We start from the raw sequence: 72,089 nt of genomic DNA, 5'->3' as shown, positions 1-72,089 counted from the left end.
AAAATATTTAACCACATTGTTCACAAATTAATTTTTAGAACAGTATAAAACAACGGGATAAATCATGCAACTCACTGTTAAGGACAATTTTTAGAACGTAAACATGATCGTCAAAGATATAGCCATTAACCTCATCATATATCTATCGAACTTAAAACCTTGTACCAAAGAAGCCACAACAATTTGTCTTTGATGCAACAAAGATTTTTATATTTACTCATGCTACACTAAAAGATGGAGTAAACACATGATCACTAAAAATTGCGAAACCAACACAAGTTAAGTACTCTTCATACCAATACTATGTCCAAACACAAGGTGAATCATCACATTATCACATTGCCAAATATATTAGCACATTCGACTTAAATCACACTATGGGTACTTTTAAATTATAATGATCTATATCATAATATATAAATCTCACATGAATGATATGGATATAATTTTTTCACGCTATCTTCTCAATTTTTAAGAAAAGTCTTAAAAGAAAAAACTCAACTCTTGTTTTTTCTCAAAATAGACAAGATACGACATTCTCTTTACATAATTTACCTCAAAAACGAAGATATGAAGTTCAAATAAGGTTATTTAAAACCACCATTCAAGTATTTAACTCGTGATGCAACATGAACTTAATATATCACTCACATAGAGCAAAATAACCAAATAGTCTATCACCTTCAATAATCATGAGAATGAAAGTCTCCACAAATTTAAACATTCGAGCTTGAACTATTTCATAGATTATAAGAAAATAACACAAATTAACTCCACTATCTTATTCTCAAAAGGGAAATCTAAACATCTTGGTTTAACCGCTTAGAATTCATATTCGCTTGGTGTAAGTTCGATAAACCAAACAACATGAAGGCCAATAGCTCTAACACTCTAAGTGACACATTTACAATTCCTTAATAATTGAGAATACGACAAATATTTTAATGAAGTTCTATATATTACAAGAATAGCCTTGAAATTACTATTCAACCACTGAAAAATAAATAGACCTTAAAGATCTTTGAATAAACTTCTAAACATATACCTTAGATAGGTCTCTAATAAGGTTAGACATAAAAAGTTTAGATCGGATCATTCATATAATAGATAAAGGAAAACTCCAGATATTCGATGTATATATTTCTCTTTGAAGAGAGCTCAATTCAGCGATAATTAATTAGCTAGATATCTTACAACTAGAATTCCTATTTTATCGATCCATTTCCTCTACCACCACGAACCCCGATTCACAAATAGTTTTTTCACAATGATTATCCACTAAAAAAACTTAACTTCCATTGACAATTTATAATAAAATTTAAGGTCTTACTTCATAGAAGCAAAAAAAACTTATCCACATAAAATTCAAGGAAAACATATATATAATTGTTTTCAACAAGATAGGAAAAGTAACACATTCATGCCTTGCGTGACTTTAAGGAAAGTCTCTTACTTAATTAAGTCCCTCATTCCTTCTTCTTTCAAAAAAAAAAAAAAGTCCCTCATTCCTTCTAGGTCCAAAAATTTCATTCCTAACAACAGAAGAAGAATGAACTACACCAAGAAAGAAATATATAAATCCCAATATGATACCTAGCACTAAAGCAATGCATAAAAGCATAACAAGATTTAAAAGACGGTTTTCTAGGTCAATGTTTTATTTTCTTTTAAGAAGGTTAATGACCAAGGAAAAATCAATTCAATGTTTAGAATGAAAAAGGAGCATTGCAAATGACATATAACATAATGCACAATCAGTTGATCATAGCACACACAAATCAAGACTTTGAGTCCAACACTCAATACGACACATAATTCCACATTCTCAAAGATGAAAATTTGGACTTATGAATTGTTATTTTACTAGGAGCAGTATAAGAGGGGGGTGAATTGTAGTATGGAACTTATTGTTCAAAAAATGCTGAATTTAAAACATAAGCAATAAGAAACTAAAAGTACAAGACAAATTTTTACGTGGAATTTTCTTGTCTCAATAGAAAAAGAAAAACCACGACCACCTCAGAATTTGAACTCTTCAATATAATGTGAAACCACCTCGTTTTCAAACTATTACATATGCAAGTTCCACTTGAAACTACAACTCTCTCACAATCTCCACTTTACAATCTAGACTTAACTCTCAGCCTTTCAAGAGTTCTCACAACTCTTTACAAAAAAGGTTTACTGATCAAACCCTTTACCCGTAGATAGACTTCACCCTAAGTCTACGCATACACAAAGAAGAACTTACTCAAGTTCCTAACCTAAACTTGAAACAATAATGCATTTAAACTCTTAACCAAGTCCCCATTACAAGAGTCCTCTCAAACCCTTTAAACCCAAGCTCAAATACAGTCATTTGATAATATAGTTTAACTCTAAGATATAGAAATTGAAGAACTGTAATGGAACATAGTACTCATAGGAACTGACTCAAAACGAGAAATAGAAAATAAAAGTCTTTTGTAACATTATTCCTTAAGTCAAACCTTACGAAATGACACAAGTCAGACAATTTGATACTTGAATTAGACGTTTTATTTATAGTTAAATTTGTTCTGAATACTCCTTCAGTAACTTTCCACTACTTAGACTACTAACTCCATGTTTCCATTATGTTTATTGTTTGGGAAAAAACAAAACCATTAACTCCATGTTTTCACAAACTTAAGTTGAACGTGTCCAGTAAACATGGGTTATATAACTTGGAACATAAGTAAACTATTGAACGTGTACTTGGATAATCACTTTATTAATTTTATTTTAATTAAAACCAAAACTAAAATAACTTTTCTTTTATTAAAAGATTCTTTACAAATTAAATCCCTTATTTTTATTTTACCAAAAATATAAAAGATAAAATCTTTATTAATAAATAATATCCTTTCTAAAACAAAAAATCTAAATAAAATCTTTTCCTAAACTTACTTCCTAAATAATAGGATCTAAGACTAACTAACTATACAAGACTACACGTTCAATTTATAGAATTAATTTGTTATACTTAAGACTGTTTCTAGGTGTGTTCCCAATCAGTGTTCCTCAGACTGAATACATGAGTTCCAGTTCATATCGGAGCTCTTGTAAGTTTTTGCACTGAAAAAAACTCATTGTATGTATTATAAATCTAGGCTTTTTATTTTCCAAAAGTTGAAAACATAATATATAAATAAAAGATATTAAAATCAGAATCCTAAATTAAAATCGATTTTGTTTTAAACTATTTTATTTCAAAACTTTTCCTTTATTTAAAATCTAAATCTTATCCTAAAACAACTAATGCATATTATCTCAAAAATAATTAACCAAGTAGAGATTTATTGAGAAACAAACTCTAAATAAATTCCTATAGATTAAGATAATAATATGCATCAGATTTATTGACTATTAAACACTTCCTTTTACGAGTTCCTTTTGACCGTATTCCATTACCTTTCACGTTTCAACCTTCCATGACTTGTTCTATGTTAATGTAATATTGTAAACACAATCATGTCTCCCCATTTATGGATCCGATGATGAAACATAACGTGGTATTTATTGGTCTGACCCAAGGGGAAAGCTGCGTAAAAAGCCATGAAAAACCATTTCGAAAAGTGTTAAATTCCTATTTTGAAGCCCAATTCATTATTCATGATAATTCATCATATTTGAACCCAATTAATTGATAATAATAAACTGATTTATTTTGATATCAGATTTTATCCCTTATAGTCAGATATTCGTAGTCAAAAGATAAAACAAAATCTTTTATAACGCGTTTTTATCAAAAAACTATCAAGACGTGTCAAAAACAAGCTTTGTGCTGAGTACAACTACCTGCACCGAGCACAAGGCATGTGCCGAGCGCACATGTCCCGACACGTGGGCTTCCACGTAAGCCACACCTATCGCACAACCTGTGCCAAGCGCACTAGAACTGCCACATAGACTTCTGTTTCATGTCGAGTCCTGCGTCAAGCGCAACTGCTTGAGACGCGGAATTTCTCTTTTATCTTTTTCAGAACGCGTGCCAAGTGTACGCTTTTTACTTGGCATGTCGCATCATGCGCTTGACACGTCAGCTGCGCCAGGCGCAATTGGCGCATGAGGTGTAGTTCTGTTTTTCCTATAAATAGGCCTGATTTCAATACAGATCGTTAACGAATCTCTCACATTAACACACTTCGAACTCTAGACGAACATATTACAAACCTTTCTACGAATTATACAATCTCTCTACAAAACTCATACCTTCCAAACACAAATACATTCAATCTACATACATTCATACATTCAGATTTTCAGGCTTCACGATTGCTCGTCCCGAAGGTTTTCAATCTCGCAGAACCAAGACACGCTATAATCTTGAGGGTCTTTAAATAAATTCTCTTTTTTTATATTGAAGTTACTAAATATTTCTTTCATAATGTAGATCTTTAACATAAAATCGTTGTACTTTTTATTCTAACCTCTTTTCTATACTATATTTTAGTTTCTCTTACATGCTTCTCTTCAGTACCTCACTTTCACTGGCCCTGATATTGCTTATGAGGTGTAGCTGGTTTTCCTTTTATGTCTCATCCCAGAGAGTATGACTATGATGCTTTAAAACGCATCCATCATTATATTTAATGTACTATTCATGATGGGTTACATCTATATCCTTCTACTTCTATGCGTTTGATTACTTACATTGATACTAATTGGGGTAGGTGTCCTGACGCTCCATGTTCCACATCGAACTATTGTTGTTTTCTTGGGGATAACCTTACTTCTTGGTCATCAAATCGACAGGCTACATTATCATGTTCGAGGCCGAAGTAGAATATCGATGTGTCACTAATGTAGTTGTAGAGTCTTAATGGCTATATAACCTCCTCTTTGAGTTACATTGTCCTCTCCGTCAGGCCACTTTTGCCTTTCGTGATAATATTAGGGTATCTTTCTATCTGTCAAGTAACCCTATACAACACCAATGCGCCAAACATGTTGATATGTATATTCATTTTTGTTTGGGAAAAAGTTGCATTAGGTCAGGTTCGAGTTCTTTACGTTCCTTACATGTATCAATTTACAAACATATTCATAAGACCCTACCTCGACAACTATTTACAAATTTTAGATCCAGTCTTAGCGTACGACCTCCTCCCGCTATGGCTGCGGGGGTGCGATAGAGATAATATTTTCTCATATACTTAAGATATAATTTAATTAATTTGTATAGCTTAATTATTATATCTTTTAGATTCCTAACATGGTTATATTTCATATATTGTAAACCTAATAAATATTGATCAATGAATTCGCCACCATATTACAAAGTTTTACAAAAACTAAGTTATCATTGTTATAAGAAAAAAAGATATACCAGCAGATTAGAACTAACATTTTGCTTCTCATTAAAACCAGGCAATGAAATAAAACCCACTAGTCCACTACCATCAAAAGAGAATTAAATTAACAACCCTCATAGGTTGTAAAGGGGAAGAAAGAGAAGATTAAATGATTAAGAAGAATTACATGTATTGACGATATTATTTGTGAGGAAAGATTTGTTATTTGATTTAGTTACCTAGTCTGTTAAGATGTCAATCGTAGGTATCTTTTATTATCTTTATTTTAGCCTTAAAACTAGGAGCTAATTGACCTAACTGTTGTGCAATAGTTTGTATATATATTTTGCTTCCTCCTTTTCCATAAACAATGATAATACAAGCTTACAATTATCTAGTTTAAATTATGGTATCAGTTTTTCCCAGCCAATGGTTTGGATCCTCGCACTGAACTCCTCCTCATCGTATAATCACGCAGCAACGTTTGCTTTGTCCGACATCTCCAGGGTTTGGTGCTAACTTCCGCTGCTCCCCTCAATTGCTCACGTAATCGTCCAACCATGACTACTGGTAATGTTAACGGTAAGAAGTTACAACTTATTCATGATGCTTCTTCCATGTACTACCTCCATCCATCCGAAGGTCCTAGTAATTCTTCGACAAAATACCTCTTAACCGGTGATAATTATGATGTCTGGACTAAAGCCACAATCAATGCTCTCGACGGTAGGAATAAATATGGCTTTGTTAATGGTGATTTTGTGCAACCTACTGAAAAATCACCCGAATATTTTGCTTGGCGATCCAATAACTCAAATATTTGCTCTTGGATCTTTAATTGTGTTGATATATCCATCCAACCTAGCATTGTTTCTCACAAAATTGCTGTGGATTTGTGGATAGATTTGCAAGAACGATATTCCATTGTTAATAGTCCTCGAATTAATCAATTAATTTTGACAAAAGGAACAATTTGTTGTGACTCATTATACAAAGTTCAAGAGTTTATGGGATGAATTATATGGGTCTTTGGATGTGCCGCGTGGTTGCACCTGTACTTTGGCCTTTAAGTTACGTGCTCGTGCCGCTGAAGCATAAGTCCATGTCCTAGGGCTTAATGACGATAAATATGGGGCTTTTAGAACACAAATTTTGAGTATGGATCCTTTTCCCACTCGTAACAAAGCCTTTTCCTTATCTACTCAAGAGGCACGTCATAAGGCCATTGTTCGAGATCGAGATGACAAAACTGACGCAATAAGCTTTGCGGTTCACTCTACAACACCTTCTCCATATTCCATGCAGGCTGCCTTTATCATCCAGTGCACTTATTGTGGTAAGCATGTCAATGATTATAAGCGTTGCTATCAACGCATAGGCTATCCCGCAGGCACTCGCGGACGTGATCGTAGCCGATCATCTCGAGGCCGCGGTCCTTCTTCATATGGACAAGGCTAACATCCGATTACAGCAAATGCGGTCCAAGCCTCTCACAACGAATCTACCCCTACTTCTTCTAAAGGTCCGTGTACTGCCGTCCCTGGATTGTCATCCGAGCAAGTGTGCGGCCTGCTGAACCTTCTCGAGTCCACCTCTAAATCCGAAAAGTTATCGGGTAAGCCCCTCTCTCATGGGTCTCTTTGGTTGTTCGACAGCAAGGCCTCCCACCACATGACCGTTCACCTATCTTATTTGACAGATTGCCATGATATTACACCTTCTCCCGTCACCTTCCCTGATGGAGCGCAAACAACAGCTACCATGCATGGCACGATATTGTTGGGTTCACTCATTACGTCCTCTATGTTCCAAACCTTCAATGAAACTTAATTTCTATTGGTCAGTTACTTGGTAATTCTTATTGTCTTGTAACATTTACTGATCATTTATACGGGATCGCAATTCGAGGATGCCGATTGGACTGGTGAGCTCATCGGTGGGGTGTACTATTTTAGGCCTGTGACACAGCGTATTTTCAGCAACTTTAGCATTGTCGGCACCAACCTTCTTCTACATCGCCGTCTTGGCCATCCCTCAAGTCAGCATTTATCTTATGTTTCTAACACATGAACACATAGCAAATTAAAACAATTACTCGAATCTTGTGATGTGTGCCTACGTGACAAACACACTCGTAGTGCTTTTTCTGTTAGTTCTAGCCAGTCAACTGCTTTTGTTTGACCGTATTCTAAATCTTCTTTGTGTGGTGCACATTATTTTCTTACAATTGTTGATAACTGTTCTGGTGTAGTTTGGGCTTACTTGATTGATGATAAGAGTGAACTGTCTGGTTGTATGAACAAAATTTGTGCCATGGCCCGCACACAGTTTAATAAAGAAGTAAAATTAGTTTGTACAGATAATGGCACGGAGTTTATCAATTCACCTCTTTCCTAATTTTATAGTAACCATGTCATCTTAATTCATACTTCATGTGTCGGGACCCCTCAACAAAATGGTTTGGGTTGAAAGGAAACTTAGAAATATTTTGGAAATTGCTCGTGGTTTGCGTTTTCAAGCTTCTCTTCCTATAGAATTTTGGGGTGAATGTGTTCAAACAGTTGTTTTTTGGATAAATCGTACCCCGACCACATTGTTCAAAGGCAAGTACCCCTATGAGATACTGTTTAGTTCACAACAAAAGTTGGAATTGTTGCGTGTTTTTGGTTATCTATGTTATGTTCATTATAGTCCTCGTACGAAAGATAAGTTTGGTCCCCGCAGTCGACGTTGTGTATTTTTGGGATATCATTCTCGTAAAAAAAGGTGGAAGGTTATGGACTTGGAGCCAAGAGATGTCTTTGTCTCTCGAGATGTCCGTTTCATGGAAGACATTTTTCCCTTTGCTTCGATGCACGACATACTCGAAGCTGTTTGTCCCTCTCCATATGCGGATCTCATTCAACCAGATTTCGCGGACATGAGGAGTGTACCCACCTTCATTCCCGAGTCTCCTGCTGTCTTACCCGAGTCTCGTTCGACTCCACCAACAGATGCTGCCTAGAGGACAACGTCACCGCAATCCTCCTACCTATCTCTCTAATTAAATTTGTCACACCCCCATCACCAACGTCCAATGACACAACCTCCTCAGGTACCCGGTTTGCTATTGCACATTATGTTATGATTATTTTTCTGACGACCATAGAAGATTTCTTGCATCTGTTACTACTAACATGGAACCCAGGACTTATAAGGAAGCTGTTGTGCATGCTCGATGGTGCATGACCATGCAACAGGAGATCGACGCTCTAGAAAGAAATAATACTTGGGAGCTTGTTCCTCTTCACGCGGGGAAGAAACCAATTTGGTGTCAGTGGGTCTTCAAATCTAAGTATAAATCAGATGGCACCGTTGAATGAGATAAGGCCTGCCGTGTGTTTTGCTTGGCAATCACCAGACTGAAGCGTTCGATTTTACAGAAACTTTTGCTCCCGTAGCCAAAATGGTGAGTTTTTGCACCTTTTTAGCTGCAGCTGTTGCTGGCAAATGGGAGATTCACCAACTCGATATCAATAACACTTTTCTACATGGGGATCTTCATGAAGATGTGTATATGCGTCTCCCTCGGGGTTCTCTTCTTCTTCATCTAGCAAGGTTTACAAGCTATGTAAGTCTCTCTATGGCTTGCGACAATCTCCCCGTAATTGGTTTGCCAAGCTCACTACAGCACTTCGTCGTTATGGGTTTACACAGTCTTATGCTGATCATACTTAGTTTACTTATCGCAAAGGCGGTGACACTTTATCGTTGCTAGTCTATGTGGATGATATCTTGATAGCTGGCAGCAATTCTACTCTTTGTACCTCCTTCAAGCGTTATTTAGATGATTGTTTTCAGTTGAAAGATCTCGGTCCCTTGAAATATTTCTTAGGCATCGAGTTTTTCCGCTCTTCTGAGGGATTGTTCTTATGTCAACCTAAATACGCCCTCGATATTTTGCATCAGGTTGATCTTCTTGTGGCTAAGCTTGTTGATACTCCGTTGCCTCCAAACCATTCCTTGGCCTCAGATACAGGTCCCATGTTCTCTAATCCTGCATTATATAAACGCCTTGTTGGTCGTCTGATCTATCTCACCATTACACGTCCCGACTTATCTTATGTTGTTCATATCTTGTCACAATTCATGTAGTCCCCCCACCAGGCTCACTATGATGCTTCTATATGTGTGTTACGCTATCTTAAGGGCCATCTAGGCCAAGGCTTATTGTTACATGTTGATTGTGATCTTCAGCTCTATGCTTATTGTGATTCGGATTGGGTTAGTTGCCCTATCTCTCGGCGTTCAGTTATTGGATACTTCATTATGCTCAGTGGTTCCCCTATATCTTGGAAAACCAAGAAGCAAACTACAGTTTCACGCTCTTCCGCCGAGGCTGAGTATCGCGCTATAGCTTATACTTGCACCGAAATAAAATGGCTTCGGTATTTCCTCGCTTCACTTGGTGTGTCTCATCGACAACTCGTTCATTTGTATTGTGATAACCAAGCTGCTTTGCACATTGCAGCCAATCCTGTATTTCATTAACGCTCCAAATATATTGAGATAGATTGCCATTTTGTTCGGGAGCTTCTGTTATTAGGGGTTATTGCTACTGCTCATGTTCGTACGACGTTTCAGTTTGCCGACATATTTACCAAAGCTCTTGGCGGTACTCAATTCCGTTTTCTCATGTACAAGTTTGGTGTTCATGACCTTCCCACTCCCACTTGAGGGGGAGTGTTGACGATATTAATTGTGAGGAAAGATTTGTTATTTGATTTAGTTACCTAGTCTGTTAAGATCTCAATCTTAGGTATCTTTTATTATCTTTATTTTAGCTAAAACTAGGAGCTAATTGACTCAACTGTTGGGCAGTAGTTTGTATATATATTTTGCTTCCTCCTTTTTAAAAAACAATGAGAATAGAAGTTTACACTTCTCTAGTTTACATCAACATGATAATTTAATTGTGCAAGTACACTAAAATCTCATTTTATCCTTTCAATGGATATGTAGCTAAAGAAGCTGGATAGGTAATTTTAGAATTAGAAAATGATATAGAGAATATGGAGATATATGATTAAGGGGGATGAGTTGGTCTATTAGGGTGGCTGCAGAAGATGGTGCCTACCTGACCAAAGTGAAAGGGGAAGTCGCAAGGTGGGTTCGTTGTTGAGGAGGAGCATTGAGGGGGTATTCTTTTAATAAAAAAACAAAAGTTGAATTTTGTTACATTTCTAGTAGGTTACAAGTCATACAAGACTAATATAAGTAGATACCTTCTAAAGTTGGGAGCTCAATCAATAGTTGGAACGGATCGGAATATAAAAGATGCATAAAGATGAGACTATTTTTATCAATTTTTCCAACCTAATATAAGCTGACCTGAAAGCAACCCAAATTAACTTGACTTAAATCTTAGCCAATCTGACTCAAAATTGATTCGATCGAAAGTTGTAATTAAACCGAGCTGAAATGGACTAGGCCCGAAAGGGATTCGTAGTTTAATGGCCTCCGGTCGAAAAGTAAAACTATTATTTGGTTCATGCATTAACAGTTGTACATAAAGTAGTAATTGTTATTTTTCGATCGTTAAAAAGACGGATTCTAGTAGTGTATTAATTTAACAATTTGTTATAGTCTGCTTCTTATTCTCCATCTAAAAGTTTTTTTTTGCTAAGTAATTAGAGATTATATTATATCATCAAACATCCACGATACACCAAGAGAACATTACATTGTAATTGAGAGTTCTCTTAACCACATTCTATCTCTCATAGAAGTTTTCTTTGGCAAAACACTATATACTCTATCTATACATGTGTGTTTTATCCTATACACTTGTTTCGCCACTATATCCAGTTTACTATTCCATAAAATATCATTTCTTGCCCACCAAACTTGATATGCAGCAGCACAGATGACAGTTTGCTACACTTGGCGCCTGAATCTTGACTCACCACTATTGTACCCTTGTTATCAATCCCTGAAAAGAGAGATCATGTGATTGCAACTGCAGCCAATGCATAATTACCTTGAGAACAGCTTCACTGAAGTGATAGTTAAAAAAACAGGTGGTGGTGTGTTTCCCTCTCTTAACCACACAACAAATATGTAGGATCATCTATTACACCCACTAGAGTTAACCTTTCAACAGTTTTTAATCTACTCAACATTATCAACAAGCATAGAAATCAATGCTTTGGAATGTTCAATCTACCCCAAATAGAACCATGCCAAGTCACTGCTTGATGCTCTTCAATCAATTTCTTGTATAACTCCTTGATGGAGTATACATTCATATTCATGATCTGAGGAAGAGAGTATTTCATATTCAATTTCTCCTTTGCTTGGCAAATCATCTTCCAATACCAACTACTCTGCTGTGGAGGGTTGTATACCCATCAATCTTCCTCTTTTACATAAAGTTCATGGACCCACCTTATCCATAAATTGTCCTTTTTTGAAGCAATAGCCCACACATACCTCCCTAGGGCATAGATATGATCTGCATATCCTGTTGATATCATGTAGAATTTTCCTAGGAATGATCATAATCTGAGCGCAATAGACATGTAGACTCATGAGCACAGAATTCACTAAGCATAATCTTCCTTGATAGGAAAGATGCCTACTGCTCCAGCATCTTATTCTTGTTGTCATTTTTTCCACAAGGCCTTCACAATTTTTAGTACTGATCCTTTTATGGCAGATGGGAACACCTAGGTACCTGAAAAGGAACTTGCCCAGACTAAAGCCTGACATGTGCAACAATCTTTGAACTTCCTGTTGCTTTACACCCACAGTGTACAATTCAGATTTTTGTTTGTTAGCTTCTAGTCCTAAAGTCTCTGAAAATGAGTGAAACCTTGCAACATTCTCAATACAGATTTGTATTCACCCTTACAACACATGATGATGTCATCTGCAAAGCATAGGTGGTTAATCTTGATTCCAGTGCACCTAGGATGATATTTGAAATCTTCTCTATCACCCACTTTCTTCATAGTTCTGCTGAAATACTCCATACAAATCACAAATAACAAAGGTGAGAAGGGATCTCCTTGCTTAAGACCCTTCTTCCCTTTGAAAAAGCCCACCATAGCCCCATTGATCATCAAAGAGAAGCTTGGAGTTTTCACACATTCCATAATCATCTCCACAAACCTGGAAGGAATGTTCAAAGCCTGCAATAACTCTTCAATAAAGCACCAGTCAATTAAATCATATGCTTTTTTCAGGTCCATTTTGATGATGCATCCTGGGGCAGCTTCTTTCTTCCCATAGTTCTTTACAATATCTTGGCAAATTAAGATATTGTGTGCTATAAATCTCCCTTTTATGAATGCTCCTTGATTTGCAGCAATAAGTTCAGGAAGTATCTGATTCAGTCTAGAACACTATAACTTGGTAATGCACTTGTATATAGCATTGCAGCAGGTAATTGGCCTGAATTCAGTGACACTACCTGGGTATTTGACCTTTGGAATCAAGGCCAGTATTGTGTGGTCTATTTCTTTCAGTATCTTTCTTGATTGAAAAAAGTCCAAGACAGCTTTTGTGCATTCTTCACCTACGACACTCCAGGCATCCTTGTAAAATGCTGAACCAAAACCATCAGCGCATGGTGATTTATCACCAAGAATAGACAAGATTGCATTCTTCACTTAAGTAGGAGTAAAAAGAACTAATAAAGTTTTTCTTTGTTCCTCTGTTAGAACTGGACCAGCTAACACCACCTCCTGTTGCACTTTACTCCTACTATTCCTAGGAGTACCTAATAGATAAGTATAATAGAGAAGAAATGCTCTATTCACCTCCTCATTGCCTTCCACCCATCTACCCTCCATGTCAGCTACACCATATATAGTAATTTGAAGCCTTCTAGCTTTTATGGCAGAGTGAAACACCTTTGAGTTCTCATCACCTGATTTAATCCATGCTAGTTTACTCTTTTGCTGCAGAAAAGAGACATACTTAGTATGAACCCTTTGATACTCCTTTGCAGCAAGTTGTTCTCTTTCTCTAGCTTGAATGCTGGTAGAACCCAAATGAAAATTCTTTTGTGCTTCGTGCAAGGCAAAACTAGCTTTTGTATCTTCAATACGTATCTGAGAAAATCCTTGCTTATTCATCTCCTTTAGCATTTTTTTCATCTGTTTCAGTTTGTGAGTGAATTTGAACATGGCACACCCTCTGACATGAACACTCCAACTATTATGGATCTTACTCAGAAAGTCTTCTCCCATACTCCACATGTGAAAGTATTTGAAAGGAGTTTTTATATTGCTAACTCCCTCATGAACCCTAATCAGTATAGGGGTGTGGTTAAATAAGCCTTCATTCATAAACATGGCCTCTGCAGTACTGAACTTATCCCTCCATTTCTCATTCCCCATCATACTGTCCAACTTTGAAAAAACTTTGTCACTACCTTGTTGCTTGTTGTTCCAAGTGTAGTAACATCCATTTGATTTTATATCTTCTAGCCCACAATGAGTAACACATCTTCTAAACACCTCCATCTCACCATCTCTAACAAGAGCACCCAATCTTTCATCCTTGTTTAGCACACAGTTGAAGTCACCACTAATTATCCATGGCTCAGTCATGGAATCAGCTTGCAACATCAAATCCCTCCACAATTGCTCTCTATCTCCTGCATTATTGAATGCAAAAACAAAAGTGCTACAGAAGCCTATAGTTGTTCCAGTAGGCTTTATGAAACAATGAATGGCCTGAGCACTCATCCACCTTATATCTACCTGGAAACTCAATGGATTCCGAGCCAAAATACTCTACGTCCATTGTGATATGATGAATTTGAGCAAAAACACCATCCACTAAACAAGCTTTGGTACATTCTTCCCATATTTTTTGCTTTTACTTTAGTCTGAATGAGACTAACCATTCCAAGGGATCTCTTATTCAACATATTCTTCACTTCTTTCTGCTTCATCATGCTGTTGATCCCCCTGACATTCCATATCATAATATTATTCATTCACAACAGGAGAGTCCCCCCTCCTGGCACTCACATCCTTCTCTACATCACATGGAACAGTTCCAATTATCACCTGATCATCCCCCATTTCATTCAATACATTAAAGCTTATTCAACATATTCTTCTCTTCTTTCTGCTTCATCATGCTGTTAATCCCCCTAACATTCCATATCATAATATTATTCATTCATAATAGGAGAGTCCCCCCTCTTGGCACTCACATCCTTCTTTGCAACACATGGAACAGTTCCAATTATCACCTGATCATCCCCCATTTCATTCAATACATTAAAAGGATTATTGGTCATAACAGGTTCAGCATTCTGTGTCATTTTCCTGGTAGAATGATTAACCTTTTGAAAAGGTTCTACATCTCCTGGTTTATCACATACCTGCACTGAAACCTCCTTTTCCTTCCAAACTTGTTTCATCACACCTCGATTACAAAGCTCAGTCTCATGGCCTAGCTGCTTACATTTTAAACACTTCTCTGGCTTCCATTCATAGTTCACCTCAATTACAACCTCAATCCTTTTTTCATTCACAAAGCTCAATTGATCTGGAAACTCCTGATCAATCGTCACCTCTATCATCACCCTCGCTTACTGGAGCTTCTCCCGTTTAGCAGTTGCAGCATCAACTTTCACAAATTTTCCTATTGGACTTACTAATTTTGCAAGACATCTCTCACTCTAGTATTTGAAATCTAACTTCATCTGAATCCATGTTGGAATAACCTCAAATTGATCCTTTATCACATCCATATCTTGTTCTCAAGCTCTCACAATCATCGGTTTACTATCGAAAAAAGGAATAGGTCCATTTAGAACAGAGTCCTTCTCCATAGTCATAAATCGCACTATATATACCCCCTTCTTTAACATTACCACCTTATCCACACCATTATTCCTCCAAATTCTTCGAATAAAACCTTCCATGACATACGGAGGTGGACTAGCACTGACAACATAGCATATAACAGATGACATCCAAAAATCAACTTCAGATTGAACATCTTCAACCTCAATTTTAACTAAATTTTTCACAGTATTATCAATTGCAACATTATCAGTATTATCAGATGGATTAGATTCTACCTCATGATCAGACATTTGTAGAATCGGAATTGGCCAAATACATCTTCTCCTCTCATCATTCGCATTCCTCTTCACTGTATCAGCTGAGTTATTTATTGCTGATAACCACGCCGAAAACATTCGATGCGATTGCATAGATTGTTTCATCTCATTAATTTCATCCTCCTCTATTTTTTCCTCCAAGAATTTCTTCCATTGATCGTGTCTTTTTTGCATTGGAATCAGAAACTGGACCTTTTGGCTTTAAATTGCTAGCATCTGCAGCCTTTCGAGCGTTAGATTTCCTCGCCATGACAGAGGGAATTCTAGAGAGAGAAGCACGCTAAGCTTTTTTCTTTCTCCATCTAAAAGTTAATAAGTCTTTTTAGATTGTATAACAACATGATATATATAATCTTACTTTGAAATATATCTTGTTTTCTTGATAAGGCTACAAAAATAGATGTTTTAAATTATACCAACAAATGATACAAACGTTCTTAGGTCGTTAGATGAAACTTAACAAACTCTTAACTTTTTTTTTCTCAAATTGTATGTATGTATTTTTATTTCAACGAAACTCTATTTTTCAATCTTTTATTAAACATAATATTCTTACACTAAATTCTTATATGTGACCGGCCACACAGGAAGTTACAGGTGTGGCCGCGCGCGACACGCTGTCAACCCGTCAGCTCATTTTCAGATGGTTATGTCTCACTCGTTTTTCGTCATAATCGAGCTTTTGACTAGGTGTTGGAAAGCTATCAGGCCAAATTTTCATCTCCGACTTGGATGTTCCCAAAATATTAAGTATTCTGTGAGATATGACCTTTTGAAGTTGATCCTTATGCACAAATACTTATAAACAAATGGAGTTACTCTTTTGACCAAATGGAGTTACTTGTATGAGTATGTGGTTACTTTTAACAATAAAAGAGTGTCACTTCTATAAAGAAATGTGAATACTCTTATAAGCAAATGCGGTAACTTTTGTGAACCTTTCGGGTTACATGTATGATTAAATGAGGTTACTCGTATGATTTTTTGAAGTTACTTGTATAAATAAATGAAGCTATTAGTATGAATTAATTGGTTTACTCGTAAGATTAAATGAGTATACTCAAAGATTAAATGACATTACTAGTATGAATTAATTGAGTTACTCCTCATATGATAAAAATGGGATTATTCATATGATAAAAAAAATTGGGGTTACTTTTGTGAATAATTGTGAGGAAGATGGATGAGTAACCCCATTTTATTATATGAGTGACCCCATTTTTATCATATGAGTAATCCAATTAATTCATACTAGTAATGTCATTTAGTCTATGAGTAAGTGAGTAACCTCATTTAATTTCATGAGTAACCCAATTACCTCATACTAGTAACCTCATTCATTTATACAAGTAACTTCAATAAATCATACAAGTAACCTCATTTAAATATACGAGTAACCCCAAAGGTTCACAAAAATAACCACATTTGCTTATAAGAGAGTAACCACATTTCTTTATAGGATTGACACTCTTTTATTGTTAAAAATAACCACATACTCATACAAGTAACTCCATTTGATGATAAGAGTAACTCCATCTGTTCATAAAAGTAACTCCATTTGTTTATAAGTGTTTGTGCATAAGGGTCAAATTTCAAAAGATCATATCTCACAACATTCTTAATTTTGGGAATATTCAAGTTGGAGATGAACATTTGGCTTAATAGCTTTCAACGCCTGGTCCAAAGCTCGATTCCGATGAGAAACGAGAGAGATATGACCATTTGAAAATAAGCTAACAGGCTGACAATTTGTCATGCGCATTCACACCTGTAATTTCGCGTGTGGCCGACCACACGCATGACGTTGATATTCTTAAAAGGCGCTATTTACAATGAAAAAAATTGCATGCAATAATTAGTATGACAATCAATCCAAGGTCTTTAGCTTTTAGTGAACTAGTCAATATTGCAATCGATACACCAAGGTATTGGGATGTAATTCCCCTCAGATGGGATCAAATGAAGTCAATTGTTTGTTTGACGATATTAAATGTTATCAAAAAAAGAAATGATAACAATGTGCACTTATAACATACATAGATTATCATTGCAATGGATACATTGCACAAGTTTGAATGATGCTATTAGATAATAATTCCTAAACCGGTGCAATAAGTATGAATCTATGAGGATAACATTAGATGGATATTATATCTCCAATGGTTTAATATAAGAACAATGGTGTGATCAATATAAAAAAGTCTATTAAGAATTATAATGAAAGCTATAATTCCTGTATAGCTTAATGTTCTAATTATACTACAATGAAGCATAAAGGAGCAAATTCCAAGTATCTGGAATGCCAGCTAAGCACCAATGGGTGCAATCCCCACCAGTGTGTTGTGGATTAATGTAATACTGAGGATGTGCATCGGGCCTCAACTGGGCCATCAAAGATATATCCAAGAAGAAAGCTGGGTTTTTCATTTGGCCCAATATGTTTCTCACTATCTCTATTCCTGGGCTTGGAGGTACTGGGCTTTTTGACCCAGCCACAGGTTGTGTCTCCTTTTTGCAATCCTGTGCTGCTGGTTTCCCAAAATCAAGACCACTGCAAAAATATATCATTTAGGGTACTCTACAAGATATGCAATTGCTGCCCGTAAAGTGAACAAATACATTTTATGATGGGTTATGTAATCCCATCTCATTTTGCACATGAGAGTTATTTTTATGTTTGAATATACTGTTTTTTCATCAAATACTCCCGATAAAAAAATTTATTCACCAAAAAATCTTATTTTTTTCAAAATTTACCAGATACCCCTCACTTTTAAAAAAGTTCACCAAATACACTAGGGGTATTTGGTGAAATAAAGTGGAGATATTTGGTGAAACAAATCTTTCTCCAACAATAGGACAAAAATAAAATGCGGGATTGAAGTAGTTTAAATGTGCAAATCTTAATCGCTATTGTCCTTGCTGCTATAACAAATCGTTATGTCTTTTTTTTTTTTTCTAGAAAGTTGCATGCTGCAGCGATTTCTAGGAAATATATTATGCATTACAAGATCTACTTAGTCATAGTAGCTTTGATGCTGAAAACATTTATTTAATTCAATATACTAATGGAGACTAGCCTTATTGTAAATACTAGTTTGTTACAAATTAGTTACAGCTAATTACAATTAGTATTTTCTTCTGTTAGTTTGTTAGCTACAGCTAACAACTTACACCCATGTATAAATACAACTTATCTTTACTTCTTACAAGATAATGAGAAATATAGTGTATTATTTTCTCTCTCTAAAACTCTCTAAACCTTTCTCTTTCTCTCTTACATTTTTCTGAACTCTATTGAATCCAAGTGCTAGATTTCAGAATCTGTCATGGTATCGGAGCAAACAATCAGATTTCCACATTTTCACATTTCTTGGATCATGTCTGAAACTGAAAATTCCAGTCCTGCTGTACCTTTGAACCAAAATCAGAACAGTATATACTATATTCACCCCTCGGATGCTAACTCCGCTCAATTAGTATCTTTCAAATTCAATGGTGAAGGTTTTACTAGTTGGAAGAGATCAATGTTATTGACTCTATCTGCAAAGAACAAGATAGGTTTTGTTAATGGAGTATATAAGCAACCTATTGATGAAACATCTGATGAATTCAAGGCTTGGAGTAGGTGTAATGATTTGGTTTGTTCATGGTTGTTGTTCAATTTGGATGAAAATATTGCTGGAAGTGTCATGTTTCAACATTCTGCTAGGGATATTTGGATGGATCTTGAAGAGAGATATGGCTATACTTCTTTAGCTCAGATTTATGCCTTAGAACAAAAAATAGCAGATGTTAACCAAGGCACTCAATCTGTGTCTGAGTTTTTTACACAACTCAAGTCTTTATGGGATGCTATAGATGAAGCTCATCCTCTACCATATTGCACTTGCAACAAATGTTCATGTAACCTCACCAAAAGACTCTATGAAAGGCACCAAGAGAAGATGGTTATTCAGTTTATGATGAAACTGTCTGAACAATTTACCACAATCAGAGGGAACTTATTGATGATGAAAAGTCTTCCTAAGGTAACTGAAGCATATAGGCTGTTTGCTCAAGAAGAGAAACATAAAGAAATCTCCCAATCCTCCACTCAAACTGAATCTTTAGCTTTTATGGCTGATAAGAAAAGGTACAGTGACTATGCCAAGCCTAAAGTCAACTCCACCAACTACAAAAAGCCTGGTAGTTCTAGATTCTCAGGAGGAAGTACAAAGCCAATCAAACCTGGCTCTAAATACTACTGCACTCACTGTGAAACTCCTGGTCATAGTATTGATCGTTGCTTTAAAGTACATGGCTATCCAGCCAATTTTAAAGGCTTCAAGGATAAGAGAGTGGCTGCTCTATCTCTTCTTCTGAAAATATTGATATTGAGACTGATGAGCCAACAGGACCCACCTTATCTATGGATCAGTATAATCAACTCATCAATCTCCTACAATCTCAGCAAAAAGAAGACTCTCACACTGGGTATGCATTGATGGCAGGTAATTATTGCTTGCTTTCTTGCTCTGAAATTTCATGGCTGATTGATAGTGGTGATACTGACCACATTTGCTCTGATTTATCTTGTTTCTCTGATTATAAAATTTTATCTGGTCATACAAATTACATTACAATTCCTGATGGGAGTAAAGTGTGGGTTAAACATATTGGCACAGTCAAGATCAATGATGACATTACTCTCTACAATGTCTTACATGTTCCACAATTCAAGTTTAACCTCATTTCAGTTCACAGACTATGTATTGACTTAAATTGTGACATACACTTTGCTCATGATAAGTGTTTTGTCTCGTGTCAGAAAGGGAAGCAAATTCAACTTGGTAAAGTCAAGGCTGGGTTGTACAATGTAGAAGATCAAAGGTTTGGTTCTGTGTCTGCTGCTACTTCTGGTTCTGTGACTGCTGCTACTTCTCATACATGTAACAAATTGTGTCTTACTGCTGTTGAAGATGCAAAATTATGGCATCTTAGATTAGGACACTTACCCTTCACACAGATGAAGTTAATAAATCCCTCTTATGATACTAAGTCTTGTATACATGACATCATTTGTCAAGTTTGTCCTAAGGCCAAACAAACTAGACTTCCCTTCCCTATTAGCTCAATAAAATCTACAAGTCCTTTTGAACTCATTCACATAGATATCTGGGGTCCTCATGCTGTGAGTACACCTTCAGGATGTAAACACTTTTTGACTATAGTAGATGATTTCAACAGATTTACTTGGGTACACTTCTTGAAACACAAAAATGATGCTGTAACTGTGATGAATAACTTCTTCAAAATGGTTCACACTCAGTTTAATACTGTCATCAAGTGTGTTAGGTCTGATAATGCTGGTGAGTTATGTGAAGGAGAAATGAAACTATTGTACAGAAAACATGGAGTTATGAACCAAACTAGCTGTAGTGATACGCCACAGCAGAATGGCGTTGTTGAAAGAAAACACAAGCACATTCTAGAGACTGCTAGGGCTCTTTATATTCAGTCCAAAGTTCCAGATAGGCTTTGGGGTTATTGTGTTCTGTGTGCTGTCTATCTTATTAACAGAATGCCCCTTAAACCCCTAAATCATGCCACTCCTCATTTTAGACTGTTTGGTCAAGAAGCTTCATTAGATCACTTGAAAGCTTTTGGATGCTTGTGCTCTGTTTACACTTCTAAAGTGAAACGATCTAAGTTTGATGCTAGAGCTCAACCATGTGTTTTTCTTGGATATTCTAACAGCCAAAAAGGGTACAAAGTTCTTGACATTGCTAGCCAAAAACTCACTGTCACGGAATGTTCACTTTTATGAACACCACTTCCCTTATCATTTCTCCTCCTCGCCCTCTACTTACAAAAATGCCATTTATCTTCCCAATTATCTACCTCTTTTCTTTCATGATAGTTCTGCTGATTCTTCCTTACATTTTCCCCCTTCCAATCATGATAATTCATCTTCTCTTTATCATTAACTGATACATCTTCTCACTCTTCTTCCTCACCTTCTGCCACCTTTCCCCCTTTATCTCCTTCTTCATCTGATTCTATTTTAGATATCAGTCCCATAACTGATCCATCACCACATGTTCTTAGAAAGTCGTCCAGATCTCACAAACTTCCATCTTATCTTAAAGACTACCAGTGCAACACTGCCACTCTTTCTTCTGACCTCACTCAACATTGGTGCAACCTAGTTTCTTTTCACTCCTTTCCTTCAGAATATAAAGCCCTTCTTTCTACCACATGTGATATCAAAGAACCTGCTACTTACAGTGAAGCAGCCACTCAACCAATATGGGTTGAAGCTATGCAACTTGAAATCAAAGCTCTTGATGATAACCATACCTGGGAACTCGTTGACTTACCTAGTGGTAAGAAACCCATTGGTTCCAAATGGGTGTTCAAAGTGAAACTGAAAGCTACAGGTGAACTTGAAAGATGCAAAGCTCGCTTAGTAGCCAAAGGATTTAATCAGAAACATGGCATTGACTACGAAGAGACTTTCAGTCCTGTTGTCAAAATGAATACTGTGAGAAGCCTGATTGCTGTAGCTGCAAGTAAGCACTGGCCATTGTTCCAATTGGATGTGAACAATGCATTCCTCCATGGCGACTTAAAGGAGGAAGTTTACATGAAAGTTCCAGAAGGTATGTCTCCTCACCACAAGGTTTGTAAACTGAGAAAATCTCTTTATGGTCTGAAGCAAGCTTCTAGACAATGGCATGAGAAGCTTGCTCAGTCCTTACAAAGCTTAGGTTTTAAAAAATCACCTTATGATCACAGTCTATTCATCAAGAAAACTGGGCATGAGATTTGCATTGCAGCTGTGTATGTCGATGACATTATTGTCACTGGTACTAGCTCTATTGATATTGACAATTTGAAGGCTCACTTACATCAACAATTCAGCATTAAAGACCTAGGAAAATTGAATTATTTCCTAGGCATTGAAGTAGGTTATACTTCAGCAGGAATTCTTCTCAGCCAGAATAAGTTCACAAAGGAGCTTTTATCTTCCTGTCATTTTGATCTCGCTAAAAAGGCTTCTACTCCCTTGCCATTGAACCTCAAGCTTCAAGCTGAAGCTGGTGATTTGTTACATGCAGCTGAGACTTATAGATCTCTTGTGGGCAAGCTGACTTTTTTAACCACAACAAGACCGGATTTGGCCTATGCAGTACAATCCCTCAGTCAATATATGCTTGCACCTAGGACTTCTCATCAATTTGCCCTGGAACATACTTTGAGATATGTCTCTCACACGGCAGGTCAAGGAATTCTCCTAAAAGCTTCTGATGAATTATGCTTACAAGCTTTTTCAGATTCTGACTGGGCTTCTTGCCCTGATTCAAGGAAATCTATAAGAGGATATGTCTTGCTTCTTGGAGGTTCTCCTATTGCTTGGAAATCAAAAAAATAAAGTACTGTTTCTAAGTCTTCCTCTGAAGCAGAATACAGAGCTATGGCTGCTGCAGCTTCAGAAGTAACATGGACTGTTAGGCTACTAGAAGAATTGGGAGTGCAAAATCTCAAGCCTGTGGTATTACACTGTGACAATCAATCTGCATTGCATATTGCAAAAAATCCGGTTTTTCATGAAAGAACGAAACATATAGAAATTGATTGTCACTTCACTCAAGAAAAGGTTCTTGAAGGTCTTATCCAATTGACTTATCTTCCTACCAAGCAGCAACTGGCAGATGTGTTTACTAAAATCTTGCCTACACAACAGTTTAATTCTTTGCTTTCCAAGTTGGGAATGTTACTTCATCCCTCTCCCAACTTGAGGGGAGGTAATGGAGACTAGCCTTATTGTAAATACTAGTTTGTTACAAATTAGTTACAGCTAATTACAATTAGTATTTTCTTCTGTTAGTTTGTTAGCTACAGCTAACAACTTACACCCATGTATAAATACAACTTATCTTTACTTCTTACAAGATAATGAGAAATATAGTGTATTATTTTCTCTCTCTAAAACTCTCTAAACCTTTCTCTTTCTCTCTTACATTTCTCTGAACTCTATTGAATCCAAGTGCTAGATTTCAGAATCTGTCATATACTATGTATAGAATGATATATTGTCATGATGCTGTATGATAATAATTTAAGAGCGAATTAGATGAGTAATTTTTGTATATCTTTGAGATGGATACAGACTAATCTTATAATGTTATATTGCCGGTTGAAATTAACTATAAGATAGGTTGATAGTTTAGTCTACTCTAGCATCCTTCATCCTATACCTAAACAATATATTAGGTCTTTAATTTATCGACATATTTAGCCAAATGGCCATATTCTTAATAAAGTGATGAGCAATATTGATATCAAAGAACCATGGAAGAGGTTATCTTACTGATAGTGTGAAGGTGAGATGCCTTGATAAACGACTTTGGACTTGGAAGGATCAATCTCAGAATCGACCCATTTTGCCCAAGTTCCAAGTGCAATCTTGAATGCCTCCATTCGATCCATATCTTTTTGTATATCAGCTCCCAATTGGATGAAATCCCATCTGCAAATGCACTTAAATTATTATTGATACAAAATACGCAAGTGACAAAACAATTAGTGACTTTATACATTAATTCTTTTTTAAAATAATATCACTATGTCATATGTGAAATTATAATATTTAAAGTATTTTCACATTATTCTTACTGATATTTGTACAATATATGAAAAGAATGCTCCATTATTAGTAACGTTGCGATTTAAAATCTTATACTTGTATTTTATAATAGTCGCAATACTTGTTTTATTACGATTTCAAGCCCTCAACATCAACCAGCAGAAGTCAAAATCACAAAATATTGATATTTATATTATACACAATACAACGAATCAATAAGTCAATGCTTAATGTTTTGGCCCCCTTTCGCGAACCTTCTGGTAAAGATGAATTTGCTTTGGACTACCCTCGCACAGAGCCACTCATTTAGAGGTCTAACAATCCCCAAGCCTCCCAACCCCACAACATTTAAATTTTTGCATGCACCAAAATGTGAACCTTAATCTCCTATGTGAAAAATAAGAAGCTATACCATTGGACCCAAGTATTCTTGATAAGTCACTATGGAATGACTTCTTAAAAAAAATTATGAACAAAAAATACGACCAAAATATAAAAGTTTGACATACATAAACAACATTAATATTACAACTATCATGAAATGAAGAAAGTATTATATATGAAAGAACAGTTGTAATAATATAGTTAAATATCTTAATAATATATGAAAGAAACTAAATAATTTTTCTACTTTTGTAACTTTTTGGGGGAGAATAATTGAGTACAACATACGGTTGTTGAGGAGACTTGTAGAACCACCAGTGCCAACTATCAAAGACCAGCAAGTCAAAATCCTTCCATGCATCACCACCCTTGATAGAGTCAAGCTTCAACACTCTACCTATCTTTTCCTTATCTATGTCCACCAGGAATTGATGCCATTCCATATTAATTGTCAGATTATACTCCTATCATTGCAAAATTTTATGTACAATCAGTCATATCTCAAGGAGGGAAATGTTACTGTAAATTTGTTGGTCAAATATCAGTCTTAGGCATTGTCGGCAATTATTATGTTCCAACCAAACTTTTTGGCCAATAAAGTATTATTAGTAACAAAAAAATGAGTTCAAAGAATGATAATTGACCAATAATATAGTACTACAACAATAAAAAGTATTGAACGATACTGTTATTAGTGCTATTAGTAACTCTTTAAAGAAGGAAAAAACAGATGATCGATTTTAGAGACTTGGTGTGAAAGTACTAGCTAATTGGAAAAATTTGAGGGAATCGCGTTGGATGAAGCATATAGTAAGGGAAGAACGAAGCAACATGATAAGGGTATGTATGCATCTGGCGAATAGCCCCTACATGAATTGAATTTTAAAAGAGAATCACCAAGCTAAGGTTTTTAAAAGAAAACTTATAAACCAAATTACGAATTCGGAGGCATGGAAATATAGTCATGACTCATGAACTTAGATCTTTCGAAAAATAAAGACTTGTCATGCATTGTTTATATTCTCTCTAAATAACGCCGAGGAAAGAACATTAGAACACTGAGTGTATACTATGAGCTATTTGAAGGGTAATGCATGTCATGATATATTGTTACCAAAGATTGGATGTGAATTAGTTACATAGTGGTGTCATTGTGATTGGACTAGCTGCCCACTAATAAATCACCGTTTTCTGAATATTGAAAAATAGGTCCATATACATATATATATATTTATTTTTTCAAAAATCACCAATACATGCAAGTATAGTATACTGGGAACTAATTTATTCCGATTTGGGGCCCTTTAAAAATGAGGCCCTGTTTCATGTCGTACCCTAGTGATGGCCACTGGTGCGGGCTAGGCGGGCCAGACCGTGGGCCATAGTGGGCTAGGTTAAGATTTCACGGCCCAGGACCAAACCGTGAAATTCATGGGTTGGGCAGGCTGGTCCCCGGGCAGAAAAATCTTGGTCCACACCGGTCTGTTACCAGTTTTCACGGTTCATGGGTCTGATGGGCTGACATGAGAATATTTTTTTTCAAAATTATTTAATCATTGAGATTATTCATTATTCTTACATAAAATCTTTAAAATGAATTAAAAATATATACAAATATTAATGTTAATGAATAATTTCATTATTTTTAAATTTGATTGAATTATAATATATGCAATTTGATTAAAATATATACAATTTGATTAAAATATACATAATTTGGTTCCATATTTACTTGGATTGGGCCGGTTCGATTCATGGGTCGGGTTGGACCGGTTTCATTGTTCGGGTTGGGCGGTTTTAGTAGTGGGCTTTAGTGGGCTGGGCTCAAGAAATCTAGCCCACGGCCCACCCACAAATTTCACGGTTTGAGTTGGGCTGGACCGGACTTTTTTCTGGCCCGGCCCACACGACCCACGAGGTGGGCTGGGCTGGATGGACTAAATTGACCCACACTGTTGGCCATCTCTATCGCACCCTAGACATGTTAAAAGTCTGGGCTTGCTCTGTATTAAAGTTCGATATGAATTATATAAAAAAAATGACATAGACGAATAACTAGAAATAAATTCATAATAGAGATTTAATAAAATGGAAGAAAAAGAAACGAAGTAAGAGGATGAGAGAGCGCGCGCAAATAAAAGCCAGTAGCCAAGAAACTTACAGGAAATTCAAATGAATACATGGGTGGTTGCTGCAACAAGTTGTATTTAGCTGTAGGTATGCTGGCATGAAGCATGCAAGTGAGAGATTGCCACTGATTAAGACTAAGAGAATCACCCACAAATAATATCCTCTTTCCTGTATATTTTCTCATAAACTCATTTGCATCGAACCTGCAACATAATCAAGTACTCTGAAGGAATCAAAAACTCTGGATGTATGCGCCATGTTAGGAATGCAAATTTACCAACTCACCACACTTTTTTTAATAGATAATTATAGAAAAAGACCAAATAAAAAAAAGATTCACTCTTAATTTTTCAAGTTATATATCTTTGGACTTTCATTTATATTGAAGCAATACAGCTAGAATAAAAGGTTTGTTTGTTAGCTACTTAGCCTCTTATCAGATCACTAAGGACAGAGATTAAGTAAAAATAAATAAAAAGAAACAGCCATATATAATTATGTAAAAAAAAGGTTGCTTAATGCTTACAGTTTACCTACCAAGTAAAGTGTTAAGTGTAACAAACCTTTTAAGTCTAGATACCAAGAGAGGTCTTAAATTATAGAGTACAATTCCTTCTCATCGAATAAAAAACTTCCATATACGTATATGAAGCAAGCTTTTCAACTTTCTATCAAGAAAAAGAGTTTGAAGCTTTTTCAGTGGTTCAAACTATGTTTAGTTTAAAAAATTAATTACAAGATAGCATCAAAAATAAATAATTGTAAGCAAAAGTCAAATCTTTGGATTGTCAATAGCACTCTCTTTACAAACATCAGGTACTATGGTTGCATGCATTCTATATATTTTTTTCTTCTTTGTTTTTTTGCGGTTGTGACTTGTAATCACAACCATAGTAGAAAGATACACCATAGTGTACCACAAATGAACTGCATCCTATGCATGACTACTGTGCCACAACTCCCAAATATTTGGAATTGGATTAAAAGAAAAAAATATTCAAAAAATATTTGATGGCTTGAAAGCTAATAATAAGTTAGCTAAGAAGAGATATATCCAAAGACTGCTTACACGGAATGTTACCGTCATAATTCATCGCTTCATCATAATATCATCCTTATTTTCGTTTTAGTTGTTCCATAATATTTCCTATGTCGCACTTTTTGTTTCTCTTATCCTACCAAATAGGTCCACTTCGCGTATTAACTAATATCATATTTTGGATCCGAAGAAATGATTATTTAACTAATTTTATATGCATAAAACTTATTAATATTACATGAAATAAAGTAATAAACTCGAATTACATGGCAAAGTTGTATTACCTGGTAAGATTGCAACCAGTAGGCTGCCATCTATAGTGGAGGTAAAGTTTATCAGGCCTACCATTCTTCTGGCAATCAAACTGTGTCCTCAAGAATGGACATACAGATGAATCGTATAAAGGGTAGTTTGAATCTTCAACCCAACTTCCCTCAAATATGTTGCAACCTGAATTTGCATGCTTATGATTATCTGCCATTATTGATTGATCATGAAACAGTAAAAGTATAAGCAACACAACAGGGGCAACTGAATTATGCTTCCTAAAAGCCATCTTTATTTTGAAAGATATGTTACAACAATATATGATGGGTAGTTTACAAAAGCTCATCTAACAACTTATATATATACACACACATATACATGTTTCATGTTAGTTGGGATCTTAAAGATGGGGTAATATTTTCCTTCCTTTATTGATTATTTTGTTGTAAAATCTACTCTCTTTTTTTTTATGTTATGGATTATTGGAACAACAAGGGCTTGCTTTCACATTATGATTTCGTCTGATCTACTTCCTTTCTTGGACGTAAGCATTTGAAAGCAATGAAATTGATTGAGATGCGTAATTTGTCGTTTCACAATGGGAGAATCTTCATTGATGAATCAATACATGTATTAATCGATTCTAACTGTAAATTTTGTATGCATTAGCTATATGGTATTCTACTATTCTTGTATTATTATAAGAAATTTAGTGCCAAAAGTTACGTTCTTTTTGCTTTACTTTACGTTTTTGTTTCTAGTTGTGGTGGAATAAGAGGTAAAGGTTCTTACACAGTTGACAAACTTTAAATTTCATTTGGAAGTGTATAAAATAAATGAATAATGATGCAGATTCATAATCATAGGTGAGTTTATTCTTTAGACTCAATTCCAAATTCCAGATTGCGCCACATCAATTTTGCACTATTTTTTAATTTTAGAGGCTCACTTCATAATTATTTTAATTTTATACTAATCCCTCAAACTTTTAACGGACTATGTTTTAAATTGATTTTACAAAAAAAAAAAAAAGGACAAATGTCAATTTTTAAGTGGCTAGAAATTCACTCCTTAACATGTCATAGTCTTGGATGGAGTCTTTGATTATGAAACTCGCTCCAAGACTCCCATTTTTTCTTTCAACATTATTGCATAATCTTTGCTCAAGACTCCTCTTAAGACTACCAATATTCATACCAAGTTTGCTAAAATCTGGGGGTATGCTAGTGTAATTTCCATACGGCTAAATTAACGAAATTTGATTTTAACATTTTTCATGCAGTCACGAGGTTTTCAAACGTGACTTATTCGTTTTCTAACGTGACATGTGACTAACTGTAATAATTTGGATCATAAAACTGTTATCATGTGTCATAAAGGTGAGATTTATGTGTAATGCCGGAATTATTTTGCATACGGAGAGAAGTAATTATGTTAAGATTGTTATCTTGGGAATTTTTGTATATTCTAGCATGCTTATTGATATTGATTTAAATTGAAAATCATTATTTATTTATTTATGCAACATTATGTTAGCAATCTATACAAATATATTAAAAGTCGTTCCCGTTGTATAAACAGCGTTACATGACACGCTTCTCACATGTTTATAGTTTCATTTAAAAAAATATTAACAATATATAGTTACTAGAATTAAAAAAACAACAGATTTTGTGAGTTTAAATTGCTAATCCACTATAAATTTATTGATTAATGTTTCAAAGTAAAATATAATAAAGTCTTATAATTATATGCAATTATAAAGACATAGCCAAATTTTTTTGATCTCTAACACTTTTATCAAGTATTAACATTTTTACCCTAATTTAAGTGAAAATTGTTATTTTTTATCCGCAACTCATGAAAAGTTTTTTTAAACAACTGATCCTGCCATAATATCCCTTTTTCAATTTCGCACTATTGCAATATCTTGTCTAATTTCATCTAATTTCCTTTATTTGTCGTATTAATTGCCCTTGATATGAATGTTGTTGCTCCTCCTTTGAGAGAAACATATATATATACTATAGATAGTGACAAGATGTTACATACATAATTGTGGTTAGGTGAGCTTTGTTCACAAAAGATTTTCATGTAATTAACCATGAAACTATCATATGAAATCTCACTAGTTATAAGTCTTCAAGGTCAGGATTGGAAATTCTACTTCCGTTGATTTCCTTCATTTTAAAGACTCTTTTTTCATATTGTGGTAACGAATTGACAATTGACGTGAGTCAAATATTCGTCCAATAGATCAAAGGTGACTAGACAGTACTCTTCGTTACCTTACGAATTGAAAATTTTCAAAGCCAAATTATCCAACAACAAGGGGAGAATAGATGACGACAATTTATCTAACAAAATTGATCTTCTACCAACATCTCATAGTTGGTACTGGATTAGCCAACTTGTGAGCTAGCTACCTAGCTAATTCATGTCCTTCCCTCCAAGGCGTCAAGGCCACACAGAGTAACAGACAATATAATGTGATAATAAACAACAGTATGACAGTATCTATCCTACGATCACTTAATTATCTGTTTGGAGGCTCAAGAAACGGCTGGTACATTGAAAAGTAAGCTACTGTCGTAGTCGAAACATAGCTTCAAAGGCAATCCAACATTCATAGGTATTTAAAGAAATGTGGAAAAAGAAAATTCGTCTGTTTCAGTACTTTCGCTCTGCCTTGGTGGCCATGAGAAATATTTTTTCAACAGTATAAACTTTTTGTATACATAAGAGCATCATTAGCCGCAAGAACTTCATGCCATAAAAAGGTGAATGCATAACTGTTAGAATTTATATCATGTATATATTGTAGGAAACTTAAGCGAAAGTAGTAGTGAACTTTTATGTTTAAGAGATGTTTTTGATCAAAGAGTGTCGTTGTTTGATGGTAAAGGGAGAGATTGTTTGTGGGAAATGCTAGGCTTTTTCATTAACTTTTTGATGTTTTTTTTTCATATATCCTCAAGACTTACACCATCACCTATTTATAGTTGTGGTAAGAAAACTTGTGCATCTTCTAGATTTTTCTAGGATTTTTACATCTAGATTTTTCTTAGGACTTTTCTACGATTTTCCCTAGGCTAAATATTATCATACATCATTCTAGAAAGATATCTAGATTTTTCTAACATAGATATTTTCATGGATATTTTCCTAGATTACTCTAGATATTATAATTACATGATCTTTCTACTGCTATGGAGAATATTCTTGATTAATATCTAATACTCCCCCTTAATCTGAAAATTCTTATATTCCGAGTTGTCTTCTGAATTGGATGAACTTCTCAGTTGGAATTGCTTTTGTGAATATGTCTGCGAGTTGCTCCCCCGTCTAGCAAAATTGTAGTTCGATCTCTTTCTTTTCGGCTAGTTCTCGGATGAAGTGATGTCGTAACTCGATATGCTTCGTTCGGGCATGAAAGACTGGATTCTTTGTCATGGCTATTGCTGACATGTTGTCGCAGTAGATAGTTGTTGGTTCTTTTGTTGTATGTTGTAGATCTTCTAGAATTCTTTTTAGCCATATCGCTTCACATGTTGCACTTGTTGCTGCTACATGTTAGTGTTTTATTTAAATTACCGCAAGTGTACGGTGTCGTAGCATATAGGGGTCAAACTCAGGGAGGTGCAAGATTAATCACTACTTGATTTTAGATTATAAAATAGTCACACAATCCAGAAATGATGAATAATCTATGAACTAAAGGCTAAACTAATGACATAATAGACAAACTTATGAATATGATAATTAAAGCACTAAGATTAAGCATCACCACTAATATGAATTATCAAACCATAACTCACATCCTAGTTATTCAATATAGCTTAGGCGAGATTGACATTCCTTATGACTTAGTAATAAAGCACAACTGCGAACCAAAACTAAATACTCGGTCATTCCTCAATACCTAGAACTCACTTTCGTGATAGCAAAAGGCCTAACTAATATGCATGTCTCCTATTTTCATGGCTTACACACATAATTAGAAGCATTAAGAACCAATGTCAAATAATTCCCAATTCTAGTTCTCACCTATTTTCATGGGAGAATTCAAATCAATAACAAGATTATCTAAATTAAGACCCAACTTTCGTTGATGAACTCAATTAATAAAATAACAATTTAGCATCGAACAAATATTCCTAATTTCAACTCCAACTTTCGTTGATAATATAAAACTAGGGCTAAATCAAGATGCACAATTGACAATAACAACAATCTTGTCAAACCCTAAACATATAATTCAATAACATGGGAATTAGAGAAGAATTTACATGATCAATCCATACTAGGGCTCACTACTCAATCTTAAATAAAAACTACTCACTAATCATGGCAAAAAGCAATAAACATAACGGAAAACATAATTAAAATAATAAAGAGAAGATGAGAGAATAAAACTTGATTGAATTGAAGATGAATATGAAAGCTTGAATCTTGAATCTCCAAAGTAGCAATAGGAAATAAACTAGGGCATAAAACTAGAGAGAAAACTAGAGAGGAAAATAACGTGATATTGAAAAGTGAGTAATTAGATGTCCTATTCTAATTAGAAAACCTCTAATATATAGTTCTAATTCCTAAAACTAGTGGGGAATCCAATTACAAGATAAGGAAGCCAAATAAATCATTAAATGGCCGAAATCATTAAAATCGCGTGCGCATAAGATGTTTCTGGCAGACTGGGCCAACTTTCGAAGCCCGTATCTCTCAAAATACAACTCGCCTTGGGCCAAGCGACCTATCGTTGGAAACCTCTTCAAGCCTATTTTCCAACGGTACTAGAATCAGACCAATATCAGCATCTAGTCAGAAGTTATGGATAAAAGAGTGAATATGACTCTATTTCCACAATTCTATCAATGAATTCCAACTCCAATTGAGCTCCAATATACACTCAAAATGATCCTTATCAATGTAGCTTGCTTACTATTGCTCCTAAATAATCAAGCTTGTCCAATAATGCTCCGATTATGTTTTCGGTACCTGAAATTCATCAAAGAATACCAAAAACGCACAAGAGGAGTAATATTTTGCAAATTAAGTAAAAGCATGCAATTATGAACTACAATGCACCTAAATGCTCCTAGAATGCAACCTAAATGCAACTAAAACCTATATAAAAATACGACACATCACTACATATTCTGCTTCTGTTCATGACAAAGCTATTGTAGCTTGTTTCTTTGATGACCAAGAAATAGCCTTGGTTCCCACCTGGAAGACGTAGCCACTTGTACTCTTCCAATCGTCAATGCTTCCGGCCCAATCGTTGTCTGTATATCCTGTAAGCTTGTGATTTTCCTGTCTCGTACATGATTCCATAACTTTTTGTTCCCTTGACATACCTGAGAATCTTTTTTGCTGCTGTCACGTGAGCTTTACTTGGCTCACTCATGAACCTCAACGCAATGCTTACAGAATGAACTATGTCTGGTCTCGTATGTGTGAGATATATGAGAGAGCCAACCAGACTTTGATATATTGACGCATCGACCTTCTCTTTGCCATCATTCTTGGATAGCTTTTCATTAAGTGTCATTGGTGTAGCCAATGACTTGCATTCACTCATGTTGAACTTTTTAAGTAGGTCGTCTACATATTTCTCTTGTGGGAGAAATATTCTTCCTGGGCTTTGCTTGACTTGCATACCAAGGAAATATTTCATGGCTCCAAGGTCGGTCATTTCATATTCCGGCATCATTGCTTTCTTAAATTCCTTAGTCATATTTGAATTAGTGCCTGTGTAGATTAGATCATCTACATAGAGACACAATATGAGAAAATCTTGTGATCCTTGGGTCTTGATATATAGTGATGACTCACTTGGGCTTTTTATAAACCCATTTTGAAGTAGGTAGCCATATATTTTTGCTATTCCAGACCCTGGTTACTTGCTTAAGCCCATAAAGGGCTTTACGAAGGCGGTATACTTTGTCTTCTTTGCCTTCGATGGGATATCCTTGCGGTTGCTCAACATATACTTCTCCTTCGAGCTCCCCATTTAAAAATGCTGACTTGACATCTAATTGAAAGACTGGTAATTTAAGTTCAGCAGCAAGAGCAAGGACTGACCTGATAGTCTCCATGCGGACAACGGGAGCATATGTCTCGTTAAATTCAATCCCTGGTTGTTGGGAGTAACCTTTTACGACGAGACGAGCCTTGTATTTCGGGATGGAGCCATCTTCGTTATACTTGACCTTGTAGACCCATTTGAGACTGATGACTTCTTTGTCTTCAGGTTTCTCAACAAGCTTACATGTGTTATTTTTCTCGATCATCTTGACTTCTTCATTCATGGCCTCGATCCATTTCTCTTCTCGTGCTGCTTCTTGAAAGCTTTGTGGTTCGCTAGTAAAGAGAGCCATGATAGCTTGATTGCACTGGAAATCCTCCAAGTAGCTTGGTGGTCGTCGATCTCTTTGTGAACGTCGCACTACTGGACCTGAGCTATGAGAGCTTGATCCTAATGTTGGACTCACCGATCTCAAGGATGTTGTTGGAGATCTCGGTGATGATGGGTTGTATGATGGCTGCGTTGTTGGATGAGTCGGACCTTCATCTTCACTTGAACTTGGTTGAATAAAATCTCCTTCATGTGGTTGAGATTCCTTCTCCGTCCACGTCCATTGTGCTCCTTCGTCGAAGACGACATCTCTTGAGATGATTAATTTCTTGGATTCAGGCTGATGGAGATGATACCCCTTAAATTCGTCACTATATCCGATGAAGATACATTTTTCTCCTTTTCCATCCAGTTTTTCTCGATTTTCTTTCGGAATGTGGGCATATGCGATGCACCCGAATACTGTTAGGTGCTCCACTCTTGGCTTTCTTTTATGCCAAGCTTCATAGGGTGTCGTACCCATGACGGCCTTCGTGGGAGATCGATTGAGAACGTAGATAGTTGTATGTACGGCTTAGGCCTAAAAACATTTGGGCAAGTTTTTGCCTTGCATCATACTTCGGGCCACCTCAGCAATGGTCCGATTTTTCCTCTCTACAACACCATTTTGGTGTGCGTCTGACAGTTAATTCTCTTTTGATTCCATGCTCCTTACAGAAGCTGTTGAATTCTTTACTTGTAAATTGTCCCCCACGATTTGTTCTTAGAATTTTTATTGAATGCTCACTTTGTTTTTCTGTGAAGGCTTTGAATTGCATGAAGTGGGAAAATGCTTCCGACTTTTGCTCCAAGACATAAACCCACATCATGTGAGTGAAGTCATCGACAAATAATAGAAAATATCTTTTTACGCCAAGAGACGGATTTCTAGTAGGGCTCTATAGATCTGCATGAACAAGCTCTAATGGAGCTCTGGCCCTCCAGGATGAAGTAGGAAATGGCAATCTATGCATTTCGCCATATATACAACCCTCACATATTTTTCTTTCATTTGATATAGGTGGAAACCCAGTCACCATTTCTTTTCGTTTTAACAGTTTTAAACTGTTAAAATTTAGATGCCCGAATCTTAAATGCCACAATATGGACTCATCCACCATAGAACTTAGGGCAACATTATGCTCCAATTGCATTCTTAATGGAAATATTTTAGTAGGAGACATTTGAGTATTAGTAATTAATTGCCCTTTTCTCTTATCAAATATGAGGCATTTATTAGCATCAAATTTCACCATATAGCTTCTTTGCATTAGTTGGCCTACACTTAATAAATTTTGTGCAAGCCTAGGGACATAGAAAACTTTGTGAATAAATTTAGAGGAGTCGTTTCTCGCTCTAACGGCAATTGTCCCTTTCCAGCAAGTTCTTGGTTGCTTCCATCACCAAGAGTAATTTGTGTTTTTATGTTTTCATCTAGACTGACAAATGAATTTTTATTGCCAGTCATGTGGTTAGAACAACCACTATCAATATACCATAAATCATTTGACTCTTGATGAGCATTTAAACATGTTTAAAATAATTGATCTTTGGGCTCCTTATTTTCCGCAAAATTGGCCTCTTCCTTTTGCCGGAACCAACGATCTTTTTCAAAATGAGTGTGCTTTCTGCATCTATTACACTTAGACCGGCAATCTTGTGTATTATGGCCATTTTTCTTACATAAATTGCAATAGGAGCCAGATTGATTATTTACTCGAGTGACTTGATTTTTATAACTTCCTCTCCTCCTGCCACGGTTATATGATGTCCCTCTTTGGAAATTTTTATCGTAGCCATTTTTATTTTCTCCATTATTAGAGAATTTTAATTTTGCTTGAAATGCTTGTTCTAGTGGCTGCTCTGTAAATCTCCGCATTATATCTTCATGTGCTAGAAGGAAGCCCATTAATTCAGTTAAACTCAATTTAGATAAATCTTTATTATACTCTTCTATAGCAGCCACTATATGATCATAACTTCTAGGGAGACTTCTTAATATTTTCCGAACAACTTGGACATCTTCAATTTTTTCTCTATTAGTTCAATATTTGTTACTCGACTAAAAAACTCTTGAGTTATTTCATTTTCCACCATTAACAAACTATCAAAGTCTCTCCATAAAGATTGGAGTTTAAAGAGTATTACCTTTTCGGAGCCCCTATATTTTGTCTCTAGGATACTCCAAGCCTCCTTGACCGTTGTAGCAGCCATGATGGTAGGGAGAATAGTTTCATCTACTCCTCGATAGATCAAGGATAGGGTATAATTATCCCTTATCCGATTTTGTTTATATTGCTTTCGTCGTGTTTCATCCCAAGTAGCTTCTTGGATTAAATCATTTGGTTGTTCATAACCATTTTGTACTAACTCCCACAAATCTTGTGGGATAAATAAGGATTTCATTTGGATAGACCATTGTTGATATTTTCTCCCTTAAATGTGGGTACCCAATTTACTTGAGGGTAGTTAAATGTGTTTGAGGTTGAAGTGTTTGGGAAGTCATTTAAATTTATGTGGTGTTTGGTTTTTTTTAAGGGAGTTGGATTATTTTGTGTTTAATTGTTGAAGGCTTTGGATTATAGTGGCTCTGATACCAAATGTAGGAAACTTAAGCGGAAGTAGTAGTGAACTGTTATGCTTAAGAGATGTTTTTGATCAAAGAGTGTTGTTGTTTGATGGTAAAGGGAGAGATTGTTTGTGGAAAATGGTAGGCTTTTTCATTAACTTTTTGATGTTTTTTTTCATACATCCTCAAGGCTTACACCATCACCTATTTATAAGTGTGGTAAGAAAAGTTGTGCATCTTCTAGATTTTTCTAGGATTTTTACATCTAGACTTTTCTTAGGACTTTTCTAGGATTTTCGCTAGGCTAGATATTATTATACATCATTCTAGAAAAATATCTAGATTTTTCTAACATAGATATTTTCATGGATATTTTCCTAGATTATTCTAGATATTATAATTACATGATCTTTCTACTACCATGGAGAATTTTCTTGATTAATATCTAATATATATTATATCTCTCTCATTTAGTAGTGTATATTTGTTACCATTTTAGTTAGCTAAATTGTAGCCTAACTTACCTCTGTAGTTTGTATATAACATTTCCTCATGGAATGGAATCATCACGGAATCACATTTCTTCATGGTATCAGACTAATTTTCGATCCCCATCCAACCCTAGCCCATCTTCTTCTTCTTTCTTTTCTCTTCATCCTATCCATGGTAGACTCCCCAAAGTTTCACTCTACCCTTACCATCACTAATGTGAAGTCTCTCGTTCTCGTAATGTTAGACAACGAGCAAAGTATGTACCATTCTTGGGCTGCTCTCTTCACTAACCTTGCTCGAGTTCATGATCTTTATGATCATTTGGTTCCACCCACGGAAGACACCGCCAAAGCCACGTATGACAAGGCCAAAACCGCTGATCCTGCATAATGGAATCGTCTTGATGCCGCCATGCTTCAATGAATTTACGACACTATATCTCCCAATCTTCTTCATGCCATCCTTAAACGTGACACTAGTGGAAAAACGAAGAAGGGCTGCGCTGAAAAAGGCCTGTAGGGCTGCGCTTTTTGACAGCAGCCCTTTCAATAGCAGCCCTTCACATTTTAAGTAGGGCTGCGCTAGAAAAGCGCAGCCCTTCACTGTGAAGGGCTGCGCTTTTTAGGTAAAAGCGCAGCCCTTCATAGCTAGAAGGGATGCGCTTTTTAGGTAAAAGCGCAGCCCTTCATGGCTAGAAGGGCTGCGCTTTTACCTAAAAAACGCAGCCCTTCCTACCAAAAAAAAAAAAAAAAAAAAAAAAATTTTTTTGCCAATTTTTTTTTCATATATTTCGTCGGAGCAATCAAAACTACAATATGAACGCATTCCCCTTGCTTTAAACAAAGGTATGAAACCACATTAGCAACACTCATGATATACTGAAAAATCACGAGACAAAATCGAGACGAGCGAGAGAGAATATTTAAAATTATGAGACAAAAAAAAATTACATTCACAACTTCTTATCAAATAGCAGCATTTTGCTACAAAAAATCAACCTGAATCAAGTGAATCAAGTGAATACTTAGAATGAAATTGCATCAGATTCAATTTTAACATCATAAAAACTGCAATAAACATCAACAAAATCGAGAACACTACCAATGAATGAAATCGTATTACAACGCAAAAAGCCAAAAATTTCTTCTATCAATAAGTTACAAAACCTACACAAATATCTCATTCGAAAAGGTTTCGGAGCTTTTCGAGTGGAAGTACCTCTTCCCAGAGTGGATCGGCGAGGAACAAGAGAACGAAGGCTATGTATGTCCTGAAACTACTGAATTGCAAGAACGCCGGAATATATGCCCAAGAATGAAGGCTTCAAAGTACACCAGAATACTGAAAGACAAATGAGCGGAATATATGCCCAAGAACGCCGTGAAACGCAAATGAGGAGACGACTTTCACCGGAATATATGCCTAAGAACGCCGTGAAACGCAGATGAGGAGACGAGACTTTTGATGTATGAGGAGACGAGAGAGATTGAGAGACGAGAGAGATTGAGAGACGAGAGAGAACGCCGTTGTGAGAGAGGAGAGAGAGAATGAGATTTTGTGAGAGGTACGAGCGAGAGAGACTGAGAGAATGAGGGGCTGTGCGTTGGAGTAAACCCTAGTGATTCTTTTAAGCCCATATGTGCGCTTTTCTCAAAAAAAAAAAAAAAAGCCCATGAAGGGTTGCGCGTGTCCCAAAAAACGCAGCCCTTCATTTAGTAGGGCTGCGCTTTTAGAAAAGCGCAGCCCTTCTTAGTGTAAGAAGAGCTGCGCTTTTCTTAAAAGCGCAGCCCTACTAAGTGAAGGGCTGCGCTTTTTTTAAAAAGCGCAGCCCTTCTGTTTTGTAGGGCTGCGCTTTTTAAAAAAGCGCAGCCCTTCACTTAGTAGGGCTGCGCTTTTAAGAAAAGCGCAGTCTTTCCTGCGCAGCCCTTCCTTTTTTTTCCCCTAGTGTGATGACACCGTCGAGGCGACATAGAAGCGTCTTGAATCCTTATTCCAATACAATAAAGCCTACTGTGCTACCCATCTTGAAGAAGATTTTACTAATGTTGCATTATTTGAAGATTTTACCTCCATTGGTACCTACTACAACCATCTTCCATTTATTGTCGACCGCCTTGCGCACTGATGTTGATGCCCCAGTATCAAATAACAGGTTAGTTTTACACCTCACCGGCTCCTTACTGGAAGCTTTTGGTGGTACCGTGGATTTTATACAAAACCAAGAACCGTTACCGTCATTTGAAAGTTGTCGCTCAAGGTTGAAGATGACAGAGCGCACCATTAAACTTGTGCGGCACGCGAGTCTGGTGGCCATGGGACCCGATCCGGTGCCGCCATGGTAGCCGCATCATCTGAGTCCTCTCCCACTGCTTCTAAACGACCCAATAATAATACTAATAACAACGGGGGCAACAATTCTAAAAATTATAATGGGAGAGGCAAAGGGTCCAGTCAACATGGTGGGTCCACTCGTGGTCCACCCAGTCAGCCGTACGGTTAGTAGAAGCCTCGTCAGCACGGTCCACCCGTCACCTAGCCACAGTGGACGCATGGCTAGGGAGGGTGGACGATTCCACCGTGTCCTTTCCCAGCATCTACATGGCAGCCTAGGCCTTTTATTTCGGCCCACAAACCCAATACTGGGCCTGGGGTTCTTGGGTCAAAGCCACAAGCGTACAATGTCATTGCTCCTCCTAATTCTTCTACTGTTGGTTACGTGCCCACGAATATTGAAGCTACAATGCATGCCTTATCGCTCTCTCAACCTGATGGAAAGTATTACACGGATACCGGCACGACATCTCACACGACGGCGGATGCAGGTATTCTCTCTTCTTATTTCAATTTTAGCAATAAAAATCATAAGATTGTTGGTAATGGTCATTTAATTCCCGTTGTTGGTCACGGTAGCACTACTTTATACTCACCTTATCCTCCCTTTATCCTTCAAAATGTGTTACATGCCCCCAAACTCATTAAAAATATGATCTTTGTTCGTAAATTTACCACTGACAATATGGTTTCTATTTCTTTTGACCCTTTTGGTTTCTCTATCAACGACTTACAGACGGGGACCAGACTAATGAGATGTAACGGTATTGGAGACTTATATCCACTTTTCTCAAACTCACAAGCCACACCTTTCAACCAATTAGCTCTTATTGATATGACTTATGATCTTTGGCATAGTTGTCTAGGCCATCCTGGCGATGCTATTATAAACTCTCTTCGTAGTAATAAGTTTATTGATTGAAATAAGGCTTGTAACATTTTTTGCTCATCTTGTCCTCTTGGGAAACATGCTAAACCACCATTTACTGATTCTTTATCTCATACTTTCTTGCCGTTTGATATTATTCATAGTGATCTTTGGACTTCTCCTGTTGCCAGCTCATCTGGACACCACCATTTGGGTTGCAGTCTCACATGGGCCCATATCCTGCGCCTTCCTCTCCAGCTCCACGCCTTTCCCCCCTCCCTTCTCACTTGGGCCTACAACCCACTTCTCCCTCTGCAAGCATATCTCCTTTTCCCAGCCCAGTTCAACGTGCAATTCCCAATTCGCCTACCTCCTCTCCGCAGCATGCTGACCATCCTCCCTCCACTACACTTAATTCACAAAGGCCCAACCATCCCATGTCCAATCGCATGACTACTCGAGCCATCAATGGTATTTATAAACACAATCCCAAATATTCCTCCAATCTTCATCTTTCGACCACGACGGATATTTCCCCTCTCCCAAAAAGTCCTATTAGTGTTATTCGTGATCAAAATTGGAAGAATGCAATGTTGGATGAATTTAATGCTTTAATTGACAATAAGACTTGGGAATTAGTGCCTCGGCCACCTAATGTGAATGTTATTTGGTCTATGTGGATTTTTCATCATTAACACAAATCTGACTGTTCTTTTGAGCGTTATAAGGCTCGTCTTGTAGGTGATGGGAAAACTCAGCAGCAGGGCATTGATTGTGATGAGACTTTTAGCCCGGTGGTCAAACATGCCACAATTCGAGCAGTTCTTAGTATTGCTTTTTCCAAATCTTGGCCCATTCATCAAATGAATGTCAAGAATGCTTTCCTGCATGGTCATCTTAATGAAACAGTCTATATGCATCAACCCGTGGGTTTTTGTCACAAAACTTATCCTGATCATATTTATCTTTTGAAGAAATCTCTGTACGGCTTGAAACAGGCTCCTCGAGCTTGGTACTAAAGATTTGCTGATTTTGTTGCTACCATTGGGTTTCCTCACAGTCAGTCATATCACTCTTTATTCATCTACAAGATTGGTTCCGACATTGCTTATAATATTCTATTATATGTGGATGACATTATATTTACAACTTCCTCTGATCGGCTGCGTACGAACATTATGACTCTTTTAGCATCTGAGTTTGCTATGAAGCATCTGGGTCCTTTGAGTTTCTCTTTAGGTATTGTCGTCACTCGTCATGCTCATAGTATTTTCTTATCTTAGAAACAGTATGCTGCTCAAATTATTGAACGTGCAGAAATGTTTAATTGTAGTCCATGTCCTACTCCTGTTGACACTAAGTCTAAACTTAGTGCCACCGCCGACACTCCTTATGATGATCCGACTACGTATCGTAGTCTTGCAGGTGCTCTTCAATATCTTACATTTACTCGGTCATGCATCTCCTATGTCGTGCAACAGATCTGTCTCCATATGCATGCTCCGACTACTAAGCATATGCATGCTCTCAAGCGTATCATACGTTACATTCAGGGCACCGTTTTCTTTGGTCTCCACTTGTACAAGTCCAAAATTGATGGTCTTATCTCATATACAAATGCAGATTGGGGAGGTTGTCTTGACACCCATCGGTTACCTCTGGTTATTGTGTTTTCCTCGGAGACAACTTGTTTTCTTTGTCTTCAAAAGGACAACCTACCCTTTCCCGTAGCAGTGTTGAGGCTTAATACAGAGGTGTTGCTAATGTTGTTTCTGAAACTTACTGGCTCCGAGATTTGCTTCTAGAGTTGCATTATCCGGTTCAAAAGGTTACACTAGTGTATTGTGACAATGTGAGTGCTATCTACTTATCGGGCAATCCAGTTAAACATCAACGCACTAAACACATTGAGATGGATATTGACTTCGTCCGTGAAAAAGTAGCTCGTGGTGAAGTCCGTGTGCTTCATGTCCCATCCCGTTACCAAATTGCTGATATTTTTATAAAAGGGCCTTCAAACGTATTATTTGATGATTTTCGGGACAGTCTTAGCATCTGCGATCCTCCCGCTTCGACTGAAGGGGTGTGTTAGAATATATATCATGTATATATTATATCTCTCTCATTTAGTAGTGTATATTTAGTTACAATTTTAGTTAGCTAAATTATAGCCTAACTTACATTTGTAATTTGCATATAACATTTCCTCATGGAATGCAATCGTCACGGAATCACATTCCTTCAATAACACTATTTATTTAACGTTTTTTTACCATATATCTTCAACAAATTATTTTTGCATCATATATCTCCGCAAGTTTAAGAAATCACCATATAACCTAAGGTTTATTATAAATACATTAGAAGAACCTTATGACTATCAAAAGTCTAACACCATTAGTCTTTAATATGTAGTTCTGTTAGCTAGCAAACTCTAACTAACCGTAAATGACCCGAACTCTCTTCCCTCTTGTTTCTCTCTCGACCCAACCCCCCTGTTGAAATGAGGTGTGTTGTCCAGCAGTGTGCAACCCAATATTCTCTTTTACGTCCATTATAATTCCTAGGCGGATTCTTTATGTGGTCTTGTGTGATTACTTTTTCAGTTTTGTGAATCTTGGTCTTACCTATGATTGTGTATGTGTCTCTTTGTATAGGACACTGAATTCATGACCTAGATATTGGCAACTATGGCGTCATATTTAAGGTTGTAATGCTTTCTTCTAGCTTAACACAATATGAATGAAATGAGAGAAACACTTGAGAGAAAGAAAGCTGAACTACTGTCTCATCACTATAAAAATAAATCAATTTAGCAACAGTAAAAAATTGTTGGTATTCATGAGAAATTTGTTGCTAACTCGCGTTAGCAACAAATTGGAAACAAAAAATAGTTGTTGCTAAAAGGCTTGTTTCCATATGATTTTAGCTACAAAAGCTGAAACATTTTTGTTGCCACATAGCATCCATTGAAATATTGTTGCCATGTTGGTTTCTATATTTGGCGAATTTGTTGCCAACTCTAGTAACAAGTTATAAATGATTGTTGCGACTTATCGCAACAAATTATTAATGTTTTGTTGCTAGACATTAGTAACAAATTATTGATATTGGTTGCTATAAATAGAAACAAACTTTTGATTGTAATAGAGTTACACTTTGACTAATGCACTCTTCATACAACGTGGGTTAAACTTTTATTTTTTTGTTAATTGTTTGATAATTTGATAAATACATTTATGCAAATTAATAAAGAGAAGGAAAGTCGGTCCACTTACAATTCTAAATGATTTGCATACTGATACTAATAGAAATTGATAATAGTGTATGAAATTTCTTGACATATAAATTGGTAGTTTGGCTAATCTTTCTTCGATGTGGGATACATTTTTAGGAAAAACTGATGTTATTTCAGCAACAAATAATAAAATATATTGTTTCCAACGATAACAAATCAAATATCTATTTCCATATTTGCTTCTAAATAGCAACATAATGAAAATATGATGTCATATATCAACAAATCATAAAATTAGTTGTTTCTAATGTGATCAACGAATGAAATATTGGTTTTGGTAATTTGTTGCTAAATGGCAACAAATTGGAAATATGATGTTATCTAGTAACAGTTAGTAAAATTAGTTGTTCCTAATGTCAACAAAGCCACAATTGGTTATCGTAATTTGTTGCTAAATGACAACAAATCGCAAAAATGATGCCATCTAACAACAAATAGTAAAATTAATGGTATCTAATGACAACAAACCAAATATTTGTTGTCGTAGTTTGTTGTTATATGACAACAAATTGAAAATACGATGCTATCTAGCAACAAATAGTAAAACAACTAGTTTTCAATAGCAACAAATCAAAAATATGTTGCTTTTATTTGTTGAAAAATTAGAGTAAAAAACGTCACTTTATAATAGGTAACAAAAAAATAATATATGTTGCTATCTATTAACAATTCAAATTTTTGTTGCCATAATTTGTTTCTATAATGCTCTAATTTTTGTAGTGCATTGAAACACAATTTTAGTGACATTGTAAATGTCATCATGGTATCAGAGCAAGGTTCGATTTTCAACTATTTACTCTCATGTATTTTCTACAAAGTTTCATAGATTGTAAATTTGAAGTTGTGAGGTATGTGACTTAAAGTTTGCATCTTTAGTATGTTATGTTCTTTCTATCTGTTGTGAATCTTTGTTAGACTATTGGGTGTAGTAGAATTCTGCCGTGTTTAGTAGAACAAAATGGTTGCAGGAAAAGATAGTGGTAGCCCTTTGTATCTTCATCCATCAGATGGAAGTAAATCTGTCACAATAGAGAAACTCCAGGGATCTTCTAAATATAGATCCTGGAAAAGGTCTCTAGAAATAGGGTTAGCTTCTAAGAGAAAACTTGGTTTTTTTGATAAAAACAGTTAAAAGGGATGAGAGTGAAGCGGTGAAACAAGAAGCTTGGGACACCTGTAATAACAGGGTGATCTCATGGATCATTGGGAATGTTAGTGAGTCCATATAAAGTGCATAATGTTCCTCAATAGTTCTGCCGAGATGTGGAAACACCTTGAAAAAGGTATGAAGTTACTAATGGTTCAAGAAAGTACAAGTTGTCTAATGCATCGTATGAGACTAAGCAAGGTGAAAAGTGTGACTGGTTACTATATAGAAATGAGAGGTCTATGCGAGGAACTTGAATTATTGAACAATTTACCTCCCATAACCACCCTAACAAGTGAGGTGAATGCTTTTGTGAAAGCTATGAATGACCAGCAATTATAAGAGGAGGAGAGGTTATTGCAACTGTTGAATGGGCTTCATGATGTGTAGCGTGTGCAGAGTGTTGGATAATATTCCATTAGATTTTGCTAAAAACAAGTAAGGGATAATTTATAGGTAATGAAATAATGATATAGAGGGAAAATAGGGAGATGATTAATGAGGTATAGTTTATTTCATTCCAGTCGCTCATTACTTAGTAATAGAAGGATTACATAGTGTGTAATCATGTAGATTTTGATATAATCACATTCAAAAATATAGAAACACTTTATATTTTGAGATGTACCATCGAATATTAGTTTGTATTTTATAAACACTTTGTGAGTTGTTTTATTTTATCATTGAGATATAATTGTTAGCTTATTTTGTTTATATACGAAAGGGATAACGAATATTATTTCCGCTGCAAGATTATTTGTAATATTTCCCAACAGTATGGTATCACAGCCGGATACATACATACATGTTATTGAGCTATTGAGGAACCCCATATGTGAAAATGATTATGAACTAAAACCCTTTTTACGGGTTGAGTGAAGTTATTGAGCTTTCAACTTATTTTAAGTTATTTTATGTCTTTTTCCTTTTTTTCGATTCTCTGAAATTATTTAGGTATTACGAAGATGGCAAAGAATAAGTTATGTCAAGGATGCTCTTGAAATGTTGAGTTGAAGCAACTTTTTTTATATATATACTAGCATTTTTTTGCATGCGATGCGTGCTTGAATTCTTTTTAAGTTAGAAACTCGATTTTTTTTGGACTTATGTAAAAGTCAAAATTTGAACATTAGACATACAAAATATAATTATTTTTAGTTACAAAATTTAATTGGTTTAGTCTCTCACCCGTGTTTTTTTTTTTTTTTTTTACTTTTCAACGTCAAAATTCTATGAGCAAAATAGAAATTTTATTGAATTTATCTATGATTTCTAATATTATAATTTTTTAGTTGATTTTTAGATTAAGTACACTATTTCATATATTGTGAACAAAGTGGACACTTGGATTTCAAGTCAAATTTTTGTGAGTATGTATTGACGTTTTAGTGTATTGGTTGTAGTTTGTAAGTTAATTTTTTGGTTTTTGTAAAGTTTCATCATTTGAGTGATTTGTATAATGTAAGTTATGCAATTCTATGATTTAAGTTGACTTGTGAGTGACTGTTATAATTTTATTTCCAATATTTTTATTTGAATCTCCCTTTGGTTTGTAAGTGGATTTGTAATCTATACAAATATATTAAAAGGCGTGCGAACACAAGAAAATGTGCCACATGGCGCTCTCCATAGGGAGTTTTAGTTCATATAATCCATGTACAATAAAAAAATTAAGAAATTGTATAGTATAGGGTTTGAACTCGAGACCTCAAGTACTTATGCTAAAGTTTTAACCACTAGGCTAAGTTGTATTTAGTATTATTATCATAAAGTATTATATTAATAAATGAAATTTTTTCTTACCCGGGGCATAGCCCGGGCCTAATAACTAGTTTTAAAGTAAAAAGGGTAAAATTTCATTCGGGGACAACAATGCCCCCCCTTCCCTTATATAATAGAGATATGTTGTACTTTAATTCTTGAATGATATTTTACATAAACCTTTTTACCTTGATAATTAATCGCTATTATATAATAGAAAGAGATAGGTCCAAATATATGTAAAAGTTTCATTATATATAGGAAACACTATGAAAAAGTAAATAATTTTTTTCCTTGTCTAACTTCTAAATTATGATTTCACTACAAATACACCTCATTTTTTTTCCTTGTCTAACTTCTAAATTATGTTTGCACACATTGATATTTAAAATTTTCATCGTTTCAATTTTTGTCCTTTTCTAAATTTTAACACTTTGAGCTTCAATTATATTTGAAATGAAATTTTGATTTTTTTTCATACACAATTTGATATTGGAATTTTTTTAGAAAAACAAAAATCGTTACTTTTCGCAAATTAATTTAGTTTTTTTTTCTGAAAATGGATTTTTGCAAAAATTGTTCGCAAAAAGTTTGATATTGTTTTGTTTTTCAAAATTTATTTCTGAACATGGACTTTTTGCAAAAGTTTTGGGAAAAAAATTTAATATTGGCATTTTTTTAGAAAAAACTAAATTTGTTTTATATGAAAATGAATTAAATTTAAGTCTGATTGTATAAAAGCCCTTTTGAACTCATTGTTGTCATCTCCATTTTTTTAACTACATAACAGTCAACTAATTTGCTATTGTTTATTTCAACTAATGTGAAATAATTTTGAAGTTTAAAAGAATTATGTACCTTTTTCGAAGTTCGCAAATTGTCGATGGATGAATGTGCGATATCGCGTCAAAATCTTATGCTTTTTTCAAATTTGTGTTTATAGGTAACTTTTTGAGTATGTAATTGTGAATGGTTCTTGAGAACAGTGATTTGTAAGTAAATTTTTGTAGTAAATGTTTTTGTATGTATTGAGTTCTAGGTTATTAGTTTTACTTTGTATTAATTTTAAGTTTTAATAAAGTTTCTTATTTGAGTGATTTGCGTGATTTTTATAACATGATTTTCTTTATTGTATGAGTGATTTGTAAAGTTTCTTCTTTTAAGTGATTTGTGAGTGAGTGTTAAATTAATTTTCGGTAGTTTTTTTGAGTCCCGATTTTAATTTTGAGATTCCTTTTGTAATTTAGAAAGGAAAGGGGGGCAAAATAGTCAGTTCAAAAGAGGACACCGTAGCTCCTCTTTCCTTATATAATAGAGATTACAACGATTGAAAGAGGCAAAAATTGCTGGGACATATGTTTGGAAAAACCCTCTGTCGATGTTGTCGGATTGAGATTTGCTCAAAATCCTCCTTTGACTCAACTTTTGATCATAATGGTGTGATGATAAGGGAGATTTTCTTTGTTTTAGCTGTAATTATGTTTTGAACCGTTGAAAAGGTATTCAAAGTTTAGGAAAGTAATGATGAGTATATATTTTGGTTTAGCCTTCCATCTTTTGAGTTCCGATTTTAATTTTGAGATTCTTTTTGTAATTTAGAAAGGGAAGGGGGGTAAAATAGTCAGTTCAAAAGAGGACACCAGAGCTCCCCCTTCCCTTATATAATAGAGATATTTAGGATAATTAGAATATTCTGTATTATTGGATAATAATTATTGCTTTAAGATAAACATTTGTATGTTTAAGGCGTTATTTTAGGCTGTTATTTTATTAGTGGGCCATAACCCATAGGTTCAAGATATGCTTCCGCTGACGATTAAGGATACATATCCAGGGAGTTACATAACAAGTTGGGGCTCGACTCAACCGATAAGCACAAAGCAACCCTAGATAAGACAACCCCTAATAATAGAGGCTAAGATTTCCAATAAATGACAGTATTAGAGTCGACTCCATTTGGTGAAGAATTGTCCCTCCTAAAAATACTGGTATTTTAGTAATTTCTCCGTAGATGGAATGGGTCATATAATCGGACCAAACGTGTTCAATCATATATATTATTAAAGGAAGAAAATTTCTGCCTACGTGTCAAGCCACCATTATTCAAAGCCTCACATTGCTCCTCGATTTCTCCATTACATTTCATCAATCTGCCACGTGTCATTAGCCTTAAGATCTCTCATTTTCAGCTCATAATTTTAGACGTAATTGAATTCCTTTTATCCATGATTCTAGCATTTTAGGCAACAAATCAATTAGATGTTAGGATTTTAAAATTAATCAATTACTTGCCACATAAGTGTAACCTTTAAGGAAATAAAATCAATTATATCCCTTAACACACTGGTCATAAGCCAGTTTTAAAAATATATTTTAATTAAACGATATGATAATAAAAAATTAAATCATGAGCTAATATTCAACCATGATTTTAAGAGAAACATCCTAAAATCTTAAATTTATAAAATATTCCCCCGTATTTTAATGTGTTTTTTATTTCATTTACGTACCTATTTATAGATGTATATATCACGATTAAAAAGATTGTTTAAAATGTTGTAAAAAATGATTTGTATATATCATGAAATATAATTTTACATTTTATATTATTTCAACCTTAAATGCATGAAATCTGATTATTATGAATTTAATAAATTTGGAACAAAAACAACTACTTAAAAAAAACAATTCCCGTGCATTATGCACAAGTCCAAATCATATCTCAAACGTATAACTTCTTGCCACAAAGTAGAAGGGACAGGCGAAAAAAATAGAAAATACAGAAAAATTATTTTGTTGGGAAAAAATTATAGTACGAAGTGACATGTGTTTCTTGTGTAACTTTTAGTAATATAATATAGATCGTAATCTACATAATATATATGACTTTACACAAGATACCATGAAGTACAAAAACAACTATTAGATGTAATTAAGTATACCTAAAATAGTATTGAACTTCAAACATATTAAAAAAAAAAATGATAATTATGCGTACAATCTACAAGGGTCTAAAGCAATATGTTCAAAATGTAATTTTTCGACAAGTTAAAACTAATTGTTTCCAACTATTATATCTAGATGTATAATAAAATTTATTGGTAAAAGCGGTAACTTTTAATCTTAAATGGATCACTTCTAGATTGAGAAAACTGATGTATTTGTGACAAAAAGTTACCCTCAAGTAACAATAACTTAGGGCATGTTCTCTTCGGCATAAAACAGCTGGACTGAACTGAACTGAACTGAACTGAACTGAATTGAACTGAATTGAACTGAAATGAATAGTGATATGTGAGAGTAAAAATATTGTCAAGAGCTGAACTGAACTGATTTGAACTGATCTGAACTGAACGACTGATCTGAACTGAACTGAATTGAACTGATCTGAACTGAACAGAACTGAAAATAAGCTGGGGAGAACATGCCCTTACTGTATATTTGTGGTACTAAAGAAATTGTATAAATAAAAAAGTCAATCGATATTTTTTTTAGTTTTCTAATCAACAAAAAACTTCCCGTGCATTTTATCATGACATTAGTTACATCAATCACTGAACACACGGGTCATAAGTCGGTTTTAAAATATATTTTTAATTACACGATATTATTATAATAATTCATGAGCTACTATTCAACCATGATTTTATGAGAAACATCCTAATAAAATCTTTAATTTATAAAATATCCCCCAAGGTGGAGTGTTGGAGTATTTCTATTGATCGGTCATATGGGCCCGGGTTGGACATCCAATTGCTTTGATTTGAATTATCCGGATGATACCTTATACTTAAGATGTAAAAAGTAAGTCCGATTTTATTGCCAAATAAGAAATAAAAAGATGTTTTGTTAAAAAAAATATGTCACACCATGACTATGATCAGAGGTTACATATAATAAAAAAAAAAACAACTTAATCTTTAGTCCCGAAGTGGTCTAAGGTGGGCTAATATGAATCATCTTAACAAATAACATCCATGACCAATACATACTAATTTTTTTTTTAAAAAAAAAACAGAGTTGGGGCTGTTCTCTTTAGCATAAACAACTGAACTGAATTGAACTGAACTGAATTAAATTATAACTAATAATAATGATAATAATTTAGGAATTGAATTGAACTGAAAATAAGTTGGGGAGAACAGTACCTTAAAGTGAGAGAAGTAAGACAAGAGACAATATATGAAACAAGAAATTAAATAAGGTAAAAAAAAGTGAAAACCAACATAGAGGGTCGGTTCACTTCAACTTATTTTGACAAAACCATGATGATATAAGTTCGAAAAAATTTAGATGATTAGGTGATCCAACGGGCTGTCAACCCTCTAATTATTGAAATTTCTTTGGCCAATAGTACATTCAGACATTGATTTTATGATTGTTCTCTCTCCAATTTATTGTATATATATTAATATTATTATTTATTGTGTCTAAGAGGGTTTAACATTCTATATAAAAATTCTAAAATAAAGGATTAGTAGAGAGAGTGAAACATGGCCCATGTGCTTAAATTATAAAATATAGCTTTCTTTAATGAGCTTCGAGACACTAATTGAGAAGGTGAATCAACAAAATGAGTTAATTATATATCAAAAGAGGGATTTATAAGTATTCAATTTTAGTTGGTCTATAAGAGAGTAAAACTGTCGTTGAAAGATCATAAGTTATCAAATTAGAAAAGTTGGTAATTTGCCTGTGCACTTTATTTTGACAACTTTTTTTTTTATGTAAAAGATAATATTGAAATGTAAATCATATGGAGAACTTATAAAACACACATACATTATACAAGTACTGTATATTTATATTTGTTTACTATACAAAATTATCATTTTCTAAACAATTCTTAATATTAAAATTGTGGTGGCTTAATATATTTTAAAATTGTTTTTAGGAAGAAACTAATGAGTAAGGATTATTTCGAGTAGCAACAGGGAATAAGGTATTTAGGCAAAAAAGTAAAGTGGGAAACCCCGTATGATACTCATTACGTCAGATGGAACGGGGAATAAGGTATGATACAATATATCATCGAAATTGTGGTAATTTCAGGTAGCAACGGGGAATAAGGTATTTATACCCCATATGGTACTTATTTCGTCAGTTGGAACAAAATTTCTTATGATGTTACAAAAAAGTCAGTTTTTTCAGCCATGTGTTAAAAGTCAAGGACAATTCGTATCACATGATAGGTTTATATCTCCGAGACCAGTTCTTAGTCATGGCTAATTTTATGTAGCCATTTATCAGTCACGAGTAAAAATTGCCTAATAGTACTAATTTATGAGAAACATGGGAAGTCTAACACTTTAAGGCCATTTCGAGTAAAAAATGAAGACTGTAGTGTGGAGAGGGTTTCTAAGACAATTGACCCCTAAGTGGTTAGTGGGATAAGACCAAGTTCGTGCAACTTTTCTCCCTTTTTGAAGCAGTTGAGATCATTAATTTACCTTTGTCATCTCAACCCTTAGATGATGGCTTTGTGGGGCTACGCCAAAATTGGTATATTATATTCAATTATGTCATCACTTTATTAATTTTTCAAAGAATTACCATACATAAGTTATTAGCGGTTCAATTGTATCGAAAGTGTGGAGAAAATATGGAATTTCAAAGTTCCTCTTAAGGTGTTGTTGGCTTTGCTTATGACTATGTTATACAACCTCCGTTCTTTTTCTACTGCAACAATTAAGTAATTTTCACGTTTGTCAATGCACTATTTTAACTATTAATATCTTTAATTACTTTTTAGTAAAATTATACAAAATTGATATTCTGAAAGTATATATCGAGACGAATCTAACAAGACCCCATATGACAATATTTTTCCTTACATAAAAATCATAATGTGTAGTGAAAGGTTATGATGGTGAATGGATAGTGTAAAAATCTCATTTTGCAATATTATAAAAATAGAATGAGGGAGTATCTTCTTAATAAATTTTGTTTTGCACTAAAAAGAAGTCTTCCAAAACATATGAGTATTATTTATATGTTAAACAACTTTATAATTAATATAAAGGTGTATATCTCTTAAACACAAAGTTTTTTTATCAAGTTAACGTAAGAATCGTTTACAAGTTTTCATTATAGCTGATACATATACATTGTTATTATACTAAATAGTTCCCGTGCATTATGCACGGGCCTAAAACCTAGTGATTTCACTTAAAGGATAATAATTCGGTCCTCTCTACTTGAAGAATCGAAACTTGCTATATGTTTCTCGTATTGATAGAAACTGCATGTTTATCTTTTTGGATTGGATTTGAATTTTGTAATCAATAATGGAACGTAAAAGAGACTTTGGCGAATCATATGCCTGTTTATCTTTGATGTAATTATCCTTTATTAATTTCGGACTAGCTAAATCATATGGCTTGTCCAAATCCTCTTGTCCAAATCCTAAGTTAGCTGGTGCACATGGAATTAGTCCCCAGTAGTGAGTGGTTCTTACAAGCAAGTGAATTATATGATTGACGAATCAAGTTATGTGGGGTATCCGTATCCTTGCGTATGAGGTTATATATAGTTATACTACCTCTGTTTTTATTTAGTTGCAATATTCACCTTTTTGTACAAACTTTAAAAAATGAGATAAGAGAATATAATTGACCCACTTGCCCTTGCTACTAGTACTATCTCTATTATATAAGCCAAGGGAGGAGGTGTGGTGTCCTCTTTTGAAGTGACTAAAATGCCCTTAATGATCTAATGGAATGAAAAAAATTACAAAAGCAAATCATTTAAAAATTCGCATTCCAACTTGCCATTTAAAAGAAGTTTAAAATGGAATATGCATCGAATACTTCAATTAAAAATTAAATGGACAAAATATTTATACCTTATAAAAAACGATAGGCATACATAACGTGCACATGAAAAGTCTAAACATTCACTACCTTTGATACTCTTTAATTCAGTTAAACCAACTCATTATTTTTGTTCTTTCTTTTCAATATTCATTCACAAAAAATTAATGTACAATCACTCACAAGCTTTTTAATTTTTTACATTAGCGAATTAATATATCTAAATTCCTCTAACTGTTGAATTTTTCACATTTAAGTTTAATCATAAATAAAGTACGAATGAAATATCTAATAGAATAACAAATTTTGAAATTAAAGCACGCATCGCGTGCATATAAAGGCTAGTAATTAAATGGTGAAAGAGTAGGTGAAGTAAGGGTAATATAGTCAAATTATCCCAAAAGCTTTCCTAAAAAGAAAAATGTTGCAACTAATAAAAAACACCTAAAAGTAGAATTTGTTGCAACTAAGTAAAAACAGAGGTAGTATATATATATATATATATATATATATATATATATATATATATATATATATATATATATATGTATATATATATGTATATATATATATATATATATATAGGTTTAAGTTCATATGAGAACCACCCTTATGGTGAGAACCATGAGAACCACTCATTTTTCCTCATTTTACGATGATTTTGATCATTTCATAATATTTTTGCTCATTTTTTGTTTCACTTATTTTAAGGTTTTGCTCATTTAACAATTTTCTGCTCATTTTTCAACGTTTTTGCTCATTTTAAGTTTTGCTCATTTTACTTTTTTTTCTCGTTGAACTTTAATATGCTCATTTTACTTTTTTTCTTCTTTTACATTTTGGTACATTTTACGTTTTTGATGACTTAATATTTTCTACTCATTTTATGTTTCTGCTCATTTGTTACTTTTTCTGCTCATTTTAGGAAGTTTTTGCGCATTTTAAATGGTTCTCACGGTTCTCACCATAAGAGGGCTCTTAATAGAACCCAACCATATATATTAATATATATATATTATATATATATATATATATATATTATATATATATATATATATATATATATATATATATATATGAGAACCACCTTTATGGTGAGAACCATGAGAACCACTCATTTTTCCTCATTTTACGAAACTTTTGATCATTTCATAACATTTTTGCTTATTTTTTGTTCCACTTATTTTATGCTTTTGCTCATTTAACAATTTTGTGCTCATTTATCAACGTTTTTGCTCATTTTACGTTTTGCTCATTTTACTTTTTTTCTCATTTAACTTTATTATGCTCATTTTACGTTTTTTTCTTCTTTTACAATTTTTTTGCATTTTACGTTTTTGATACCTTAATGTTTTCTACTCAATTTATGTTTCGGCTCATTTGTTACTTTTTTTTACTCATTTTATGAAGTTTTTGCTCAATTTAAGTGGTTCTCACGGTTCTCACCATAAGAAGGTTCTCACTAGAACCCAACCCTATATAAGAGAAGGGAAGAGTAATGGTGTCCTCTTTTGAAATGCCTATTGCTTCCTTTCCTTTTCAAATTATAAAAGGAATGTCAAAATCAAAATCGACATACACTCAAAGAAAACTACCGAAAATTAATTTACAACACTCATTCACAAATCACTTAAAAGAAGAAACTTTACAAATCACTTAAACAATTGAGAAAATCACATTATAAAATCAAGCAAATCACTCAAATAATCAGGAAACTTTATTAACACTTCAAATTAACATACAAACTACAACTAATAACCTAGAATGTCAATACATACAAAAATATTTACAAAAATTTACTTACAAATCACTATTCTCAAGAACCATTTACAATTAATGATGGGTCATGATAATAAATAGAGGTGTATTTGTAGTGAAATAAGAATTTAGAAGTTAGACAAGGAAAAAAATTATTTACTTTTTTATAGTGTTTCCTAATAAATGAAACTTTTACATATATTGACCTATCTTTTTATTATATAACAACGATTAATTATCAAGGTAAAAAGGTTTATGTAAAATATCATTCAAGAATTAAAGTACAACATATCTCTAATATGTAAGGGAAGGGAAGAGTTATGGTGCCCCCGAATGATAGACTATGTTACCCCCTTTCCATTTTAAATTACAAATTCACTTACAAATCAAAGGGCTTCAAACAAAATACAAAAATATAATTATAACAATCACTCACAAGTCAACTAAAATCATAAAATGCATAATTTGCGTTATGCAAATCACTAAAATGAGGAAACTTTACAAAAACTTAAAAATTCACTTACAAACTACAACCTATGAAAAAATTGACTTGAAATCAAAGTGTCCACTTTTTTACAATTTATGAAGTACTGTACTTAATTCAAAAATCAACTAAAAAATTATAATATTAGAAATCATAATAATAATTCAATAAAATTTCTATTTTGTTCATAGAATTTAACTTTGAAAAGTAAAAAAAAAAAAAAAGAATGGTGAGAGACTTAAGTGACAGAAATTAAACCAATCAAATTTTGCAACTAAAAACAATTATACTTCGTATGTCTAATGTTCAAATTTTGACTCTTATGCCGAAGAAAATCGAGAATCTATTTCGAAAAAAATTCAAGCACGCATCGCTTGCAAAAAATTCTAGTATATATATAGAGAAAGAGAGGCAAGATCACATGAGAATGCTCCTTACATGAGAAATGAGAATGAATCTCAACCACACGATTGGATTAGAGTTATAACACTTGTTCATTAGAGTTATACTCCCTAAAAAATTTTGAGCCCAAAAAAAAAAATTAAAAACTTTTTTTTCTAATGTTCTTTTTTTTTGGAGTTACATCACTTTTTCATTAGAGTTACCTCACTTATTCATAAAAGTTATAGCGCGTAGAAATCTTTCTCATTTCTCATGTAAGTATGCATTCTCATATGAACTCAATTCTATATATATATATATATATATATATATATTATATATAATATATATATATATATATATATGGACAAGATCACAGGAGAATGCTCCTTACATAAGAAATGACAATGAATCTCAACCACACGATTGGGTTAGAGTTACAACACTTGTTCATTAGAGTTACCCCTCCCCCCCCCCCCCAACCCAAAAAAAAATTGATTTCAAAAATAATTTTTTTTTCTAATATTCTTTTTTCAAAAATAGCTATGTCTAACTCCAATGTGCCTTGACTTGCAATTGTAGACTTCACTATAAGCTTTAGCTATGGTTGATGCACTATCATAATGAATAGTAAGATGTGACATTGGTTTGACCCACAAGCCAACCTCACTCAACACATTCCTTAGCAATTATTCAACTTCTTGACAATAAGATGTCAATGCAATGAATTTCAATGCCATAGTTGAATCCCTTATACATGTTTGCTTCTTGGAGGTCCATGAAATAGCACCTCCTCCAAGAAGAAACACCCATCCACTTACGGATGAATAATCTTCCTTATTGGAAATCCAACTAGAATTCGAGAAACCTTCTAGAATCCAAGGTTCTCCTTTTTAAGTTGTGACATAATCCAATGTTTTATTCAAATCATAATCTAAGGTTTTATTCAAATACCTAAGCACTCATCTCAATGCTTGCCAATACAGCATACTAGGATGACTAGTATACCTACTGAGCTTACCAATATCAAGCTATATCTGGCCGAGTGCTAGTCATAGCATACATCAAGCTTCCAATTAAACTTTCGTACTCCAATTGTGAAATAGGAGTACCACTATTCGAAACTAAGTGAACACTTGGATCCATCGGAGTAGCAAAATGAGTCGAGTTCTATTCATTAAACCTCTTGATCACTTTCTCAATGTAATGAGGTTATGATAAAGAAATTGACCTTTTACCTCTCACTATTCTAATACCTAGAATAACATCCTCTTCAACCAATTCTGTCATTGAGAAGCTAGAAGAGAGAAAAACTTTGGTCTTTTTCACTTGTTCCACATGATTCCCAAAGATAAGCATATCATCAACATATAAGCAATTATAACTCCATTACCTTTATTATCAAATTGACTATATACACACTTATTGGACTGATTTATTTTGAAATCACTAGACAAAATGACCTCATCAAATTTATAATGTCATTGCTTAGGTGCTTGCTTAAGATCATACAAAGATCTAACTAGTTTGCAAACTTTAGTCTCTTGTTCTTTGACTACATAACCTTCAGGTTGATTCATGTACACTTCTTCCTCCAATTCACCTTTAAGGAAGGTATTTTTGACATCCATTTGGTAAATTACTAGACTATGGATCGCATCCAATGCTATCAAAAGTCTAATGGTAACTATTCTAGCAACCAGAGCATAAGTGTCAAAATATTTGATACCATATCTTTGCCTAAAATCTTAAATCACTAATCGGGCCTTATGTTTTAGTATGATTCCACCGATCTTCCTTTTTCTTACGAAAATCCACTTACAACTTAGTGGTTTGCAACCAGGAGGTAAATTGGCTAAAATCCAAGTATGATTTCCTATTATTGAATCCATTTCATCATTCACTACCTCTTTCCATAAAGCTGAATCATGAGACTTCATAGCCTCCTCAAAGGTCCTAGGATCCTCCTCCACATTGTAACAATATGAAATTTGAGTCACAATTGACTCTCTTGACCCTTCAACTAAATATATATAGTTTAAAATCTGGTCCAAAAGATTTCTCTTTTCTAATTACTTTTCCTAATTTCTGGTGTTGTAGTATCATGATTATTGTTAATATCATCCACAACATTGGAAGTAGTACTAGGTATCATGTCCTTTGGTCTTGGAATCAATGAGAATCGAGTCTCATCAAATATTCCATCTCTTGATTCTATCACATAATGGATTGAGACAAAATCATTAGGCTCAATGACATAAAACCTATAGGCTTTGCTATGTTCGGCATAGCCTATAAAAATGCAATCAATTCCTTTTTCACCTATTGTTTTCCTTTTAGGTTCCGTCAATTTGACAATTACCTTACAACCCCATACCTTAAGGTAATTGAGATTAGGCTTTTTGTTAAACCAAAGTTCATAAGGGGTAGTCTTATTCCTCTTATCAGGAACTCAATTTGATATATAATATGCAGTTAGAATTGCATCATCCCAAAAAAGGTAATTAAGACCCGAATTAGAAAGCATAGTGTTAACCATTGCTTTTTGAACCCTATTTTTCCTTTTCGCTATACCATTACTTTGAGGTGAGTATGGTGCAGTTATTTTAGAAATTACACCAATGAAACTAGAATAGCTAGGATTATAGTATTCACCACCCTTATCAGTCCGAAGTCTTTTAACCTTTTCATTAAATTGAAGTTCCAATTCGGTCTTAAAGATCTTAAACTTTTCTATTGCTTCATCTTTAGTAAATAATAAATATATGTATCAAAACCTGAAAAATCATCAATAAAAGTCACAATATATTTTTAATTTCCCAAAGAGGGTGAACTATGAAAGTCACATAAGTCACTATGCTCACACTAGGATAAGGATTGTTTGTAATCTTATTTAGCATGCATGTCTTACACTTCTCTAACTTTAAATCGAAATAAGGTATTAAACCTGGCTTAGTCATATCATATAATCTACGATAGCTTACATGACATAACCGATTGTGTCATAGAGAAGAAACATCACGCATGTAGATAGAACTAGTATCATTTGCATTAATACTAAATTTAAACATACCATTAAAATAAAATCCTTGTCCTATATAAATACCACCCTTGAAAACAATAAAGTTGTCCGATTCAAATACAACTTTAAAACCAATTTATTCAAGAGACCCCGACACTGGATTCTTCCTAACTTCCAGTACATAAACAACATCCCAGAGAGTTAAAGTCTTTCCCAAGGTTAGCCACAATTCTACTTAGCCTATGCCCTTCACCGTGTAATCATTCCCATATACAAGATTGGACCATCATCCAATTCTTTCAAAGACTTGATGAAGTGCTTATTATTGCACAAATGTCTAGAGGCCCTTGAATCTATCCACCAAGAGTCATCAACCTGCACCAACATAATTTCAGAAGTCATAGCCACAAAATTTATTTCTTCAATTATATTTTCATGTGCAATTTTACCTTGAGTTTAAACAACACTAGGTTATTCATTCTTTATCTTCTTCTTCTTCTTCTTGGAAGGACAATCTTTCTTGAAATGAGGTCCATTACATACCCAACATGTGAGGGTCTTCCTCTTTTTTTTTTTTCCAACGTTGGTTTTAGAGTTGTTATTATTGGATTTCTTGGTCCCACTAGCCCCACCAACCTCTACCATATTCACGGTAGACCTAGGAATACTAGTAGTAGTATCCTTAACCTCATCATGAGCTAGGGTCTCTTCTTCAATACGAAGATGTGTTCCTAATTGCTCCATGGACATATCCTCCTCCCTATGTTTCAAGGAATGCTTAGTGTCTTTTCAAGAATGTGGTAATTTATCAATGATTGAGGTAACTGCAATAGCCTCATCCATCACTATACCATGTGATCTTATTTGGTTTAAAATATGTTGAACTTCATGAAATTGCTCTATAATAGGCCTATCATTAGTCATTTTAAATGAATTAAAATTACTAACAAGAAATTTCTTACTTGAAGCATCTTCTGAAATATAACTGGCCTCAAGAACATCCCAAAGTTCCTTTTTACTCTCCACATTTCGATAAAGATCAAACAAAGTGTCGGTAAGAGAGTTGAGGATGTGACCCCGGAAAATGTAGTCATCATTCTCCCACTTCGTTCTCTTCCTTGTAATCTCCACAGTCTCTTCCTCTCCATCTTGTGGGAATAGTGGCATGAGTGTTGGTAGAACATACACCACATTCAAAGTTATCAACAATGAATGCATCTTCTTTTGCCATCTCCGATAATCCACCCCTTCGAATTTGTGTGACTTTTGGAAATTCATTGTCATGTCTCTGAGTGATTGAGCCATATCCGAAAATAAGAAAATTAAACTAATAGATTGTTAGAAGTATGATCAACAAGGGGACCCCATATACCACTCCAAAGCATTGGAAACTACGCTTTCCTATTAGTTTAATTTCGTCCCTCTAGGATCAACGGTTTAACACGAAATAACTAATGAGATACAATGGAGAAAATAATTCATAAGATTATCTTCTATGTGAATCATCAAGAATTTTTGTGTTGTTGTTTGTGAAGAACACTCGAAAAAAATTATAGAAGTTTCTCTCAAGCAAGCAATGTTTGTGATATCAAAAACTGATTTCTTTTTTCCACCCCTTCATATGAATGATAAAGGTATTATATAAATATACCTTCATAGATTAGAGTAGTTATTGACTTAATATCCTTTTAATCCTCTGATTAAAATTCCCAATCATCAATAAAAATTATAATGTGCACAATACAATGGTTACAAACCCTTCACGCAAACTTTCACACTCCGAAATAGTACGCACGTCGCGAGCCGTGATACAGGTCGCGAGCCACGAGAGAGCGCTGGTCGCAACCCGTGACAGATGTCACGACCAGTGACGGCACCCTGGTCGCGACCCGCGACAGATATCGCGACGAGTGACAAACTTCCTATTTCGCTTGATTGTTTCATGTATTTTACGTCTTCTAATCTTAGCATAATAGACCTCCTCCTCTTCTAGTATAGAACCATATGAACTTTTTTATGGCTGATTTTTGCAGGATGACATTGACATAATGACGCAGGGACTTTGACACTAAGACGCGACGGCGAGGCGAGAAGATTAAGTCAAAATAACATCAGCAACCAATTGTCCAAGAAAGGAAGGTGTATTATCTGGCGACAATTCAGCTCATGTAGCCGTTAGAGAGAATCATTCACTTGAAGAAGGAAAGTAAATTCTGGCAAAATTAAAGCTTTGATTAAGACAATCTCCTAAAATCAAGGAGCGGTTACCATTGTAACGATCAAGGAAATTAATAGTGCATTCATTTAGAAAAAGTCGAAGGAGAAAGATATGGCAAAAGAAGATACGAAAGCAAAAAGAAGATCATTAGAATAGACTACTGGACATTTTGTACTGGGAGAAAAAACTTAAGTTGGAAACGATCATCACTCATCTGTAACGACGATCATTGATAGTAGATTGGTGGAACCATCTCCACCCGCGGTTTTTACCCATCTTCATTGGGGTTTTCCGTGTCACCATCTTTGTGTGTTCATCCCTTTGATCCCCTTTTTGCATTCATTCCTTGCATTGACATATACATAATCTGGTTAAAGTGTCCCTAACTTTAATTCTGTCGTAAGAGGCAAATTTTAGCATAAACAGTTTGGTGCCCACCGTGGGACATAACCAGATCAACTACTATTCAAAATCCGTGAAATGGGAGAAACACCAAGTCTCGACAATATGCACAGGCTATATGACCAAATGAGGACAGAGATGCACGAAACGAAGCAAGTTAATGAGCGGTTAGCCACTGACTTCTCGTCGTCGCAAGAAAAGATTAAAAAGATGCAAGAAGAGCTAGCATCGTCCAAAGCATCGAACGTCTGGCGTCGTGCTAATATGAACGACATCCCCATCAGGCGGGACCTCTCTGATTCCGATAATGCCGAATCCGAAAATGACATAGAGCTCGAAGACGAAGAACCCTCCAATGACGAAGAAGAGAATCCTGGTGGGGGAGAAGCAGATCCCATGGCGAAGCGCATGATCCTGATCGAAAGGCAGAATAGGCGTCTCATGAAGCTCATGTCCCAGCTCCCTGGAGCTCCAACGCCAAGTATCGTAGAGCATCCTGATGGTTATGCAGAATCTCCGTTCGTAGAGAGGATCTGGAAAGCCGTACTCCCCAAGAAGCTGAATTTGCCCTTCATTGTCGCTAATTATGATGGTTCGACTGACCTAGGCGAGCATGTCGCCCAGTACAAGCAGCGGATGTGGCAAGCGTCAATCCCTTGGCACCTGGTCGAAGCCTGTATGTGCAAGTCTTTCGGGGCCACGCTCACCGGTCCTGCCCTCAAATGGCTTGGATCCCTGAAGCCAGGCAGTATTGGCAATTTTTCCACCCTCGTCAACAAGTTCTATGAGAAATTTGAAGGCAGTCGCAGCCTTGAAAAGCAGACGAGCGACCTATATGGCGTCGTTCATGGACATAAAGAATCTATTCGCGATTATTATAATCGCTTTAATAAAGAAATGATTAGCATTCAGGATCTTGATACTAAAACTGCTATTGAATGTTTCAGGAAAGGTCTAATTCTGCGATCAAAACTCTACAACTGTCTGACGAAGTATCCATGTCAAACGTTCGAGGAAGTCAAGTGACGAGCATTAGCACAGATGAGGTTGGAGGAAGACGATGCCATCCTCAATACCATATCAACGTGTCGCGCGCCAGAAAATCCTAACGACCGGAAGGCTTTCGTCCCCAAGAAGAATAACTGGCGAAACCATCCATACAGTCGTTCAAATCAAGTAAACAATGTTACTAACGTTGTCGATGATGCAGGTAATGACGCGAGGACGGAGTCACCATCCTTCCCAGATCTTGACTCTTATGGATTCTCCGTCGATGTCGGAGGCGTCGTAAATGCCTTAACCAAGATCGGGGCACCCGTCCGTTAGCCAAGGAAAAGTGACCGACTAGAGGCGCAAAAAGATCAAACGAAGTGGTGTCAGTTCCATCATGATCACGGCCATAAGACGGACGAGTGCATTGCGTTGCGACGCGAGGTTGCATTCATGCTCAACAAGGGACATCTCAAGGATTTCCTAAGCGACAAAGACAAAGCATCCTTCGAGAGAAACCCTACGCAGTCCGTCCCGCCTGCGTCACCGACGCACGTAAAGGTAATTAATGTCATTTCTGGTGGATCTGACGTGTGTGGACTAACATACTCTGCAGCTAACAGGCTAGCAAGAGAGGGCACCCCCTCGTCTGCCTTTATAAATCTTGCAGGTCAGCAGAAGAACGCAAACTGGAAGCAATGGCAATTACCTGCGACGATGATGACGTATGGGACGTAGAGCACCATGATGGACTAGTCATATCCTTGACTGTCAGTAATTGCCTGTTGAAGCGAGTATTCGTCGATGGGGGAAACTCGGCTAATATCATATTCAAAAGCGCCCTCGAAGGTATGGGATTGTGCGATAAAGATATTACTAAAAAATTTACTGTTTTAGTTGGTTTCAGCGGAGAAGCCCAACACACTGTCAAAGAGATCACGCTGCCAAAGTTAGCCAAAGGCGTCAACCTCCCGACCAGATTCAACGTCGTGTATTGCCCGTTAGCATATAACATCATCATCGGCACCCCATGGATACACAAGATGACGGCCGTCCCGTTGACTTATCATCAGGCGTTGAAGTTCCCAACCAAGTGGGCGTCCAAGAAATAAAGGGCGAGCAGAAAACCGCAAGAGAATGTTATAGCTCGTCGCTCAAACCTCCAAAGGCAGCCATCTAGCAATTAAATGATGGATCAGCGCCCAACGTGCCGAGTTAGCAGGACGTGGATGAAGTGATGCTCGATCCGTCCACCCCCGATCATGCCGTTCGAATCGAAGCGATGTTGTCGCAAGAAATACTAGGTCAGTTGAGTGATATTTTAAAGGCTAATCAAGATTGTTTTGCTTGGTCCCATGAGCATATGACAGGAATCAGTCCCGGCGTCATAACACATAAACTCAACGTCGATCCCGATTCCACCCCGTATTTTTATACCCGTTAAATAATTATTTGTATTATTTTATTTAATGAAAATGATTTCAGATTTCTTTTATAAAAAATATATTTTTTTACTAACTTTGACTTTACCTTTGAAGTGGTTAAAAAAAAAACTGATTCCTAGATTTACTAGGTTACTATCTAATACTTATCACTATATTGTTAGTATTATAAGGAGAGAGGAAATTAGAAAAAAAAAAAGGAAAAGAAAGTAGGAGTTGTACTGCTCCTAGTTTCCAAACACCAAAACCCACGTTTCACTTTACCTTTCTTTTCTTTCTTCTTCAAACTTTTACTCCAACCAAATACCTCCATTGAAGCTACAATTTTTATCATTTACCACCATCAAACATCAACTCTATCCATCCATCTTAATCATATCTTGATTTTGGGGGTATCTTGAAGAGGGAGAATCGAGTTTTGGCTTTGCGGTTTCGGGTCGTGAATCAATTCAAAGAGCGTTTTTTTGGGGTTCCTTGTAGAGAGTAATTTCACCCTATTACTTCCCTTAATCAAGTAAGTTATAATCTTAAGTTTTATTTTCGTATTTGGTGGTTTATTTTCAGAATTTAGGGTTTTATAAATTAGGGTTCATAACAAAATCGAATTGGGGGAAATTCCTACTATGCGAAATTGGTATAATTGGGTTGTGTTTCATGTTTAATTCGACTTAGTTAATTTATTTTCGAGTTGGATTTGTGAAATTATTGTTTCTAAAGTTTACTCTAAAATTATTGTTATATGTGGACTGTTTGTTCTGTTTTGCACGTAGCTACTGTTTTGGATTTTTTTCCGATAATTCTGTCGGTTTTTAGACCTTGGATCCTTAATGAAAGTTGTAGAGCTTGAGGAGTTAATGAATTTAGGCTCAAGAATTACATGATTCGGAGTTGTATACTAGAAGTTATGCTTGCTGCTAGTTCATGCTGTTTTAGTGGTCTTGTATGCGGGTACCCTGTTGGGGTAGAATGTAATGGAGGTGGATGTATAGTTATAAGTAAATAAAAAAGAGTAGGCATGAGGCAAGTGTGGAGAATGTTACACATCCTTTTGGCAATACATCCTTACTGAGACTATATATAAGAATTCTCATTTTTGAAGCGATTCTTGGAGATAGTGAATTGAATACACTCTAATTTGAGGATATATGTGTCATTCACGGTACCAATTGTACTGAAAAGATGTGTTTGGATGACCACTTTGTCATCAAGGAGGAATTATACCATTAGCTGCATTGTGAAGATGATAGTAGGAAAAAGATATATTTACATAATTAAGTGCGGTTATGTAATATTGTTAATACTCTTGTATCTGTATTTATGGTTGTCTTATTTTGACTTGGTTGACTCGTCTAAGAAAAAAATCAATTAAAGCTCTTTCACTAGGTAATACCATTTATTGGTGAATTATGTGAAGTATAGTCAAGTGACTTATACTATATTATTATATTGTAGATTGCGGGTTCATAGAGGAACCTTTTTAACTTGAGATTGAGGTACATTGACTGTGTTTGCTACTAAGGTAAGATTTTTTACTGCGCTTGTACATATGAGTTGAGAAACTATTTTATAATGTTTGGAAATTCAGGGTTGTTAAAGTTGGTATCAGAGCTTTAGGTTACTAAGATTTCCTTAAGACGACTTTAAATAAGAATGGGTAAATAAACTTATTAAAATTGAAAAGCCGTTGTGAGGAAGTGATATGGGAAGACAAGGAATTATACTATTATGAGCTGATGTTATATACTTTTCTTTTCATGTTCTTGCTTGATTTATTTAATTTATTTTATTGTCCTTCCCCTCTTTTGTTAAGAATTATTTGGTAAGGGTGAATCATTTTTGGTTTATCTTTGTTTCGATTGTGTTTTTAAGATGATGCGTAGACACGCGCGTGCCAGAAACTCAAGTTCGAATCGTATGATGCGCGAAATAGCTCAATCCACTCGAGCCTTAACTGATGCTATGGAAAAACTTGCTGAGGCTCAAGCTGCTGCTCTTAATACTCCTGTTACTCCTGCTGCTGGCAATGGTAGTTCAAAAACTGTTGTGATTTCTAAGGCAATTGACCAGAAGAAACCTTCTTCTTTTGATGGAAAAGGTGTCCCTACCAAGATAGAGAACTGGATTAGAGAATTTGACAAAATTTTTACCACTCTCCAAGTCCCGAATGAGATGAGGGTTGATGCTGCTGCCTATTATCTGGTTGAGGATGCCGATATTTGGTGGACTCATAACAAGTTTGATCTGACTACTAAGGTGACTGTGGATGAGGAAGGAGAAGAGCTCATGGAAGAGAGAGAGTTTGGTTGGACTGAGTTCAAGAAGGCAATTCGTGATGAGTTCTTTCCAGCCCATATGAGGAAGAGAAAGAGGACAGAGTTTAATGATCTCGTGCAAGGCGATATGACCGTTCATGAGTTCTATGTGAAATTTCAGGAGTTGGCTTGTTTCGCTAAGGGGTTAGTTCCTGATGAGCAGGAGAGAGCTGTGAAATTCGAGGAGAAGTTAGACCCCGATCTTCATTCTAGGATGGGAGCTGGTGAGTATGCCACAATGAAGGAAGTGTACACTCGTGCTTGTAATGCTGAGAGGATTGAGGAAAAGAGACTAGCTGCAAAGAAGTTAAAATCTACTCCAGTAGGGTCTACTCAGGCGACCGAAATGGGTGATACATCTGGTTTCGCTGGTTACAACAAAGGTAAAGGGGGTTTCAATAAAAATCGAAACTTTGGGAATCGTGATTCTGGTGGTAACTATAACAAGGGAGGTTCCAGTCAGCGGTATTATTCAAAGGACAACCAGAACTCCACTCCTTCCCGTAGCCAGCCCAAAGGTCAGATTCAGAGGACTGATCGGATTTTCTATTGCAAACGTTGTAGTGAGAACCACCCTGGCAAGGATTGTGATGGTAATTTGGTGAAGTGTATTCACTGTGGGAGGAAAGGGCATCGTGCTTTTGAATGCTTTAGTAACCCTAGATCGAGGAACTTCAGGCCTGAGATGAGTTCGAGGAATGGGGCGCAAGCAGATAAGAGACCCTAGAATGGTAACAACAGTAGTCCTACTCTTTCTACACCGGGGAATGCTGCACCTAATCGCAATGGAGGGACTGCAAACGCTACTCAGACGCATAGAGGTGATATGAGGAGGAACACTGAACAGGTTCATGTGATGAACCAAACTGAGGCAAACACCAAGGGAAACGTGGTCACTGGTACTTTTTCTATTCATTCGATGTCCGTTTATGTGCTATTTGATTTTGGTGCTTCTCATTCTTTTCTGTCTGAGCTTCTTGTGAAAAAGTTAGGGTTAGAGAACTCTAGGACTTGTGATGTAGATATCTCGATTCCTTCTGGTGTGATCATAACTTGTAATAACTTGTATCCAGATGTCCCTATTATGTGTGGTAGTACCACCCTAGCAGCTGATTTGATAGCTTTTCCTTTGCATGATTTTGATGTAATTCTAGGGATGGATTGGCTTAGTAGGCATAAAGCCAAGATAGATTGTGAGAAACAAAAGGTGTCCGTAGTTGGTCCTAGTGGAGTCCACGAGTTGTATAGAGGGTCTTCTTTGAAAATCATTTCTGCGTTGACTCTAAAATCCTATTTGAGAAAGGGTTGTCCTATGTACTTATGCCATGTTCACGACACTAGTAAGGAAGAGCCACGTGTTGAGGATGTTCGTATTGCTAGTGAGTTTGTAGATGTTTTTCCTGATGATATTCCTGGCATGCCTCCGAGACGTGATGTTGAGTTCAGTGTTGACTTGATGCCTGGAACTTGACCTATTTCTAAGCCTCCTTATAGAATGGCGCCTGCTGAAATGAAAGAACCTAAGGCTCAGTTTGAAGAGTTGCTTGATAAGGGCTACATTCGGCCTAATGTATCTCCATGGGGTGCACCTATTTTGTTTGTGAAGAAGAAAGATGGGAGTCTTCGTTTGTGTATTGATTATAGAGAACTGAACAATGTTACGGTGAAAAACAAGTACCCTTGCCAAGAATAGATGATTTGTTTGATCAGTTGGTGGGAGCTGGAGTTTTCTCGAAGATTGATCTGAGATCTGGATACCATCAACTTCGTATTGTAGAGAATGATATTCCTAAGACGGCTTTCAGAACTCGCTATGGGCACTATGAGTTTACTGTTATGCCATTTGGGTTGACTAGTGCTCCAGCAGTGTTCATGGACTTGATGAATCGAGTTTTCAGGCCGTACCTGGATAAGTTTCTGGTGGTGTTCATAGATGATATACTGATTTATTCAAAGGATGCTAGTGAGCATGAAGAGCATCTTCGCACTGTTTTGCAGGTCTTGAGGGAGAATAAGTTGTATGCTAAGTTCTCCAAGTGCGAATTCTGGCTGGAGAAAGTTGCTTTTCTTGGTCATATCATTTCTAGGGAGGGTGTCTCAGTTGATCCATCAAAGATCCAAGTTGTTTCAGAATGGCCTGCTCCAAAGAGTGTGACTGAGATTCGCAGTTTCCTCGGCTTGGCGGGTTATTATAGGAGGTTTGTGAAGGACTTCTCGAAAATAGCTCGGCCGTTGACTGCATTGATGAGGAAGGATACTAGGTATCGTTGGGATGATGATTGTGAGAAGGCATTCTAGTTTTTGAAGGAGCGTCTCACCACAGCTCATGTGTTGACCTTACCTGATGGGAACCTTGAGTACGAAGTGTTCACAGATGCTTCGAAGAATGGTCTTGGTTGTGTGCTTATGCAGGATAAAAAGGTTGTTGTTTACGCTTCTAGACAACTGAAGAACCATGAGTTGAATTATCCGACGCATGATCTAGAATTGGCAGCTGTTGTTTTTGCATTTAAGATCTGGCGTCATTATCTGCTTGGCACATCATTCAAGATATTTTCAGACCACAAGAGTCTGAAATACATCTTCACTCAGAGAGAGTTGAAAATGAGGCAGAGGAGATGGTTAGAGCTGATCAAGGATTATGATATGGAGATTCAATACCATGAGGGTAAGGCCAATGTTGTTGCAGATGCACTTAGTAGGAAATCCTCTCACTGTTTGCAGACCATGCGTTCGAGGAATCGTCTTCGAGATGAGTTTCAAAATCTTGATGTAGAGATAGTGCAGTTGGGAGCTCAGCTTAACTCTCTTATGATTCAATCCACTTTGTATGATGAGATCAAGAAAGCTCAAGTACATGATAAAATTTTAAAGGACAAGCAAGTTAATGAGCCTGTCAATTTCATAGTGGCTGAGGATGGTAGCTTGAGATTCAAGGGGAGATGGTGTGTTCCTAATGTTCCTGAGTTGAAGGAAAAGATCTTAGAAGAAGCTCATTCAGCGGAATATTCAGTTCATCCTGGAGGGGATAAGAAGTACAAGGATCTTAAGCAGACTTTTTGGTGGCCTCATATGAAGACGGATGTTGCTAAGTATGTCTCGAGATGCTTGACTTGTTAAAAGGTCAAGAGTGAGCACAAGAGGCCTCAGGGGATGATTCAGCCTTTAGAGTTTCCTACATGGAAATGGGACTCGATCTCAATGGATTTCGTTTGTGGACTTCCGAGGACACCAAAGGGGAATAATATGATTTGGGTTATTGTGGATCGTCTTACCAAGTCTGCTCATTTCGTTCCCATGAAGGATACTTGGAAGCATGAACGATTAGCTACTGCTTATAGAGAACACGTGATTAGACTTCATGGCGTTCCCAGTGATATTGTTTCGGATAGGGATCGCAAATTCTTGTCTAACTTTTAGCAGAAGCTTAAGGAAGCTTTGGGGACAAAGTTGAAGATGAGCACAACTTTTCATCCTGCTACAAATGGTCAGACGCAGCGCACTATTCAAACATTGGAAGATATGTTGAGAGCTTGTGCCTTAGAGTTTCAGAGCTCATGGGAGGATAAACTTGATTTGATAGAGTTCTCATATAATAACAGTTATCATTCTACCATTCAGATGGCACCATTTGAAGCCTTGTATGGCAGGCGTTGTCGTACTCCTTTCTGTTGGAGTGATATTGGTGAGTCGGTTGTGATTGGTCCATAGATGATTCAGGAGACTATTGAGCTGGTCAAGCTCATCCAGCAGAAAATGAAGGCGGCGCAAGATAGACAGAAAAGCTATGGTGATAAGCATCGTCGCCATGAGGAGTTTCAGGTGGGAGGGAAGGTGTTGCTTAGGGTATCTCCTATGAAAGGAGTTATGAGATTTGGGAAGAAGGGCAAGTGGAGCCCTAAGTTCATTGGCTCGTATGAGATTCTGGAGAGAATAGGAGAGGTGGCTTATAGATTGGCATTGTCGCCAGGCGTTGATCGTGCGCATAACGTGTTCCATGTTTCTCAGTTGCAACGATACATTAGTGACCCTTCGCATGTGCTACAGCCAGAGACTCTTCAGTTAGATGATAACATGACTTATGAGGAGTTTCCGGTTCAAATTCTAGATCACAAAGTTCGAAAGACTCGCAAAGGTGAAACAAAAAACGTGAAGGTGTTGTGGTCAAACCACAACTCGGAGGAGTCTACTTGGGAAGCTGAGCATGCGATGTGTCTTAAGTATCCCCATCTCTTCACCCAGGTAAATTTTTAGTTACGAGGACGTAACTCCCTTTTAAGGGGGGTAGAATTCATAATAATTTTATAGATGTGTGATTGAAAGTTACATGATAAGGTTTGTGCATGGGTGATTGAAAGTTTTATGATAAAGCTTCGATGTGTTCCACTCCCTACTTGTTATATTACGATGATTCCTATAATAAAGTTCGTGGGCTTTTTTCAGAAATAAGAGTATAAGTTTGATCATTTGAGTAATACATTAAGTTTCGGGACGAAACTTATTTTAAGGGGGTAGATTGTAACACCCCGTATTTTTATACCCGTTAAATAATTATCTGTATTAATTTATTTAATGAAAATGATTTCAGATTTCTTTTATTAAAAATATATTTTTTTACTAACTTTGGCTTTACCTTTGAAGTGGTTAAAAAAAATGATTCCTAGATTTACTAGGTTACTATCTAATACTTATCACTATATTGTTAGTATTATAAGGAGAGAGGAAATTAGAAAAAAAAAAAAAAAAAAAAGGAAAAGAAAGTAGGAGTTGTACTGCTCCTAGTTTCCAAACACAAAAACCCACGTTTCACTTTACCTTTCTTTTCTTTCTTCTTCAAACTTTTGCTCCAACCAAATACCTCCATTGAAGCTACAATTTTTATCATTTACCACCATCAAACATCAACTCTATCCATCCATCTTAATCATATCTTGATTTTGGGGGTATCTTGAAGAGGGAGAATCGAGTTTTGGCTTTGCGGTTTCGGGTCGTGAATCAATTCAAAGAGCATTTTTTTGGGGTTCCTTGTAGAGAGTAATTTCACCCTATTACTTCCCTTAATCAAGTAAGTTATAATATTAAGTTTTATTTTCGTATTTGGTGGTTTATTTTCAGAATTTGGGGTTTTATAAATTAGGGTTCATAACAAAATCGAATTGGGGGAAATTCCTACTATGCGAAATTGGTATAATTGGGTTGTGTTTCATGCTTAATTCGACTTAGTTAATGTATTTTCGAGTTGGATTTGTGAAATTATTGTTTCTAAAGTTTACTCTAAAATTATTGTTATATGTGGATTGTTTCTTCTGTTTTGCACGCAGCTACTGTTTTGGCTTTTTTTTCGATAATTATGTCGATTTTTAGACCTTGGATCCCTAATGAAAGTTGTAGAGCTTGAGGAGTTAATGAATTTCGGCTCAAGAATTACATGATTCGGAGTTGTATACTAGAAGTTATGCTTGCTGCAAATTCATGCTGTTTTAGTGGTCTTGTATACGGGTAC

At 35.5% G+C, this 72,089-nt stretch overlaps 3 protein-coding genes across 3 annotated transcripts; all 3 read right to left on the bottom strand.

Annotated features, from left to right (window-relative positions):
- Window positions 1-12,368: 12,368 nt before the first annotated feature.
- On the bottom strand, window positions 12,369-14,108 carry LOC125496524 (uncharacterized). Its single transcript, XM_057393976.1, has 4 exons — window positions 14,066-14,108; window positions 13,118-13,959; window positions 12,769-12,961; window positions 12,369-12,487 (listed from the first exon to the last, which is right to left on the bottom strand). Exons 1-4 carry the CDS (start codon window positions 14,106-14,108, stop codon window positions 12,369-12,371), a joined length of 1,197 nt encoding a protein of 398 aa, XP_057249959.1.
- A 3,520-nt stretch (window positions 14,109-17,628) lies between these two features.
- Window positions 17,629-30,871, bottom strand: LOC104891307 (protein trichome birefringence-like 41). The gene is made up of 5 exons (XM_010676983.3): window positions 27,914-30,871; window positions 26,622-26,793; window positions 24,749-24,924; window positions 23,801-23,959; window positions 17,629-17,995 (listed from the first exon to the last, which is right to left on the bottom strand). The coding sequence occupies exons 1-5, from the start codon at window positions 28,240-28,242 to the stop codon at window positions 17,704-17,706; spliced, it is 1,128 nt and encodes a 375-aa protein (XP_010675285.2). The 5' UTR covers window positions 28,243-30,871; the 3' UTR covers window positions 17,629-17,703.
- A 2,291-nt stretch (window positions 30,872-33,162) lies between these two features.
- Window positions 33,163-33,639, bottom strand: LOC125496523 (uncharacterized mitochondrial protein AtMg00810-like). The gene has a single exon (XM_048642005.1). The coding sequence runs from the start codon at window positions 33,637-33,639 to the stop codon at window positions 33,163-33,165; it is 477 nt and encodes a 158-aa protein (XP_048497962.1).
- Window positions 33,640-72,089: the final 38,450 nt, after the last annotated feature.

The sequence above is a fragment of the Beta vulgaris genome, chromosome 4, assembly GCF_026745355.1.
Source record: "Beta vulgaris subsp. vulgaris cultivar EL10 chromosome 4, EL10.2, whole genome shotgun sequence".
NCBI lineage: Eukaryota > Viridiplantae > Streptophyta > Magnoliopsida > Caryophyllales > Amaranthaceae > Beta > Beta vulgaris.
This window is presented reverse-complemented; position numbering and strand designations above follow the sequence as displayed.

Coding starts and splice junctions, on each gene's coding strand:
- LOC125496524 (XM_057393976.1), bottom strand. CDS start 14,108: ATGGACGTAGAGTATTTTGGCTCGGAATCCATTGAGTTTCCAG. Junction 13,960..14,065: donor GGAATCCATTGAGTTTCCAG/GTAGATATAAGG, acceptor TCAATAATGCAG/GAGATAGAGAGCAATTGTGG. Junction 12,488..12,768: donor TCCAAAGGTCAAATACCCAG/GTAGTGTCACTG, acceptor GAGTTATTGCAG/GCTTTGAACATTCCTTCCAG.
- LOC104891307 (XM_010676983.3), bottom strand. CDS start 28,242: ATGAGCTTTTGTAAACTACCCATCATATATTGTTGTAACATATCTTTC. Junction 26,794..27,913: donor ACTGGTTGCAATCTTACCAG/GTAATACAACTT, acceptor ATTATGTTGCAG/GTTCGATGCAAATGAGTTTA. Junction 24,925..26,621: donor TGTATTCATTTGAATTTCCT/GTAAGTTTCTTG, acceptor TTGCAATGATAG/GAGTATAATCTGACAATTAA.
- LOC125496523 (XM_048642005.1), bottom strand. CDS start 33,639: ATGACTAAGGAATTTAAGAAAGCAATGATGCCGGAATATGAAATGACC.